Source organism: Saccostrea cucullata, unplaced genomic scaffold (genome assembly GCF_032062105.1).
Source record: "Saccostrea cucullata isolate Sc308-1 unplaced genomic scaffold, CSIRO_AGI_Scuc_v1 ctg193, whole genome shotgun sequence".
In the NCBI taxonomy this organism is placed as follows: domain Eukaryota; kingdom Metazoa; phylum Mollusca; class Bivalvia; order Ostreida; family Ostreidae; genus Saccostrea; species Saccostrea cuccullata.
The window spans coordinates 131,672-203,567 of NW_026926125.1; the positions used below are offsets into that span (position 1 = coordinate 131,672).

At 33.6% G+C, this 71,896-nt stretch overlaps 7 protein-coding genes and 2 pseudogenes across 9 annotated transcripts in view; 6 read left to right on the forward strand and 3 right to left on the reverse strand.

Moving 5' to 3' along the window:
- Nucleotides 1-4,108: 4,108 nt before the first annotated feature.
- Nucleotides 4,109-18,890, forward strand: LOC134270854 (uncharacterized). Its single transcript, XM_062753099.1, has 10 exons — nt 4,109-4,354; nt 5,030-5,147; nt 5,868-5,993; nt 6,529-6,600; nt 7,306-7,366; nt 7,464-7,579; nt 16,982-17,090; nt 17,196-17,251; nt 17,591-17,756; nt 18,141-18,890. Exons 1-10 carry the CDS (start codon nt 4,254-4,256, stop codon nt 18,155-18,157), a joined length of 942 nt encoding a protein of 313 aa, XP_062609083.1. The 5' UTR covers nt 4,109-4,253; the 3' UTR covers nt 18,158-18,890.
- Nucleotides 11,231-12,293, forward strand: LOC134270851 (putative nuclease HARBI1; annotated as a pseudogene).
- LOC134270852 (myb/SANT-like DNA-binding domain-containing protein 3) lies at nt 12,374-13,485 on the reverse strand. Its single transcript, XM_062753098.1, has 2 exons — nt 13,048-13,485; nt 12,374-12,718 (listed from the first exon to the last, which is right to left on the reverse strand). The coding sequence occupies exons 1-2, from the start codon at nt 13,483-13,485 to the stop codon at nt 12,374-12,376; spliced, it is 783 nt and encodes a 260-aa protein (XP_062609082.1).
- A 5,838-nt stretch (nt 18,891-24,728) lies between the features above and the next one.
- On the reverse strand, nt 24,729-28,675 carry LOC134270864 (uncharacterized). The gene is made up of 5 exons (XM_062753116.1): nt 28,284-28,675; nt 27,970-28,162; nt 27,395-27,714; nt 27,039-27,302; nt 24,729-26,893 (listed from the first exon to the last, which is right to left on the reverse strand). Exons 1-5 carry the CDS (start codon nt 28,633-28,635, stop codon nt 24,912-24,914), a joined length of 3,111 nt encoding a protein of 1,036 aa, XP_062609100.1. The 5' UTR covers nt 28,636-28,675; the 3' UTR covers nt 24,729-24,911.
- Nucleotides 28,676-29,631: 956 nt separating this feature from the next.
- Nucleotides 29,632-42,715, forward strand: LOC134270866 (uncharacterized). Of its 3 annotated transcripts, none has more exons than XM_062753118.1 (6): nt 29,632-30,575; nt 31,601-31,793; nt 31,894-32,207; nt 32,504-32,707; nt 40,514-42,391; nt 42,473-42,715. In XM_062753118.1, the coding sequence occupies exons 1-6, from the start codon at nt 29,921-29,923 to the stop codon at nt 42,511-42,513; spliced, it is 3,285 nt and encodes a 1,094-aa protein (XP_062609102.1). In that variant the 5' UTR covers nt 29,632-29,920; the 3' UTR covers nt 42,514-42,715. The 3 variants fall into 3 exon arrangements, 2 of the variants coding, with proteins under 2 accessions (XP_062609102.1, XP_062609103.1); XR_009992903.1 differs by lacking the exons at nt 40,514-42,391; nt 42,473-42,715 and adding exons at nt 32,843-34,710; nt 34,789-34,944 and having other exon boundaries at nt 29,636-30,575; XM_062753119.1 differs by lacking the exons at nt 40,514-42,391; nt 42,473-42,715 and adding an exon at nt 32,843-34,946 and having other exon boundaries at nt 29,636-30,575.
- Nucleotides 42,716-54,007: 11,292 nt separating this feature from the next.
- LOC134270848 (uncharacterized) lies at nt 54,008-55,692 on the reverse strand. The gene is made up of 4 exons (XM_062753095.1): nt 55,275-55,692; nt 54,934-55,126; nt 54,423-54,742; nt 54,008-54,333 (listed from the first exon to the last, which is right to left on the reverse strand). The coding sequence occupies exons 1-4, from the start codon at nt 55,618-55,620 to the stop codon at nt 54,008-54,010; spliced, it is 1,185 nt and encodes a 394-aa protein (XP_062609079.1). The 5' UTR covers nt 55,621-55,692.
- An 8,396-nt stretch (nt 55,693-64,088) lies between these two features.
- Nucleotides 64,089-66,700, forward strand: LOC134270849 (uncharacterized; the record flags this gene model as incomplete). Its single annotated transcript, XM_062753096.1, has 4 exons — nt 64,089-64,366; nt 65,121-65,722; nt 66,008-66,220; nt 66,354-66,700. Coding segments are annotated over exons 2-4 (900 nt in total), but the record flags the coding sequence as incomplete, so codon positions are not given.
- Nucleotides 66,701-66,703: 3 nt separating this feature from the next.
- LOC134270869 (uncharacterized) lies at nt 66,704-67,956 on the forward strand (annotated as a pseudogene).
- Nucleotides 67,957-70,900: 2,944 nt separating this feature from the next.
- LOC134270865 (uncharacterized) overlaps nt 70,901-71,896 on the forward strand; it is a 5,103-nt gene continuing 4,107 nt past the window's right edge. Inside the window, exon 1 of the mRNA XM_062753117.1 lies at nt 70,901-71,845. Within this exon, the coding sequence (XP_062609101.1) occupies nt 71,155-71,845 (691 nt within the window). The 5' untranslated portion in view covers nt 70,901-71,154. The remainder of the gene's footprint in view (nt 71,846-71,896) is intronic.

A 71,896-nucleotide genomic window follows, 5' to 3' on the forward strand; every position in this document is an offset into this window, starting at 1 on the left:
TAAAGTTGAAAATGTTGCCCGAGGCCGCAGGCCAAGGGCAACATTTTGCCAGTCCAACAGCTAATTTTTCGAGTGCATTATATGTTTTGGATGCACTGTTCAATAGAGTGATCAATTTAATCAATTATATTTTCAATACCTTGATTTTATCAATATAAAACATCAACGGAAGAAAATCTTATATATTATTTTAAAAAATTATTTAAAGAATATATATTATCTGAAAGAGTTAGCAACAACTCTTGTAAAATTGGTTGACATTCCAAAAACTAGAAATATATTACACAATTGCCTCTTTGTTCTAAATTGCAACATCCAATATATCCTCTTTGACTTTTTTTATTCCATATATAAATAACAAAATTCACTGTTCATTTATATGTGGTACCTTTGCATTAAAAAATGTTCCCCACTTCTTTTTAAAACTATAAATCCTATCTTTTTTTAAAAATCTTTAATTTTACAAGGTCACAAACATTTTTAAAATGTTTTTGACTACAAATTAAAAAAAGATGCCACAAATACAAGGAAAAGACAAACAATTCACTTTAAAAGCTGCTGCATGTCCATTGCATCTCCTAAAATAATCTTTATTTAAAGTAAGAATACAATCTATTAAAATTTATTTAATTTTAAATCAAAGGATGGAGGAAATCTAGTGAGGTGTCAATTGTCCCTCCGTATATCTCTTAGCTGTCTGTCTGTCCCTCTGTAAACCATTTCCAAAAACACTACTCCTCCTGCAGTTTTGCCAGGTCTAGCTGACTTCAATCAATCTAATTAAAAATTAGATCTTTGATCCGAGTACAAACCAGAAGAGCTACAGCCTCATCAGAGACTTCTGGTTCTATATTGAGTCATCAAATACAAGACTCCTAAAACCTATAATATTTTTAGTAATGTAAACAGTTGTATAAATGTAATAAAAGTGATACACAGGTAAACTTGGCAACTACAGCTTTATCTGATATAAACCAGCTGTTCCTGCCTAACCTGGCAATGTTTATTCTTTTATCATTTTTTGTAGCATTTGGCAACAGCTGAAGAGTGCGCTTTAGAGTGCTCGACATAATATTGGCAGGTAATACTACAAATGTAAACTGTTTCAACAAAGTTAAAACATTTCCTGCCATGTATCATTTTTGCTTGTTACAGGACATACTAGTCTTGAGGGATTTTATCCCCCCTCCCCCGAGGCTTTCTGTGCATAGATTTTGAATATAATGTACTGTATCTTTAAATTCTTCAGCCATATTGCCTCTGTGGACTTAAGCTTGTGACTTACTTCCTGTATTAGAGGGGGGACCCATTTGATCTTCAATCTTTTATAAGGGTTGAATCCACTCACCCATGTATTTCAACAGCAAGCATAATTTAAAGATACAGGATTCAAAATGAGGAATTTAATATTTATATCTTATTTTGCTTTAACTTAATTATGATTGGAGAAAATGATAAAACTGTATATTTAAGTTAAATATATAATCATGACAGCCAGAAATTTCAAAGAAAAAAATTTTGGTCAGTTTTGACAGTTGATAAACATGTGGGAGGGAATTGTTATGACAGTGAACTTTTTGCTTTTGATCTCTGTTTATACTTTTGCATTATGAATTTTTCAGGAGAGAAAAACCTTACATGAATACAAATACACAAAAGGATTAGAGAGTCCTAAAGCTAAAATCAATATAATATTTGAAATGCCAATCATTCCTAAGAGGAATTTGACCTGGTATTTTTTGTGTGGCATCCCAATCTGAATTTGAAAAGGTTTGGTAATTTTGTCTGTCTCTGGGATAGACCGCCTTAAAACCATGACAAGGCATTACATAAAGACAGGCACCTGCTTTGTTGTTAAATGGGCAAATCTAACATATCCTTGTGAAAATAGATAAATTTAAGACACGACATTGCCAGAGAAACAAGCAACTTTCCCGATCACTCCTTCCTTTTGGGTAGGTTACTCGAATATTAGTGTTTTCCTCTGGGACAAAGCATTTTTCACATTCCTTTTTTTTTTGTCACTGGCCACAACATGTCTTTGAAAGATTTTTTTCACAAATCATATGTTGCAAATGAATGAGACTTTTATGTGGCATCAAAAGAAATCTCTCGACAAAAATAACATAATTTTTTCTTCTTTAATTTACTTGTGTACTTTTAAATAGCATTAAACTGCAATAACATGTTGATTTAACCTTACATTGATAGTTTGTATTACAATGCAGTTTAAAGACTCCTCCAACTGCCATGGAGTTCTTAAAAGTCAATAAAACGGCCACACAAATAAACCCGCAAAAACCACCCATGTCTTTTGAGAATTTCCTTTTTTGCTCCACTGGTTTTTATATTTCCCTTCAATACATTGTTACATATTATTAATATATTTACTTTTATAGCACTTCTATATTTTCAAATAATTTATCAACCTACTCAAAAATTCAGTTCCTACACAGAATTTATGACTCTTTAACAAGCCATTAAAAGTAGAAATAAATAGATATTGGTTAAGTCACCATAAGAGGTATGCTAAAATTGCATCGATCATAAAAATATGACATATTTTGTCAAAAATCTCCTCCAAATTATGATGTATTAATACAGGTCAACACAGGATCATAATAAAAAGTTTGACTCATATACACTCACAGAAAACATGAAGTGTATATATGCTGACTATGCATTATAAGGGAGATAACTCTTACTACATGTACAAATTTGCTGAATCAAATCATATTCTTTACCAGGTGTACTGGTCATTTAAATTAAACAAGACTTTTTTCTAGTTAATGTCAATGGTTGATTTTTTTTAAATAGGCAAATATTAAAAGTGTCACTATTTATACTGATACTCCTTTTAAATCAATATACAATCTAGGTGGTCAATGTTTGGCAAATTCTTAAGGCTTAATTTGTGAACTTTATTAGAGAAATCAATTATTATACCTACAATGTATATACTGTACCAGCAAATAAATGCATGGGAAAGGGATAGGAAATATCATGGGAAAATTTAGAAAAAATAAAGATCAGAGCAAACAATTATTTCTAGATGAACAACACTGATTTTTATTTAGATATCATATGGTTTATTCGCTTGTACATTACATGTCACTAAATTTGCACTGACCAAGATCATCTCCATGGCATGTAAGAAATTAGTCATTAGTCTAAACTTTAATATTAATAAGCATGGGGATGATGAATACAAAGTCACATACTGTTATACATCTTCGCTAGCCAAGGGTTTCCGATCCGAAATCTACTCCACAACACCCTACCCCCGGGATTCATGATTTGAACAAACTTGAATCTACACTACCTGAGGATGATTCCACAAGAGTTTCATCTTTCCTGGCCCAGTGGTTCTTGAGAAGAAGATTTTTTTTTTTTTAAATTCCATTAATTTTTCTCTAATTCATACTTTGTAGCAAGTTTGGTTGAAATTGGCCCAGTGGTTCTTGAGAAGAAGTTGAAAATGTGAAAAGTTTACAACAACGATGACGACGACGATGACAACGACGACAGACAACGGACAAATTTTGATCAGAAAAGCTCACTCGATCCATTGGCTCAGGTTAGCTAAAAAAGGCCTCGCCCTGGAAAACGTCAGATATTTCGGACTATCCCAGGTTGAGGGATTGGGATTGTTTGAACAAAACATAGGCCTAAAGATTTATGTACAAACTGTAATCTACACTTTTTCTGAGAACTAAAGCTAAAATTCAAGGAAATGAATATCTTTTGAATATCTTTTTTAGTTTTTTTTAATATATGCCCATGTGCAAAGAGCTAGTCCAGCATGTGCTGCATGTCTCATGAATGTGTTTTTGTTGGATTCAATTTAATTACCTAGTAACTAATTACTATTTTATTTTATCAAACAGGTGCTCAAGGACAAGACCCACCCCCCATGTGCTTATAATTGGTCAAATAAATGAATAGGGGAAAATGTTAAATGCACACCTTACGTCACCTATTTTCTAATTATCTGCAACATCTTTCGTCTGTTCCCCTGCTTCAGTTCTAAGCTAGGCTAGCTTTTCCATTGAAACACTTTGAAACACCCGCCCTAGGTCAAGGGTCTGAGGATAGTGTAATCAACCGAGGTGTTCCGATCGACTGACCATGCTTGCATCTATATTTAGCACGGATCACATGATCACAACAAAGTCCCGGTGTAATATACAGGATGTGTACATAGCTTACATCATACATGCTGTGTTAATTGTTAGCTGGTAAAATACACAAAGATGTCTCGGGAGGAATTAGTGTGGGACCACACAGGGGAGGACTTGGACGACCCCCTGATCGGCAGTTACGAGGACGAGGAGGCTGCATCTAGATCCTACAGGTACATACAGTTATATTTAAAACAGCATTTCGTAAGAGTATTGAATTTCTAAAATGCAGCTCGATTAAGCTGTTACAGCCATGCGTCAGTATTTCATTTGTACAGTTATGCCTCACAAGAATGATCAGGTTTTTACTTAAGCCTACTACTGTATTACTACTTGATCATTTTGTGATCTGCATTCATCACATAGAATATACCCATCACATGAACCACTGTTCATGGTGGTCTGCAAAACAATATACATGTATATATATATTTACTCTGTTTGTGAATTAATTAAAATAATGATTCAAATCTAATCAAGATAATAAGAATTGAAAAAGATGATATACACTATTAATATAATAAATCGATCCACAGATAATACTTAATACTGCGTCAATACTTATAATACTGCATCAGAAGCAGATTGAAAGGGGGGGCTAATTGAAAGGGAAGGCTAAACCAACAAAAAATGTAAACCCCAATTTTCAATGCCTATATTATGTCTATATCTTTGCAGAGAAAGAAAGTAGCGAAGATTTCATGCTTATTTCAGGTCTCCCAGAGGAAAAGGGGGGGGGGGGGGGGGGGTATCATTTAGTGAGCTCATTGCTCACAGAAACTTCTAGTTTAAAATTGCCTATGCTTTAACAGACAATCTCATCATGCAAATTAATATATTTTTTGCAGAACAGGAAAGCCTCTGCAGCTGTCACAGTATGAAGCCCTGAAACTGGCCGACCAGCTGGAGGAGACGAGTGCGTTACTGCGGAGGTACCTCGGTGACCTGGAGTTAAATAACACCCAGGTAGGGTCCCCGATATTACCCCCAGACTGCAATGTACTCTAGATATATAAAATAAACAATAGAACATAATATAGTATAAAGTGACATATGTATATGGAGTCTGAACTCAAGATAACCAAATTATTTGCTTTAATTATCTAATAGTTGTTTGATCTTTATGATCATAATGGTCAAACAGTCAAGATTTAAACAACATAACAGTGTATCTATATGTGTGAATTTATATATACCCCCCCCCCCCTTTTGATCTTATTTCCTTCAGCAGGGACCAATAGTCATGAAATTATGGAGCCTAATTTTTGACTGCTGTTAATGCAGTGTTTAAATTCTGTATATATCTATAATTAGTATGTACAATCACACTATCTTTGCAAATTGTTTGTTTTGTTTTTTTTGGTCTGCTCTGCCCCTTAGAAAATAACTAAAATGCAAGAGGCCCAAAACCAATGCAAAACTAGATGTATAATGCACTCTTGTATTGATAGTGGACAAATGGGAATTTAGCAATTTCAGTTTTTTGAGGTAGAGGATTGGGGGGGGGGGGGGTGAAATCATTGAAGAGTAAATTGAAAGAAAATTAAAAGTCATCAGCTGATGTTATTGTTAAAGAGCTGAAACTAAGTAAAATTGAAATTAGATTTCATCAGTTTGCACAAATTGATATTTAATTAAAGAGTTTCAAGCAGAAAATAATTAATTATTATTTAATTAAATTTACAGAATGATACTACAACACCAGAAAGAACTCAGTCAGGAGTTTTGTTCTCCCTCAAAAGAAAATGTGATCATATATTGGATAAAGTAACAGCTAGTATTAAAGTCATCATTTTAACATTAGCCCTCCAGGTATGAATGCTTTAATTACTACTCTTTTTAAAAAGAGTATGTGTGAAAAAGGGTTGGAGGGGGTGTCCTCGTTTTGTTCCAATTTTCAAAATAGAAAACTTATAATGAAAGAGTGTTCTCCAATGGACAGGTTTCATTTTCACTTTCATCAAAATTTGGCAGACTTTTGATACGATATCACTGCATGTACAGGGGGCCCTTATATCCTGACAATTGAAAAAGATCTAAGGGGGTGATTATAGGGGCAGGGTGGTTAATAGGGATTATACGGTATATACAGTAAACACATTTATAGCAAGAGTTCCAAGGATAAACAACTTTGAATGTTTTTTAATGTAATTCCTTATCTATCAAGTTGAAATAAATTACAGTCATGTAGTGGTAGTAAACAACTTTGAATGTTTTTTAATGTAATTCCTTAAATCTATCAAGTTGAAATAAATTACACTCATGTAGTAGTAGAATCATTGCTATAGGCATTTATACATTATAAGACTGTTCATTATATCCATGTTTTACTATATGTGTATTGTAGGGGATCAATCTAATCATACAGACACTGATAGACATATGGCCACAGAAAGATGACTACACAGAGCTTGTTGTGGTAGGTTTAGGAACACAAATCAAGTATTACAGCCTCACAATGTACCATTGATTTTTGTAGTCTTTAAAGTGAAATAGGAAGTTTCTGACATTATGCATATCTTTTATCAAAGACTTTATAGATCTTTGAACCTATTCTTTGCAAAAAAGAGAGATTAAGTAATAACTGCTTCCATGTAGGGGTTAAATGTTGCCTATTTTGCTATTGTGCACATGTTTATATGTCTTATTGTCATGCAAAATCAAAATAGTAATTGTCATATTTGGATACAATAGCTCTTTGTCTTAGTTTTACTTGATATTGTGTATACATACCTGGCTATAATGCCTGACTTAAACAGAATTTATTTTTTATGAAATTAAAAGTGCAATATCTGCAAATTTAAGACTTGAAATACAAATTCTAATAGACTTTAAATTTTTAATAAATGCTGCATCATTTTTTGTACAGTTTTGCTTTTGCAGTTTTCTTTAAAGGGGAAAAAGCAAGATTATTAGCATGATTAGTAAACTAATTAAGTACATGTATCAAGAATTATAAAAATCATGAACTTTGTATATAATTTTGAACTCAAAGTAAATTAAAGAAAAACCTTTTAAAAGAAAACACAAAAAATGAATCGTAGAAATATTAATATTTATAACAATTTGATTGATTTTAAATTAAATTTTAAAAAATCTAAACATTGATCAATTTATCTTACAGAGTTGTTTGACCATGATATTGCTACAAGTTTTGAATCTGATTTTACTTCTTATTAGTTCAGGTAAAGCATATTTTTTAACTTTTTGTGAATAATAAAAGTTGACACTCAGACCTGTTAAATAAGATAAGCATATATAGTCATGTATTTATATGCTCAGTGAAGTTGGTGAGGCAGTTGTTTCTACATGAGGTCAGTGCCTTGCTCCTGGCACAGTCCTATGTGGCAGCCATCTTGGTTTTTGCTGGGATCTACACACTCACTAAAAGACTAGCTGTAAGTTCCATTTTTTTATGATTGCAGTAAATAGATGTGCTAGGAACAAACTATTTTTAGTTCTTCTGAGCCAAAGGCTCAAAGAGCTAATACTTAATGGCCATTTGTGCGGTGTGCGTTAACTTTTTAGAATATGGGCCATAACTCAAGAACCCCTTGGCCAATCAGTGTCAAATTTGTCACAGGGTATCCTTGGCTCAAGGGCTACCATTTATACTAAAATAAGAGTTGAGACCTTTAAACAAAGGGAGATAATCAGGAAAACAAAACCAAAAATACTGGTTGCTAAAAACTCTTCTTCTCCAGAACCACTCGGCAGATTTTCACCAAACTTATATACAAGGATCAGGATATGTTGAAGATTAAAATTTGCATGGGGAATTACCCTGGGGCAAAGGGCGTGGTCTCAAGGTCACTTTAAAGTTGACCTAAATTTACAATTAATAAAAACATTTATATTTTGCTTACTATAAGGACTAGGGTTATCAAATCTTGTAAGTTGATGCATCTAATGTTCTTAGGACTTCACATCATGTTAACTTAAAAGTAGGTCATGGTGACCTACTTTTTTTAATTTTGCAAGCATTTTTCTTCAAATTGATTTGGAGGCATATTTTGGACACTTTAAAGGCCTATGATCTTCGAACTTTGTCAGTTGATGCATCTTGGGTCCTCGAACAATGTCAACTTAAAAGTAGCACTACTGGACGAAAAAAGTGCTGAGAATCCCAAATTTTACTGATAATGTTTGATAATTACTGATACGGTGCTGTTCTAGCTGATATTTACTGATATTTACTGTTATTATTACTGTTGTTGCTGATAATTTTAGTTGTTGCTGATAAATACTGATAATTACTGTCGTCTTTTACTGTGGAGTCTGATAAATACTGATAAATACTGTTGAGGTACTGTCGCTGCTGAGAATTACTGATAATTACTGTTGAGGTACTGTCGATGCTGAGATTTACTGATAATTACTGTGGTCATTGTTTTTAACCTGGGAATGGATTAATATAGCCTGAGAAATGATTATTTGTTTGTTTTTTTTTTTTTAAAGTATTTTAACAAATTCATTACAGTCAATTACAAAATAAATTATTCTAAATAAAAAAGTCACGTTTTATTAATTTGTTTTCAGTTTTCAGCTATTAATTTCATTATAATTATTTTTAGACCATAATGTTAACATAAGCTTTCATAAATGTTTATGTTTTTTCTTTAAATTTCTCCTTACACGTAGATGACATTATCTGAGGAAAAATATTCTGTTGTATTTGCAGTGGTTTTTTCTTCCCAAGTACTTTTTTTTAAAAGTTTAATATTTGTTCATAAAGGTTAAAAAAATCTCATCTTATATTTTTTCTCACATGTATGTGTACTGTCATCAAAAGCTTTTTGTGGGTATCTTTAATACTTCAATACAGTCAATGGTTGTAAATATCAATTTATTTTACCGTGTGGAGAACTGAAAATGCATGAGAGCACATTAAGTTGAAACCCCCCCCCCCTTTCCATTTACTTTTAAATTAAGCTCTCATTTTAACAAGACATTATTAAATATTTGTCATAAAATCTAGTCTTGAAGCGTACACTTTGTTATTTTATAGAAGAATGTGACAGGGTTAAATAATGAAACTGAAGCATCTTTAATTATTTTTTTTATATATTATGTGGACAGCGCGCTCTAGTTCTCCGATGTCCTCCCTGCGAATTTTATATCATTGTGTCGCTTTCTAGCTTTCTCTCTCTCTCTCTCTCTCTCCTTTAAATTATTTGTTAAGGCTTAAGTATTGTACACTACATGACATAAATCTTATGCAGTGTGATTTTCAGTCAATGAAATACACATCTTTCTTTAGGCTAATTCTTTTTTCATTGTACACAGTTTTAAGTCTATGGGCATATGGCTTCTAATATTATGCGCCACTCTTTAAACATGTTATATGCGGTCAGTCAGTTAAAAAAACAAAATAAAATAAATCATAACTTGAATTAACTTTTTCCATTAATGCAAACTTTGTGCTTGTTGTTCTGGAACATACATGTCAACCACGTGTAAAAGTTCTACTTTCGTTTTAGAATCGGGTCAATTATTAGTACATTCTGCCATAGGGATATCGTTACGGCTTGCGTTTTTGTAAAATTAAAAATTTGTGCAGAGATTATAATTTTTTTTTATTCCATTTTTGTCCGAGACCTTTGTATAAACGAACGGTACAGACTTGGTGCTTATTTATATGATTTTACTTGATTGTAGCACAAAAAGGAGGGGGTGAAATACTGTTTACAATTAAGTGATAGCCGATAGGGCAAGGTCTGTTCTTTAGTTGTGTGTTTTAAAAGTCATGCAAGTTATGATATTATACTTATCGAATTTTTTATATGCATGAATAAAATTATTTTAGAGAATCAATTGCAATGAACCATACAAAATTCAGAACTGAAGTAATTATAACATTTATTCATGAGTGCGATACACAACGTCATGTTTCTGACATTCAAAATCCATACATTTAAGGTTTTTTTTTTTCTCGGATTAAGCGAAGTGGAGTTTCCCTGCATCTGAATTGTGAACAATAAATGCTAATATTATTTCAAAAAAGTGCTTCACTAACCAATCGTTCTCTTTATATCTATATGATTGTATATTTTCATTATTTTGCACACTTTTTTTTTTTATTAAAAAGTGAAGTCAATGGTCCCAAACCATCGTTAGCAGAGATTCAGAATTGAAAATACATGTGACCACCTCCCCCGGGATATTCTTTTATCTGATAAACAAAATATACTACCCGGCCTAGATTCCCTTACTTCGCATTTATAGCAACCTACAATTTTTTTTTTGTTTAGTTTCTTATTCACGCATGCCTTTTAGACCTACTGTTATGTATAAAATCACCTACATTTTCTATGTTTTTGTGGTCTATGTATACTAATGTAAAATGGTAAAAAGATTCAAATAAATGATTGATTGATTGAAGAAATATGCGTAAAACTAAAAAATAAAATTAAATACTGAAGAAAGATGAATCTTTGAGAATTGAAATAATAATTAAAATAAGTCTGTACAACGTACATGATGTACATGTATATATCTTTTTTTTTTATTATAGTACCAAAGTGTTCTATTCTAAATATTTTTTCTATCAATTTTATTCGTCATCAAATTCAATATTACGGAATTTTTTTTTTCGTGCGACCATAAACTTTAAGATTGTTCTAAAGTAGCGATTACATGTACAGTGTAGGTAGTTTGTTTATTGATAACACCGGTGCCGCAGACGAAGAACAATAGGTAATTAGTGCCCATTGTTACGCTGACCACTACGATTTGCATGGAATATACAAGTTGTACCCTGATCTACCCCGGGGCTGAAGACATGTACACAATACAGCCAAATCACAGGTCGATCACCGATTTCTGATCAACTGAAATCAATTTAAAGGTGTTTTCCTTTCAACTTTTTACCATGCAAAATTAAAATCGATCAATTTGATCATATACTAGTGGCCACTTGTACATGTTTGGTTTAAGCCTGGCTCAAGGTAATCTAGACTTAAGTCAGGCTCAAAATTATCAAATCACTTGCAGACCTCTCTGATTTACCTGAGTAGAGCTCAGCATTGTGGTTTAATGTAAACCAGGTAATGGGCAGGTTTAAAGGAAGGCTTATAAGTGATGGAGTATTATTTTGATGAGATAGACCAAATTTATTTAGTGGAAAGACTTATCAGGCGAGAAAGAGTGGTAAGAGACAGGACAAACCCTTTTTTGAAATATTCGGAAGAAGAATTTATTGACAGATTTTGCTTAAGAAAGGAATGTGTAATTGAATTATTAAATGAAATTGGGGAACACCTGGAGCCAAAACAAAAGAAGGTTTCAGCAATATCACCACTTGACCAACTACTAATAGCTTTACGGTTTTACGCAACTGGGTGTTTACTCAGAGTTTCTGGAGATCTCTTTGGAGTTCATGAAAGTTCAGCTTCTCGAATTGTGAAGAAAGTATCATCTGCATTGGCATCGCTTTACAAGAATTATGTAGTATTTCCATCAGGAAATAAACTAACTGAAATCCAAAGAGGTTTTATGAACCATAGTGGTATTCCGGGAATTGTGGGTGCAATAGACTGTACCCATATTCCAATACATTCACCCGGAGGTGACACGGCAGAAATTTTTCGAAACAGGAAAGGATTTTTCTCCATCAATGTTCAGGCAATTTGTGACAATGATCTTATGCTTACAAATGTGGTTGCAAGATGGCCGGGAAGTACCCATGACAGTCGGATTTTTGACAACAGTAGTGTCTGTGCTAATTTTGAGAGAAGAAATATTCCTGGGATTTTGATTGGAGATAATGGATACGCTCTCAAACCTTATTTGATAACACCCCTTCTTACTTGCCGGACACCACAAGAGAGACGCTTTAATTTTGCTTTAAGTAACAGTAGAGTTAAGATTGAAAATGTATTTGGCATTTGGAAAAGACGTTTTCCCTGCCTTAGAAACCAGTTGAGATTTAAAATTTCTACAACTTTGCACGTTATTATTGCTTGTGCAGTGTTGTATAATATTGCCAAGAAAGCTGCCATACCGGTACCAGATGACGAGGATGAAGAAGATATAGCAGTTCCAGTTCCAGTGCCACCAAATGTAAACCAAGGGGGACAGGCTTTAAGAGCAGCTTTGATAAGGCATTTTTAGTAAAAAAAAAAAAATCCAGACAAGTAAGTTTAATTTATTTTAAATTTAATTTTTCAATTATCAAATATTTAATATACCATTCATTGAGCATATGGCTGCCAGAAAGAGCCACAGTTGTTGTTAGAATCTGTACTTCCATAAGTAGTGGTTGGAGGTCCAGGCAACTTAGGTTCACTTAATTTTATTTCGTTCTCTAGTTTCTGTTTCTTTAACTTTAGTATGTCCTCTTTCAACTGGAGGATTGCCATTTTCTTCTTATGTTCTATTTCTGCTATTTCCAGGAGTCTACTCTTGACTTGGTCTTGACGTCCGGGACCAGCAGCTTTTCGTTTGGTACCAGGGACTCTGGACATAGATTGTTGCGGTTTGACAGATTCTTCCGACATTATTGGCGCATCTTCCTGAATTGTGTTGGTTGTCAATATCTGTGAACAGTGAAACATTCATTGTAAATATTATGAGTAAATAAAATATATCATTGATGTAATGTTTTTTGTTTGAACACGTATTTTAAAATCACACTTTTATTTTTAATGGCTGAATATTTATATTATTACATATAGAATTATTGTAAATGATGGGTGCGCCAAATCTTTTTCATGTTCTTGTAATTTGACAACAATGGTGGGATCGCAGATTTATATGTAAAGGTTGAAAAATAAGAAATCTACAGTGCATACATATATGAAAAGATATTTTCATTAAAATTCTTTTAATCCAATAATGTTGACAAAATACTAGTATACTATAGTACCTCGTCATTATCATCTGAATCTTCATTGTCATCTTCTGATTCATCTTCATGGAGACTTGCATCATCGTCATATGGGTTTTGCAAAGTAAAAATATGCTGAGGAAGCATTTCGGATATGGTGCTGGAAATTTTATCTAAGTTTTTTCCAGATGGTCCTCCACCTGTCTTTTTCTTGTCTCTCCTCTCCTTAGCAACAGCAGACTTCGTTCTGGCTTTTAGATTTTTCCATAATGATTTTAACTGTGTTATGCTTCTCTTGTTTACACCATGTCTCGAATTAAATTCTTTCTCAATATTTATCCATTCTGTGTTCTTCTTACTAACCATTCTGCCGTCTTTCTGCTTATTTTCTATGATGTCCTTTCTAGCATGGATAAGCTCTAACAAAATTTCTTTTTCTAATTCAGAAAAATTTGCTGACTTCTGTCTTGTTGCCATTATTTTCAAGGAATGAGATAATCTTAAGCCGTATTCAGGTAAGAAAGAGTTGAATCACAGGTTTGCAACCCAACTACTTCTCACCTGAGTACAGCTTAAGCCAGGTTTAAGACAGGGTTATCTGATCCCAAGATCACCTATTAAATCAGGGTTACCTGAGCTAAAGGTATGCAAGTGGCCATAATAGTAACATATTAAATTAAGTCTCATTTCAGTTCTTATTTCCCATTCCATAAAATCAAATTAAAAAAAATTAATGAGATTTCAAAACTGATGAAATAAAAAATGATTTTGTATTTAAATTTTAAGAGACAAACTAAACACATGTACCTTTGCACTAGGGATTCTTAACCTCTAATTTTTAATCAGCTCGCCCCATTTGCCGGTTGCACATGCATACAGTGTGTACTTGTACATATGTACATGTGGAGGAGTTTTATTCTTGGAGGATCTACAAACGTCTACATAACATTAAAATAAATGAATAAATAAATAAATTATTAATTAAAATCAGTGCACCACAGATTGAACATATTCAAACCTGTTTTCACCTCTTGGTTACTTTTTAAAAGGGATAAAATTTCTAATTTTCGAGCAAATTTTCAAATATTTCGACAAAAAGAGACCAGAAAACTGAACATTTAACAAGATAAATATAATTGTTTTCGAGAAAAAAAGGCCTTCAAAAGCAAAATGTTGTCCAAACTCGACCAGTTGACGTAGTGAAAACGGAACAAATCCAACTTTTCTAACCTGCAGGAAACTTTTTTTTATCCCGATTTTTTTTCTATCCATTAAGAACTTTTTTCTTATTATTGAAAAAAAAGATCACCGATCTCCCTACATAATTTTCTTGGAGTCGGGAAAGGCGGCGATGGATCTTTTTTTAAGATAGCATAATTTTCTTTTGATTTACTGTTTATTTTTTCAATAAGATCTGCAAAAGTAAAATTCCATTTTTTTTTCTTCATTAATTTTTTTTTATTAATTCTATTGCTATATATTCATTCTATTAATAATTCATTTGATTATTGTCAAAATTGTCACAAACGTAATGTAGAAATTGAAATCAGCATACATACATACAGTCATGTAATTTTGTCACAAGCAGGACATTTAAAGAGATATGAAAATTTTGTCATGATAATTCAAGTAAAAGAAAGCAATAATTGAAGGTTTTTATAGCCCTCTGTTTTATTTTAAACCAATTACCAGGTCAAAAACAATGACCACAGTAATTATCAGTAAATCTCAGCATCGACAGTACCTCAACAGTAATTATCAGCAATTCTCAGCAACGACAGTACCTCAACAGTATTTATCAGACTCCACAGTAAAAGGCAACAGTAATTATCAGAATTTATCAGAAACAACAAAAAATATTAGCAACAACAGTAAAAATAACAGTAAATATCAGTATTTATCAGCAACAACAGCACAGTATCAGTAATTATCAAACTTTATCAGTAAAATTTGGGATTCTCAGCACTTTTTTCGTCCAGTAGTGTAGGTCACCATGACTTACATTTTGAACTGAATGACTAATCCTTTTTAAAAAGTTTGATCCCATTATTTCAGACACTGAGAGGGTTAGAATCATCAAATCTTGTAAGTTGCTGCATCTTGGGACCTTAAAAAACATATTCATGAAAAAGTAGGTCACTGTGACCTACTTTTTGAATTTTGCAGGTATTTGTTTTCAGATTGTTTAAATGGCATATTTAGATTACCTTCAAATCTACGATCATCAAACTTGGTCAGCAGATGCATCTTGGGACTTCGAAAAATGTAAACCAAATTGTAGGTCACGATGAGCTACTTTCAACATTTTATGGCTATATTTAAGTATCTTAGGTATTTATTGGCTTAGAATCATAAAACTTTGTGAGTTGATGCATCTTGGGTTTTTGAAGAGTGATGACCAAAATGTAGGTCACAATGACCTACTTTTGACATTTTATGGCTATATTTAAGTATCTTAGGTATTTATTGGCCTAGAATCATCAAACTTTGTGAGTTGATGCATCTTGGGTTTTCGGAGAGTGACAATCAAAAATTAGGTTACAGTGACATACTTTTGACATTTTATGGCTTTATTTAAGTATCTCGGGTACTTATTGGCTTAGAATCATCAAACTTTGTCAATTGATGCATTTTAGGTTTTCGGAGAATGATGTCCAAAAAATAGGTCACAAAGACCTACTTTTGACATTTTATGGCAATATTTAAGTATCTCCGGTACTTATTGGTTTAGAATCATCAAACTTTGTTAGTTGATGTATCGGGTTTTCAAAAATCGTCTACTAAAAATTAAGTCACAGTGACCTACTTTTGACATTTTATGGCTATATTTAAGTATCTTGAGTACTTATTATCTTAGAATAATCAAACTTTGTCAGTTGATGTATCTTGGGTTTTCAAAAATCATCTACTAAAAATTAGGTCACAGTGACCTACTTTTGACATTTTATGGCTATATTTAAGTATCTTGAGTACTTATTAGCTTAGAATAATCAAACTTTGTCAGTTGATGCATTTGGGGTTTTCAAAGAATGTAGACAAAAAAGTAGGTCACAGTGACATACTTTTGACATTTTGATGGCTATATTTAAGTATATCAGGTACTTACTGGCTTAGAATCATCAAACTTTGTCAATTGATGAATCTTGGGTTTTCGGGGAACACAAACCAAAAATTACATCACCTTTACCTACTTTTGACATCTTATGGCTATATTTTCATATCTCCAATACTGGTTGACCTAGAATAGTTAAACTTTGTCAGATGGGGCATCTTTGGTTTTCGGAGAATGTCGACCAAAAAGTCGGTCATGGTGACTTACTTTTGAATATCTCAGGTACTTATTGGCTTAGAATCATCAAATTTTTTCAGTTGATGTATCTTGGGTTTTCAAAAATCGTCTACTAAAAATTAGGTCACAGTGATCTACTTTTGACATTTTATGGCTATATTTAAGTATCTTGAGTACTTATTAGCTTAGAATAATCAAAACTTTGTCAGTTGATGCATTTGGGGTTTTCCAAGAATGTAGACAACAGAATATCTCAAATACTTATTGGCTTAGAATCTTCAATCTTTGTCTATTAATGCATCTTGAGTCCTCAGAAAATTCAGTCTTAAAGTAGGTCACTATAACCTACTTTTATGTTTTTTTTTTATAGCTTTATTAAAATATCTTCAGTCCTAATTGGTTAAGAATTATCAAACTTTGTCAGTTGATGCAACTTGCGTCTTAGGATACTTAGGGTTAGAGGCTTCAAATAGAAGTGAAAGGTTTTACAATTTATCAGAAGAGCGATTCAGGGCCCTTGGGCTTCTTGTTATCCATGATATTTCAGTTTTTGTTATTTAACTGCATATGAGACTTTATTTTTATGGTTGAGGAAAAAAAATAGTACACTTATACTCAATTATAAGTTTAAAAAAAAATATTAGTAGAAACATAACATGTCAGACTTTTCTGTATTAACTGTAGCCAGACTCCTGGAAAGATGTCCACGAGGATGTATCAAAAGACCCTGCCCTGATTATTGTGATGTATTGTCAGTTTCTGTATTTCTCAGTCTCTACATCCACACTCTGTGGTAAGTATATATGTAAAGTATATGTAATAGGAGTTGTGATATTTTCTTATTACACAGGATAAAAGAATTATGACTCCTATAAATTGGATTGTCTTTTCTTCGCAGGTACTGCAGATGTGACACCCCACATGTGGTACAACTATCTTTGTGTGTCCATACAGGTTTGTTGCAATTTAAGATTTTTTCTGATTTATATTAGCATGCAGAATTTAATTTATTTAATACTAGAGGTTGCACCAAACAACCCCCCTTTTTTTTGCAAAAAGGAATTATTCTCCTTTCAAGATTTCCAAATACATTGTAATGGTGTTTAAGTTTTATGAAATAAGTTTTTAATCAATACATCAATTTCAGTAAGATGACTGATTAAATATATTATTTTCTAATAGATGCTTAATAATATTTATGACGGTAATATTTTTGATCTGAAGTCTGTCAATTCTGTTTTGTTGAGCAGAGTGACATACCCTAGATAGCACATAATACATTTCTTGTTTCAGATGTTGCTGAGTTTTATGTACTTTGCCTCTATACTGGGTCAGGTCATGGCCCCAATTACTGCCCCTTCCTCCATCCGACAAACTCTCCAAAGAAACAGACTACAGAGTCAGATTTTCATAAACAGCAGACGATCAAGCATAGTACAGGAAAACATTGTCAATACAGGTTTGTGTCTTATTTGATTACTGCATTGTTTTGAAAGTAACCCAATTCAATACAAAGTCATATATGAAATTTGTGTAATATTTAATTTTGTTGATAATTGTTAACAATGAAATAAAGGAAATTTAATCCCTCCACCAAAATTTGCAAGTTTACAGTATTTCTTACGGTGATTCAACACTCACTGTTGAACTGTATGATTGCTTGATTGTTTATGAAAGTTGGACATGATAAAACATAGGATCAAGAGACAACAATGTAAAGTTCTTTGATGAATCAATTAAGCAAAAGTTACAGTAATTGTTTTTTCAACTACTTGTAGTGTTGTGCATTTTTTTTTACATTACAAGGAGAATTTTAAAATATGTTAATTTCTTTTCTTTTCAGGAAGCTCTGGGTCCTGATACTTGATGACACAGGGTGTGGAACATTACAAAAACAAACATGAACTTGGATGATGAGATGAAATTTAGTCACAATGATCGATTTTCCACATATTTCTTGGAAAATTATATGAGTTGCTGCTTGATTGTCCAAATGCCTTAAATCTTCATCTGTCATCATCAGTTGTGCTTACATGTTTAACATTTATGATGTTTTCTCCTTGAGCAGGGACAAGGTGATGAACAAAATCTTTAGAAATCAATTCTTAAACTGTGATACAAAAAAATGTTGTCTTAATGCAAACTAGCAATACTATTTTAGTGTTGATCAATCTGTATGATCCCTTGCACAAAGACAAGCCCTTTTAAAAGGGTCAAATATTTACCGGAAATAAATAGGTTTATTTCCAGGATAACAAGTATTATTTGTAAGCATATTTTAAAAATGTAGATTCAAGATTACTTAATGCATGGCCCTTTGTACAAAGAACGGACAAAAAGGGCCAAAATTTTACATAGATGTATAGAACTGTGTTAATATCAACTCAAACACTGCATTTTCATCTGGAGGCTCTTCATTTACTAGTGCATTTGAAAAAAGATGACAAAAACTCAACTTCAATGTAACACATGTTTATGCCAGCAATTTCTTCGGCAGTGTATATTGTATTGTAATATAAATTATATTATATGGATATGCGAGTAAAGTGGTTTAATTATTTACATAGGCATTGGAGGGGGGGTGGCTAGGGGGGCTTAGCCCCCCCCTTCTTTTTTCCAAATATATACTTAGTATAGACATTGAACATTGCTTCGTAAGTTTAGCCCCCCTCCACTTTCCATAGACACGTCGCATTTAGGTTTAAAAAGGGGAATTTATTTTATAAACATTTAATACTCTATATTTTAGACACCTTTTAATATACGAAAGCCTATTAGGATCACTCTAAAGAGAAAAAAAGATTTTTAAAAGGGATTATAACGCCTTTTGAAAAGGCGTAATAATGCAAAAATAGGCGTTATAACGCCTTTCTAAAAGGCGTTATTGCGCCTTTCCATGCAAAAAGGCGTTATTATGCCTTTCCAAAAGGCGTTATAATGCCTTTCTAAAAGGCATTATTATGCCTTTCCAAAAGGCGTTATTACGCCTTTCTAAAAGGCGTTATTACGCCTTTCCATTCAAAAAGGCATTATTACACCTTTCCAAAAGGTGTTATAACGCCTTTTCTAAAGGCGTTATTACACCTTTCTAAAAGGCGTTATTATGCCTTTCCAAAAAAGCGTTTTAACGCCATTCTAAAAGGCGTTATTATGCCTTTCCAAAAGGGTTATTATGCTTTTTTAATAACTATTATTTTGCATCTAACAAGCCTGTGCTTCTAAAGACTCCTCCCCAACCACCACAACCCCCACTCTACTGGCCAAACTCCTGGGTGACTTCTCGGTAAAGCTTTGTTTAAATGCAATAATTTGCCACAGTTTTACACACTGCAGCAAAATGTTCAGGAACCAAGCAGCCAACAGTTAATTATAATATTTAAACTGTAGCAAGACTTTTCCCCAAAAAGTGTGTATGTGTGGAGGGGGGGGGGGTTACCCCCATTTGCACTCGTACTACTGGCCTACTTGAAAAGGAAAATGGAAAGGCGTTATTTTTATGTTAATAAATAGATGAAAGATTTAATTAAAACAATCTTTATTTAAGCAATTCTCTCTATTCCTGCACATCTCACTGGCAACTGTTTGCATTCGTATTAAGAGAAGGCAACACTCTACTTGTGAAGATACGATATACTAGTAGGCAGATGTATCTTGGAGCTTTGCTTGCCATGTATTAAAATTCATGTCATTTGAAGATATCTTTCTCCCTTCTTGGAAAAAAGCAGGCAAACTATTTGCTATCTCTTTAAATTATTTTTTGAGAAATTAGTCCTGTATCAAATTGTGAAATTCATGTCCCAACGGTAAGATTTCTGCAACCCCCCCCCCCCCCCCCCCCCCCACCACTCGCTTGGGCTAAATATGTTTAGTCATGTATTGAAAATAAAAGACGTAATAACGCCTTTTTAGAAAGGCGTAATAACGCCTTTTAAAAAGGCATAATAAAGCCTTTTGGAAAGGCGTAATAACGCCTATTTAGAAAGGCGTAATAACGCCTTTTAAAAAGGCATAATAACGCCTTTTTGAAAGGCGTAATAACGCCTTTTATAAAGGCGTAATAACGCCTTTTTAGAAAGGCGTAATAACGCCTTTTAAAAAGGCATAATAACGCCTTTTGGAAAGGCATAATAACGCCTTTTAGAATGGAAAGGCGTAATAACGCCTTTTAAAAAGGCGTAATAATGCCTTTTGGAATGGAAAGGAGTTCTTACGCCTTTTTTCGCGTTATTACGCCTTTTCGAAAGGCGCTATAACGCCTTTTAATTTTTTTTCTCTCTAGATTGATCCTAATAGGCTTTCGTATTAATATAACACTTATGGTAATATTTAAATTGTGTCCTTTTTTTGGCCTTAAAACATTTTATTATTCTAATAAAAATGAATACACACATATGTTTTAACAGATGATCAAAATATGAAACTCACTTTAATGTTCTTAAGACATACACAATGTAAACTAAACTATATTTTCCTTTTCCCTGGAGTTGAAGAGTTCCAATAAAAAATTCTAGAACGTCGTCGTCGCAAACCACGGCCAAAATGTACGATCCTCTGGAGAGAGCTATATGCGGACTCCGAACTGTGACTTGAGACGATGCTAGAATGTATGTTTAACATTTTTTGTCTATTTTTCTTTGAGTAATACAAGGATTTTCATCTAGTGATGTATGCTGATTTTTTTGTCTATTAATAAATTACTATAATATTATCTAAATGGAATTTTATTTAGAAAAAATGTATTTACAAATTTTAAAACCACTACCTATGTATTTACATGTACGTTTACTAGTAGATTTAAATTTCACAGGATGAAGCCAATCAAGACACAATATAATTTCCTTATTATTTTGTTACGCAATAGATATATCATAAAACGGACAAAGAATTACTTAACCATATTAACAACAGAACAAGGAAATACATTTAATGAAATTTTTCCTTCTACACTTGATCATGTTTAACCTTTCCAAGGTCCCTTGATTTAAATCAATTCGGAATCTTTTCAACCTTCAGTACATATTGGAGAAGTTGTACTTTTCACCTATAAATGAAAGTTGGAATTGCTTCCCTTGTCCTAACACTCGCAAGTTTTAAAAGTCAAAAAGCAAATGGGACTAAAAGTCTCTAATATTCGATCTTGATTGCAATTCAAGACATATGTAGTTGCTATAGGAGTTTTTTTTGTTGGGGATAATATGGGGTTGTGGGAAAGGGGTTGTCAGCGAAAAACTATCCATAAAGCACTTTTTTTTTCCTGGGTGAACAGGCTCAACCAGCTGTACAATGCTGCCTACCAAACCACTTGCCACTATTTCCATGTTTGAATACTCCCAGTAATTGAAATTGTTAATATCAAACGACTCTTTTTCATTTGGCTGTTTTAAACACCATGGCTGCTTTCATTACAACTAAACTTAGTTTAACATTTCTTTTACATAAAGTGTATTCTTATAGACTGTTTCCACATAGGAACTTTCTTTGTTAAATCCCCAGCTCTGTTCTGAGGAACTTTTAACCAACTAGTTATATTGTCAACATTCCATGGGGACAGGTTTTTATATAAATTGCAAAAAATCCTCTCGTAAACGTTTTGCCTCCAAAGTTGTTCCAATTTTCTCGTTCAAACTCCTTTGTTAGATTGATTGTATGTTGTTTATAGTCCCTCTCGAGAAATTTTCACTCATTTTGGAGAAGCCACCACTTGCAGGTGGAGGGCTACAAATTTTGTCCTTTACCCGGCACTCAGAGCAGAGAGGGATCTTTTTCGTGCCAGCACCTACTGCGACACGGGACTTCGGTTTAAACGGTCTTATGCAAAGGGCTGGTCTCAATTAATGTCCCGGGATTCAAACCTGTGACGCAAGGATCACTCCTTGCTTCGCGACTCTTGGGCAGACGCTCTAACCACTGCGCCACGCTCCTTGGTTAGAATGTAAAGAGATGAACATCAATGCATTTTGTTTTTAGCAACTTTAATAAAACTTTCGAATTTATAGGATTCCGATGAGATAACAGCAGCTGTTCACGCATATCTAATAGCAGCCCAGATGCTGCTCTAGAAAGTCTTAGTTTTAAGAGGAATTTTGCTGTGTATATACTAGTAGATGTTGAAACCAATATGTGACCCTTAAGATTTTAGTGTGCATAAAAGACAGTATGTCTGAGAGTAAGAGCACTGTAAATAAATAACTAGTTAATGTCACGAAGAAAACTAGTAGATTCACTGTCCATACAATCACTACCCTAATACTTTTACCAGATATTGGTATATTTACTAGATAAGATTAGTAAATATAGAATTGATGAGTAACTTTCACTAGGTATCTAAGTATCTTTACGACCCCCGCTCCACAAATCACAATCTTTTAAAACCAGTAAACTGAAAGTTTACTAATCACGACCAACGCTTTATGAAACACATTAGTTAAATTCATTAGGTTTTTCTTTCAGTGAGGCGAGATGTTGACAAACACGATGAAACAAAAATTTCAACAGTCTCGTTTAAAGTCAGCTTTTTGCAAGTTCTAACTAACAAACTAAACTGTCTACGGATTTTTCCCCTTTTCCTAATCATGACAAGGAGCAAGTGGCAGGTGTGACCGATCAAGATGATCACTCTTCCATGGCAAATGATCCCACCTCTGATGTATTTGCGGTAACAAACAAGTCAACTATTTTCTGTACACAGCCATTTTTGCATTTAGGCCTACATGTAAAGTGTGAACATTTGAATACAGTTAGAGTGAATCGTAAAAAAATATAATATATATACATTATACAAAACAAAACCTTGGTGAAAGTTTCTTCATAATTTTTTTCCAAACTTTTGTTCTTGAAGGCATCCATACAATGTTGATAACCAATCGCATCATCTCGGGTCTTTACGTCAGAGGTCGGAAAAACAACCTCGAATATATTAACATCACAGGGTCTTAAAATTTTATACATTTCTTGTTTATTCAAATATAGGATTGAAGGGGTTAAAAGTCCCTTCTCTAGTATATTTTAGGTAATATCATTCCATTTAATAAGTTAATCTCCATACTCCACAGATAAGAGGTCTTCTAACACTTATTTCAAAGTTTTGTGAAAAGGGGGGTTGTCATGGGGTCTATGTAGTACAGTTGAGGTTGTTTTTCCGCCAGCGGAAAGGCCCGAGGAGTTGCGATTGTATTGATACCCAGAGTACACTTCTCACAAGAAAAACAGATGTTAAATATAAACCCAGCATCACCTCTTCAGAAGTTATGGCCAAGTTTAACTTTTTTAAAGGTAAGTCAAACTACGGGGTCAAGGTCAAAGGGTTTCTTAAAAAAGGTTTTGTCACAAAGATTACATATGGGAAGTACAAAAGCCCTATCCCTACCCTTCAAAATTTAATGCCAAGGTTAAAATCTTTTAAAAGTAGGTCAAACTCAAAGGTCAAGGTCAAAGGGTAAAAGTTTTTGGTATTCAATGGAAGGTCTTGTCACAAAGAATACATATGTGAAGTATGAACGCCCTAGCCCATGCCGTTCAAAAGTTATAGCCAACGTTAAAGGTCAATCTCCAAGGTTAAGCTCAAAGTTTTTGGTATTGAAGGTCTTGTAACAAAGAATACATATTTGAAGTATGAAAGTCCTAACTCAAACCGTTTTAAAGTTATGGCCAAAGTAAAGGTTTGGCATTTTGGTGTAAAAGTGTGTCAAACTCCAAGGTCACGGTCAAGAGGTCATATTTGATGGTGCCCATAGAAAGGTCTTGTCACAAGGAATAAACCTGTGAAATATGAAATCCATAGTCGGTATTAGTCCCACCCAGCCACTTCAGTTACTAAGTTTAAATATAGCTTAATAGTACATGACCACGAAACATGCCGCGAATAACTCTGGTCCGTCATTTTGAAATTATAAAATAATTTGTGAGAATATTTTCACAAATAATGATAAACTGTAAATATATTACATGTAGTTTCTTCCATCTTCCAACTTGCAGGAAACAGATGTGTCAAGCTAATTTAGAATAAAGTTCCCGAATATTCCCGAAAAAGACAAGGTAGGAAGTATTGTACGTTATGTCCTTATGCTGCCAGTCAAATCAAAAAAACAAAAACACGATTTACGTATAAAAAAAATTGGGCTTGAAGTTTTTTTTTAGATATGAGGTTGGGGATTCCAGATGGCTACCTGTTCACAAGAGTCTTAACTTCATTTTCATCTCCAAGCCATATTAGTATTAATTTACTCTTCATTTACATGTAGTGTGTCTCCAATTGATGATTTGGGTTTGGTTTTTTTTGTATTTTAAATTTATTTTAAAAATCCTTTGTTCTTTAAACCTCTTGTCATATAAAAAAGTACAAGATTGGTCTATGCTGAGATAATAAAATTTATTCTGTAGGAAAACGACATATACAGCAAATACAGTACTTATTTAGATATTCTTCCTCAAATGGCCAACTGCTGCAACCACGATTGAAAAAAAAACTGTCACTATTGAAATAATATTTTAAAATTCATTGAAAGTGCAGTTCAAACCCAGGCAACAACATCTTGAAATAACGTGATGCTGATGAAATAATAACGGGTATTTCAATGATGGTCATCACAAAATCACTTGTACTATTGAACATCACTCAGTAATATTTTCCTGTTTCCCAACTTAGTTCTCTGGTGGTTGTAGCTCCGATTTCTGAAAGATAGGCTCTGAATTTTATATCATATTCCTTTTTCTTTTCAGGCATTCTAAGATAGTGAAACATTTCTCTGACCATGCCGGAGATGTTTGGAAATTCCTCACACTGTTTCTCTATGTCGCTCATATAATTCCTCAAAGGATATATGCGCAACTCTAATTCTGAAACAAATAATAGGTGTATGTAGTAGTGATTTAGTTTCTCCTTTAGAACTCGAGTCTGTAAAATAATTTCTCCTTTCAATGTTTCATCTTCAATGGTATTCACTTCAAAGGGATGTTGTTCGATTGCATGTTTCAAACAGCGTATGGCTGATTCGACAGCAGGTAAACTTAACGTGACATTCCTTTTGTCATACTCTGTAAGACTGTATTCATAAAGAAATTTTGCTATAGACGTATAATCTACAGCTTTGTCCATTGGGATTGGTAACCAACTAATTGAATCATCTACACTCCAGGGTATGAGGTTTTCTAGTAGTAAAACACCCTCTGGTTTATATTTAGCCGCCAGATTTCCTCCAAATTCTCGGTCAAACTCTTTTGCAACTATGATTCGAGATGAACGTTGGTTAATTTGATTGATTGAACCTTCAATAAATTCTAAAAGGTTAGGAGTATTCTCTCCTGAATCTGGTAAAAGAAGCAAATGTTCATATGTGTCTCCTAAAACTTGGGATACTGATTTATAAAGTCCCATCCTCGAGAGAATCTTTGCGGTGCGTAAGGATGTTGAAATCAACGTATTTTCGACGGTGGCCCTTAAATTCATTGTTTGCACAAACGTTGGAATGTCTGAAAGAACTTTTCTGACCAAGTTTGCTCCATACATATATCCATGTTTTTCAGCAACGAACTGGATTATGTGTGCCGGAAAAAATCGGATGGACTCAATGGAGATACACAGAACATCAATGTCTTCCTCTAACAAGCAGTCAATTAGGTTTTTGGTTGGAATGAAGTAATGAGGCAGAAACCTAGCTTTTAAGCAGGATATCAGTTTACTGATGACATACAGTACGCAACCACTGAAGGAAGTGTCCCAAGCGCTGGGTGGCATTTCCTCACATGAACGTAAAAAGACTGCTGTCAAGTGCTTTAATTTTAGAGAATGACTGAGATGAAATGTCGTATTTTCGAGTAACACTTTCAGGATAAAATATCCATACTGCTGTGTCTCTGTAAGGTTTTCAATGATAATGAACTTTGCCATGGAGAAATTGTATTTCCATTCTATCGTAGGATTTTTACTTTTTGGGTGAGGTTTGGGGATTAACGTGCAACCTGTCTGCAAAATACGGTAAATGAGATCAGGCGACGGAAAATCGAAGTTCCTTTTTCTCTCCCTCCACTCACAAGTCATCGAAGGAAATGAGCAAAGAATACCTATATACTGTATATCTGTTTGACAGAAATAGGGACGGGACTGAAGACTATGGGGGATGTCGTATGCCTGTAAATAAGCATTTGATCCAATTTGCAAAACATTTTCCTCTGCGCATGTTGCTTGACTTTTTGGAAGTTTAAGTCTGCAGTAGCCAGGGTGGGTATCTGAGGTCTCTTCACTCATAATATGTGATGACAAATGTTGGAACGCTGGAACTGCAAATGGGATTGATCTGTCTGCTCTGATAACAACAGCTTTTGGCTTCTTTCTATGGTTTTTATTGTAGAAGTGTTGCATTTTTTGCGATCTTGTTATGTCTTTTAATGTGAAATAACATGGATTACAACAATGACCTCTAAAATGATATAATGCCTCCGGATCATCCCTATTAAAGAGTAGTCGTCCATCTGCTGTACTGTAGGTAATTTTTAGTGTTTTAGACAGGAGAGTTTTCATTATAAACGATAAATGTATTATTGGTATTCCCGTGAGAGGATCGATATGCATATTGTCCCATGTTAGACTTTGGATTGACTCTGTGGAAAGATACACATTTATTAAATTTGAAAAGTATAAATAGTATATATTTTAAGCAAAAGACGATCGATGTAAAATTTATTGCAGAGAATCCTATTTCAAAGTGAATCAGTTAAACAAATAACTTTATTAATAGTATTTAACCTTCAGTTTCCTCTAACTGTAGATCAACTGGACTGTATGATCGAGAGGTGCTTTTGCTGCAGTTATTCATTTTCTCATCCATTTTTTCTTCTACAGTTTCTTTTTCATGTATGCTTTGTAATGCAAAATCAGTTATATCTTTCAGTGTGGTTTTGAGTATGTATCTTTCATCTTCCATACTTTTAGCCTTTTCTTTTATAAGATGTTCCTTTATCTTGGGATCCAAATCTTTTGAACAAGCTAGAATCCTTAGTATCAACGCTTCTGAAATGGAAATCATGATAATATTTAAAATATTTTGTAAAATCAAATAAGCAATTGTGTTATGAATAACAGTACACTGCTAGGTATATTACTAAAAGGCCAGTGCTTTTGCCAAAGTTTTGGACGCAAACTCAAATAATGGAACTCTCCAAGGTGACCAAGAAATATTGTCAATCGATTTTGATCATATTTGTTAATTTTTCCTTTGACTTCAGTCCGGTATATGTCGTCATCATAGACGTTGAAGACGATGACTTCAAGGAATAGCATATCAGCGACAGCCTGTAAAATGATGTGGTCGCTCCATTCACCGGACCTCGACATTCTTGTTAAATATTCCGACCATGTTTCTTCTAATAAAAAGGAAGAGGGGTGACTTTTGTCTTCTTGGAAAGGACACTGTCTCAAATATCTAGGAAATTAAGTAAGAAAAAAAATTGTGCTTGACGTTCTGAAATTTGTTTCCATAGAAAATGTGTACATGTATTTCTTAATAAATAATAATTAAAAAAAAAAAAAATAAACTACTGGTGTAAGCGATCAAGGTTTAGAAAATACTCAACAATGAAAAGATCCTCAATTTTCTTACAACCGACAAGATATCTTGTTTAGGATTCTGAATGGAATACCCACACTCATTATTTTTTCAATTTCTAACAAAGCTTACTGTACTGCTGTTTGTCTGAGAGACTCCTCTGTGTGTCCAAGGCATCCATTTACCATCAACTGGTCAGCTACAGCCCGGAACAAACAGTTCCCATCGGAAACAACATCTTTTACTTCAAAATTGTTATCAATTGCGAACTTTCTCAAAGACTTTTGAAAGACTGCCATGTTCATATATTGTTCAACTCCTTTACCTATAATTTCAAAGAATGGCAATGGCATGTATATAATGCATCACCAAAGAAAAACTTATAGTAAATAAAGCCATTGCTTAAATTACTGAATTCATTTGTATATCAATTTATGTTATCTTACTGAATCTTCCATTATTCCTTGTTCCCGTAGAAAGAGGGCGATATTCTTCTCCATATGCATCTAAATAAAACTCTTCCTCTTGTGTCGATATATGATTCTCCCAGTATTCATCCTCACTGTCGAAATAATCAGTTTTGTCGATGTCTTCTTCAATATTGCTGGGATACACTGGACGGTTTTCTGAATTCGATTCGACATCTTTTGGTGTTTCCATAAAATTGTTATCAAAGGTTTCTTCTAAAACATTTTCTTTGACATCGCATTCAGTGATTTCTCCATGTGTCCAGATACCACAAAGAGGGTTTTTAAAAATCTTTTTCTCAGTTAATTGTGATAATGACTTCGAACACATTTGAATTAATATTTTTTTTCTTTATCACTGATGAAAAAAATTAAACACCCATTGAAAGAATAGTAAGTTATAAAATAAATGTTGTGAGGGAATATTTCCTCGAACAAATAGACCTTTTTAGCTGAAGATTAAAAATCAAACCAATCACGATTTTATACTGAAATAGATATATTTATAAATAAAACGCGGACGGAGACATGTATATGTAAGCCTTTATGGATTAAATTCAACAATCATGAAATACTAATTTTTATTTTTAATCTAGATTTCCTTTTCAATCTATTTCACGTAGACATAAAAAAATGAGAACTTCGCTTATGATAACGCCCTATTCTCTATTCAGGCTTTCGCCTACACCCGATGTAGGCGACAATAACGCCCTTGAACGCCGTTCAACATTTGTGACGTCAAAATGAAACTCATACTCCAAACTTTCGATCTATCCGACCATGTTATAATGACTCCATTGAATGTCGTAGCTTTCCACACACTTAACATTCAAAGTGCATATGGAATGTATGGTTTCCCTCTAACCCGTATTCGCCGAAATACGACTAAAATATCACCGACTTGACGTTAAACAATATCCAATCAATCAATCAACCCATATTTTCGGTTGTGTCATGTTGGATGTAAATTCAAAACGCATATAAAAATGGTTTAAAATTAAGTGTCAACTTTTTCCAGTGCTTTTTCATATATTGAGCCTTAGTTGTTTAACTTTCTTCTATCTTTATGATGCTTTTTTTTTTGGGGGGGGGGTCCAAATATTTTCGAGTTCATTACCGTTGAATTTCCTTCCTTTTGCCGCCATGTTGGAAAGCGGTACGTGATGCACATATTTATATTACAGACGTTTATAGATCATATTGAATATATAGAACATAATCCTGAAAATACAGGGAAGGAACTCAAGGGGATTGAAAAAATTCGACAAAGGTCAATTTATTATTAACCTTTACAGATATCTCGATTACCGGCCGCAGAATAAAGACCTTTTTAGTTGAGGGAGTTGGATTTTTTTTCAATTATCCAGGTATACGAAGAAAGCTGACTGTTCTATAAACTATCAAAGAGCCTTTACAAATGATTTTAAATAACAGTAAATCAAATTCAAAATTTACAAGTTCCATGTGTGATATCAGTCAAATGTAGCACTAGATCCGCTCCAGACATATTCATTCTATGAAAACTTCCTCGTCCAGGATCTATTTGATTCTATTAATTATAGCTTTCCGCGTTGCTTTTGAAATAGAGATGTGATTCTACATAGACACACGACAAAATGTCGCAGTTCAGTTTTCTAGCCGAATTTGAAAAGTCATCGGACAGGACGGAAACATATTTTCGAGGAATCTGGTCCAATGATACACCTGAACAATGTGACGAAGAAGTTCAAAATGAGTTCATAAATGTTCAAGAAGATAGTCTGCAGGGAAGCAGTATTACTTTCCCAAACGAAACACAAAACAATCAGGATCCGAGGGAGACGACCCTCTCAAATAATGTTGCCCAAGACTCTGAAGAAAACTCAAACTATGTCGTTTCAGAAAAGGTGGACATACAATCGGCCTTCGTTTGTTCTGGAAATCAGCAGGAGGCTGATTTAACTTTCAAAAACAAAGCATTAAAAAAGACGAAAATCAAAAACGCTGGAAAGAAAGACGATCAAGACTTAACAAATAGATCAGACGTAAAAGAAATAGAAAAGAGGGAAAAGGAAAAAGACCCTTCTTCTCCATCGGAAAACTTGAGTGAACGTGGCTACTCAAACATGGAATCATATCTGGATGATTTCGATACTGAGGCAACTGATTATTTTGACAGTGAAGATGAGTATTTTGAAACATACAGAAACACTGTTGAATACAATAGTACGTTTCCTTTATATGGAATGAGTCATTTTCGTACCACAACGTCTACAGAAAGCGGGAGATACAGTAAGATAATCTTTTATGTCCATGATTTTAATACAAAGAATCTACATGTTCATTATGTCTGGAAGCTTTCGTCTAAGGTTTATATTTTAGTCAAGCAGTGTTTGAGACGCTTTAAAATCATCTCACTTATTTCAATGTTGAATTTTAATCTCCTATTGATGCTCTATAATGATTTGAACAATTTTGAATCTGTTATTCCACATAAGTTTCATCTTTTCGGGACTTTAGTAGTACTTGGGAGGTCGTTACAAGATTTTTCTTATGTAAAGTGTCAAGTTTGGATAAAATTTCATCAATGTTTCTTTAGAAGAAGTTAAAATGTGAAGTTTACATCTAGCATGGCGGATGGTCGTTGTACATTTTTAGGTTGAGCACTGGTGAGCTTAAAATGATACGGCATTCTTCATCTTTTTTTTACACAGAAAAAAAAACTTTTCAAATAAAGCATGATGAAAATAATGTCACATTATATGGAATTAGGTTCTTGGTGGATGTTGGGAGAAGGGGTATAGAATCTATGACCATTAATGTTTTATTTGGAATGTAAGCATAAATGTTTACCATTTTAACACAAAAAAGCCTGGATTTTAAAAAAATATATCAAAAGTTAAGCTTCCTCGCTCCACATCAATGTGTAAAAAGTGGTGGATGTTGGGAGAAGGGGTATAGAATCTATGACCATTAATGTTTTATTTGGAATGTAAGCATAAATGTTTACCATTTTAACACAAAAAAGCCTGGATTTTAAAAAAAATATATCAAAAGTGAAGCTTCCTCGCTCCACATCAATGTGTAAAAAGTGAAAGCCTCAGCATATCAAGGCAAAATTTGAGTCAAACAGGGATAAAAATACTTATATGGATGTGAAAATCTATTGAAAGGTGGATAAAATTATTCATTTTGTAAGAGTACTCAGTAATTGTTTCTAATACTCATCATCCATTTAATTCTTTATTAATGATATAATGTTTATTTGAACTAGTAATGTTCTGACATAGATTTCCCTTTTGTTTTTTTTTTTACAGGTCAAGGTGTATCACAATACAAAAACATGCCAGTTTTCATGACGTCCTTACAGAAATTTGCAAAATCCAATGGATTTACTGTACATGATGTTATGGCAGATGGAAACTGTCTTTTCAGAGCCATTGATGATCAACTTTCTGTTAACGGAATCTTCGGCAACTCCCCGGATTCACTGCGGAAAAACACTTTAAAGTGCGCTAGATACGATTTTTTAAAAAAAAATTTAAATTAGAATTGAGAATATAGTTTATTAAAAGGCTTGAATAATGACAAGATTTTTAAAAATCCACAGGTTTCTTCGGGAAAATCCATATCAAGAAGATGGGTCACATACCGAGTCGTTTCTTTTCACCGAAAGTTGGGAACAGTACTTGTCAAGAATGGAGCAAAATACGGAATGGTGTGATCACGTCATATTTAAAGCCGCAGTTGACGCCCTTGGGTTACGAGCTGTTGTCTTTAATGTGTATGGGAACGACATCAGGCGCACAGAAGTTCTTTCCAGAAACCCGTCTGATGGAAGCTTAACAGTTTATCTTGGTCATTTTGGAGAATTTCACTATCTTAGCTTAAGACCTAACAACTGGAATAAAGAGTGGCAATACAGTTAAGATCGACAATTTTTAGTTACCTTTTATATATAAATTTCTCAGCATGTAATTATTGGCATAAGATTATAAGATGTTTGAAATTTTAAAACTGCATCCGTCCATTTAGAAACGTTTTCTAAACATATGTAAGAATTTCTATATGAAACAAAACACGCAATATTAAATGTGTTAAAAATAGTAAATTTCCAACAAAGGAGGTAACTATAAAGGTCCCAGAAAACTCTGCGCATCTTTTTTTGTACACATGTAGGATATGATTGTTTAAAATTACTAGTAAATATTTCTTTGTAGAAGCGCTGATGTTCAGACAACAATTACTCACTAAAAGGTTTGAAAGTATGAAAATTAAAACGAACGAGACAGAGGGCGTTAATGATTTCCAAAGAATGAAAAAAGAGACAAAAGATGATAAGAAATACATAGACTTTGAAAATTTTGGGTACACAATATGTCCAGTTTATGGTTTAAACGACCTTGATACTGAAGAAAATGAAGGTATAATTTTGAATTATTGAAAAAGAAATCCTTTTTAAAGAAAATTAGATTGATCCTACTTGTATATGATTAAATTAAGGATATCAAGCCAAACCCGATTTCATAAAAGTTAATTCAATTTTTGACATTGTACAGAATCACTGAATCGTCTCGTTGAGGATCCATTTTACGTTGATACACGAACAGGACTTCCACTTCAACATTTATCGTATCTCATAAAGCATTTGATTCCTCCTATGATGATCCTCCTTAATTCCCGTGCACTTCCAACAGTACAAAAGGATGGGACGATGTTTCAGTATATAGGATCATTTGCAACGGGAACATATGTATTTTTAAAGGATATTACAGGAGGATATACATTAAGAAACAAGGTAAAGAAAGATGCTACTGTCATTGCTTTACGGCCACTTACATCGGCGATTTCAATCGACACAGAGGACACTCATCCAGGCTTCCTACGACTTAAAATTCTTCCATCGTCGCGTATATTCCCAGAAAAGAGTTTGTATCGAAGTGAGGACAGTGTTTTCTTAAAACGATTAAACGTCCCTGAGAAGATATCTTTACCAGAGAGGACAGAAAGATGTTTAGCGGGGTTCTCTAGTAGTGAGTTTCCTCAAGCCGCAAAAGAGTGGAGAAGCAGACAAAGAAAATTTCAGTGGCCACCACACAATGTGGTGGCTGCTATTCGGGATGCAGGATGTACCATAATTCCAAAACATCACCCAATGAGCCATAATCCAGATATCGAATGGAAGTTTGACTTCTCGAACTCTGAATTATGTATTTTTAAAGATGGTCTTACGGAAAGTCAGTGGGCGGGTTTGATGAACTAAAAATACTTATAGAATACAGTACATGCCATTTTGGACGTGGATTAAAACTGAAGGCAGTGTTTTTCAACTGCTGTGAGCAGATTCCTATTGAAGCATGGGAGACGAACTTCAGTGGATGTTTGCTTTATGCTATGACCTTTTTGTTAGCTTGTCTAAGAAAAAAGAACCTGCCTCATTATTTCATCCAGTCACGCAATTTATTTGAGGACTACACGGAGATAGATCTTGAAGCTATACATATTCAAATAGAAGCTATACGATTGTTTCCAGTGCAGACTTTACAATTTCTTGGTGAAGATTATGGCTATACATACGGAGCAAACCTATCAAGATTTATTTTACAAGACTGTAGAAGATTTGCATTAAGTAGAAACATACTGCCAACTTTTCATGAAATCTTTGTTCCTGGAACGATCAGAACAATAAAATTTTTAACAAGACGTGGATATTATCAAGCAGCTTTATATCTTCTTCTATATACCTTTGAGATAAATTTGACCGCTACATATGCCAAACCAAGCTATCAAAAATTCAATTTTGCAGAATTTTTCTGTAGTGCTCTCGGCGAAATTGTCCAGGAAGCCTCTAGGATCATTTTGGCCAAAAAGTTTGAAAACGTATTTGGCATAAATATACTCGATTCCGTCATGAAAACAGAAGGTCTCTTTGTAAAGGATCTCTTACCTTGGGAGGTAAACAACCATCTTGCCAGTCTGCATATACCGATGGAAAAATCATCTAATTTTGAATCGATTGGCGATTTCTTTTACAAATTCAGTAAAACTGAGGCAAGGAGATTAAACATTTCCTTAGCAGCATTAGGAATTTCGGAAGCAATTCAATGTTTCGAAAGAGCCATACAAGAGGGAACTTTGATTGATATTGAAATTGATGACAAAGCTTTAAAAAATGACATTCAATTTCAGAAATCCGAAAATACGAAAAGGCTTAAGGAAAAATTAAAAGATTGTTATTTGCACACATTCTGCATTGCAAAATTGGACTACAAATACGAATTCCTAGAAATGTATATGCCTGCAATAGAAGAATTATGCAAAGAATTCCCAGAAATGATTGAAACTGTCAGCCATATGTACGGGTTTTTGCGTTATCCTGGTAAACAAAGGGAATATGAACAACTTTTTGATAGTTTCTTAGGGATAGGTAAGTAAAAATTGCAGCCTTCTTTTGTAAATCTTCAAAATATGTTTTCTTTAAGACAGCATACCTCTTTTCTTTTAGATGATGTGTACAAAGGGCCATCGAAATTGAAATATAGTGGATATTGAGATGTCGTCATAGAAAAATGTATGCCAGTATGACGTGTAAGCAAAAGCATATCTGTATGTAAATTAAGTTTAGATATTATGGAACGAAATGACACTTTCTCTTACTAATTCGGACTAAGAGGCTGAATTGTCTGTTTTGTTTATTTTTTTTCTATCAAACTATATTTTGTGTTGATTAAATATTCAATTATAGTATTTCAAACATCGTATAAATGTTTGTTTCTAAGTAAGCAAACAATTCTGAAAATTTTAATCAATTTTCAGGAGATTTAAATGTACACTACATCTGGATACTTGATCAATAAACTTGTGAAATGAACAGTTTTTGTCTTAAGTTTTTTTTAATATTTGTAAATAAAGATTTTATTGACGATAAGTGTTCTCCTCCATCTTTTTTTTTTTTTTTTTGCTTATTTCTACGAGCTTAATATTGTGAGTTGCCTTGATTTCTTTCTTTCAACTGAGATAAAGTCTCCCATGAATGCCATATCTTATACATGTATTCCAATTACACAATTTTATTTAAGCTTTTCTTACATCTCTAGAGCCAAATTAATCTCTTATTGTGTTTTTCCTGTGCTCTTCACCTTGACAGTAGCTTATGTGATACACGCTCTAGACGTGGTTTCAAACCCTGGCTGAGACTAACCAAAGTCCATAAAAAAAGTAACAAGTATTCTTCGCCAAGCGCTCGGCATTTTTTAAAGCCATAGATTGCAGATTCTATGGAAGACATCTTTAAAACCGAAACTTTGTGTCATGACGGAGAATTGTAGGCTTTGTTACAACGCAAAATGTAATAGTGCGAAAAGTAATAAACTTGAATTATTACATTTTGCGTTGTTATTACAATTTGCGTTGATATCGACGCAAAATGTAATAACACGTTTTTTTTAATTATTATTACATTTTGCTTTAAGAAATTTGCGCTGAGATCAACGCAAAATGTAATAACGTGCTTTTACGTCATTATATTTTTACCTTAATGACTGCGCAAAATGTAATGCAATACATAATAAAACAAAATATAATTGTTAGCTCTACTTGTCATAGACCAGAAGAGCTCATGCTGTTGTAATGTGTCCGTCATCTGTCCGTCTGTCTGTCTGTTAACGGTTTTGTTTTTCAAAATGTTACTCCTCCTACAGTTTTGGTCTGATTTCAATAAAACTTGGCACACGTAGACTACACTAAGATACATAATTCTGTGCATCCGTTTTTCATTTCGATGAACGGTGTTGCCGTAGTGACTAAAAATAGAAATTTCTGTGAAATACTTTCAAAATGCTACTCCAAATACATTTTAGCCTGATTATGATATTATGTGATATGCAAGTAGACTACACTGAGATACATAATTGTGTGTTTTTTTATTTTGATGAATGATGTTGTGATGGTAACTTAAATTGAAAACGCTGTAAAATTCTATTAAAAGCTACTTCTTCTGTTGTAGTATTGTTGCAGTCTTGTTATTATTATTTCGTGTTGTAACAATTAAGGGTTACATTTTAAAATAGTTAGAAATTTTATAATATTACGGATTATAAACAAAAAGAGTACCAGTTTATGTCTTTCACTTAAAATCCCTATAAGGAAAGGGGAAAAAGGTGAAAAGAGGGAACTTAAACAGTGCCGTTAAGAAGGATTCACACTAAGCAGAAGGATATGAAGATAACGAACAGTATTCATTATCAAAGTCCATAAAACAACACAAAATAGGAGCAACTTCAAAGGTGGGATCAGGTGCCATGGAGGAATGAGCATCCCCTGTTGACCGGTCACACCCGCCGTGTGCTCCTTGTCATGATCAGGAAATAACGGGAAAATCCGTCGTCAATTCAGTGTATAAATAATGGACCAGCAATTGGTATGAAAAACGTCAGTCAGCATTTGACTTAATGATAAATTGTATTTGCTGACAAGGTCATTGTATCGACCATAGAACTTAAGAAATGATGACTTTAAACGAGACTGCTGATATTCTTGTTTCATCAACTTGCTTGCCAATAATTAACCTCGTTTTAGAAATTGTTCATACGTAGAGCATGCTCTTGCGTATCGAATCTACTCCGTATGTAGGTGATGAAGGTATATTGCTGCATAAGTAAGAGAAGTTGACCATAGAAAAGTTAAAGTCATCACGTTTATCATATAGCGTGGTTGTTAGATTACCATAAAAGTCCTTTTTTTAAAGTAAAATGTCCAGGTATGAAATAGATATGTCTGACTCTGTGGTATCATTAATGTCAACAAACTTCTTAAATTTATTCAGATTATTAGATCTATAAGTTTCTTCATAAAAATAATATTATTAATTTAGAATTTAATTTTGATTCTATGTATTTTTCTTGACAAATACTAGTGATGTTATTTTTTCAAATACTTAATAATCATTTTTGAATGCCAGAAATAGCGTCCATGGCTACAGTGAGTCCATGAAATAAAAAATCGAATTCATAATTGATTGATTGTATAGTGTTAATCGTCCCTCTAGAAAATTTTTCACTGGTATGGTGACCCTGAAAATAAGATTATTAGCTTAACTGGGGACTCTAATTTGTTTTAGAAAGATACGATCTGATTTTCATTTCATATCCTTTATGCTTGTCAGGCATTCTCATGGTCAGGAACTCAAACATTTCACAAACTATGGCGGTCATGTGCGGAAATTCCTTACATTGTCTTTCTATATCATGCATATGTTCGATCTCGGGATAAAAAGCGATATATGCGTAATTCTAATCCCGATTTGAATTTCCTTCCTTGCTATCGTTATGTGAGGGAATGTGACATTCATTTTCACACACAGTTGACTTTATCTTTCCCATAACACAAGGACGGAATTTCTAATAAATTCAACAAAGATAAATTTAAATATTTATCTCTCTTTAAAACTGGAGATATCATCAATGCTATGTCCCATTGCAAGTCATTGGACGTATGTACAATCGTTAGATCATGTTGTAAGTTTTTATTATTAATAATTTCTCTGTAAATGATGTTATCATAAGAAAACTCTTGTCCAGGAAAATAAATTGCAGCATAAAGACTTCCACATTGATAAGAAATGGAGTTTTGACACAACACAAAATGTCGCACTATAACGTTCTAGCAGAGTTTGAAAAATCATCAGACAGAACAGAAACTAGAGGATATTTTCGAGGAATCTGGTCCAATGATACATCTGAAGAATGTGGCGAAGAAATTCAAAATGAGTTTATAAATGTTCAAGAAGAAAATTTGCAGAGAAGCAGTATTACTTTCCCCAACGAAGTGCACGAACAAAACGTGCATGATCCGAAGAGGATGGCCCTCTCAAATAACATTGCCGGAGACTTTGAAGATAACTTGAAGTCAGTAACTCCAAAAAGCGTGGATGGACAATCGGGCTTCATTTGGTCTGGAAATGCACAAGAAACTAGTTTAACTTCCAAACATGAAACCAGTCATGAATCATTGATAAAGACTCACTCGGATGATTTTGATTTCGAAAACGTTGAAAATAAAGACATAAAAGAAACGGAAAAAAGAACAGCAAATAATGATACGAAAAAAGAGGAAGATAAACAGGCTTTTTCAGACACGGAATTCAATCTACATGATTTTGAAACTGATGCTACTGATTATTTTGACAGTGAAGACGAATACTTTGAGACATACAGAAACAACTTTGAGGACAGTCCGATGTTCGCTTACCATGGAATGATTCATTCGCCTTTGCCAACATCTGCAGTAAATGGAAGATACAGTAAGATAAGATTATCTTTATTAATATGTAGTTGATGAACATTATAAATAGTAATGCACTGTCCATTCTTTTTGTGCAGCTCGCTTTGTTTCACAAAGTAGTAGGGGCCTATGCTTCGTCTAGTAATACTCTTCACAATTCAAAAAACCTAAACCGTTAACTGCAATATATCTTAAATTGTTTTTTTTTTCCTTACCATGACCTTATTCAAAACACATTGTACGCCTTTCATTATCCCAGCTCTATTGATTTGAATAAGTTTGAAACCCTATGAACATACGTATCTCATGATGTTTTTTTAAATAACCCATAATCGGATTTAAATAATATAAAGACGTGTTTTTAATAAAATGGTTAGGTTATAAAGAGTGCATGTAGGAAAGGAAATTTCTTCCAAAAAAATATATATATATTCTGAAATTATTTTAAGGTGAAGGTGTATCACGGTACAATAACATGCCAGTGTTTGTGACATCCTTACAAAAGTTTGCAAAATCCAATGGATTCACAGTCCATAATGTTATGGCAGATGGGAATTGTCTCTTCCGGGCTATCAATGATCAGCTCTCTGTGAATGGAATCTTTGGCAACTGCCCGGAGTCATTACGGAAAAACACTATCAAGTGCGTTATACAATGCTTCTCTTTTTTTTATCTACAAGTTGTAATGACCAATTTATAAAGAAACTCTATTTATGAGGGTTGTAAGAGAAATTAGACGCATCGTTATCAGAGGACATGACATTACGACCTCGCAGAATTTAGACAAAATTATGAAAATATCATTTCCAAACATTGTACCCCCAGCCACCAAAATGAATGTCAGGTCGTTAATGCAATGCATTTTTTTCTTGGACAACCAACGTCTTCTTATGTGAGAAAAAAATAATCAATACAGATTACAAACGGTTTTCTAAAGGTATGAATTTTTAAATAATATATTTAATAATTTGTTTTTCGTTGTTATTGTAAGCAGATATCTTAGGGAAAATCCGTATCAAGAGGATGGATCACATACTGAGTCTTTCCTTTTCACTGAAAACTGGGAACAATATACTTGTCGAGAATGGAACAAAGTACAGAATGGTGCGATCACGTGATATTTAAAGCTGCCGTGGACGCCTTGGGTCTACGAGTTGTGGTTTTCAATGTTTACGGGGACGATATTAGACGAACAGAGGTTATGTCCAGAAAACAATCCGTTGACATCCTAACCATTTATCTCGGTCACTTTGGAGAATTTCACTACCTTAGTTTAAGACCCAATAATTGGGAAACAGAATGGCAAAAGAGTTACGAAAATTATGTTATTCAGATAAGTGTTAAATAAGCTCAGTTTCAATACTACACATTTTTGTGTAAGATTGAATGCTTATAAGTTGTAAATATTTTTTTTAAAAAATGATTTCAAGACATTGTCAAGTTTTCCAGAAGCTTTTCTTTGATTTGAAGATTTTTTCATATCCGATTTGTTTCTTGTATCTAGGATTCGTATTTTGAATCATTTTAAAATCTAAATGTTCTTTTAAACCATTATTGTAGAAGCACTCATGTATAGACACCAATTACCTATTAGACAATTTGAGAGTATGAGAATAAAAAGTGATAAGAAAAACGACGTAGATAACTTCCCCAAAATATCATCAACTTCAGATTTCGAAACAGAAATACAAACTGATTGGAAATGTTCAGAAAAATTTGGATACACAGTGTGTCCAGTTTATGGTTTAGAAGATCTGGATATGGAAGAAAATGAGGGTAGGATCAATATATATTATTCTATTTTAAAAAAAAAATGAATTTAAAAGAGAGCATGGTTGAATTTCCCTTTTATGGAATATTTAGGACAAGAATGGCATGTAAAGAATTAAGAATATCCTACCATTACTTACATTATTATTTTATATTGATATTTTCTTTTTGTTTCTCAGAACCAATGCATCGTCTTGTAGAGGATCCATTTTACATTGATACGCGAACAGGACTACCACTACAACATTTATCGTATCTCATGAAGCATTTGATTCCTCCTAATATGGATCTTGTTAATTCTTTTGCACTTCCACCGGTACAAAAGGATGGGACGACGTTTCAGTATTTAGGATCATTTGCTACGGGGACCTACGCATTCTTAAAGGACATTACTCGAGGCTACACGTCACGGAATTTAGTAAAGAAAGATGCTACTGTCGTTGCTTTAAGGCCCCTTACATCGGGTATTTTAATCGATACAAAGGACACACATCCAGGTTTCCTACGATTAAAAGTTTTATCAATGTCTCATATATTCCCAGAGAGAAATTTGCATCGATGTGAAGATAATGTTTTCCTGAAAAGATTAGATGTCCCCGATAATATGCCTTTACCCAAGAGGTCAGAAAGATGCTATATGGGATTTAGTAGTGGTGAATTCCCACTAGCGGCAGAAGAATGGCAAAATAGACAAAGGAAATTCAAATGGCCATCACAAAACGTAGTTGCTGCTATTCATAATGCAGGGTGTACCATCATTCCAAAACATCACCCTAGGAGCTGTAATCCAGAAATCGAGTGGAAATTCAACTTCACAAACTCTGAAATGTTACTATTTACAAGAGCAGTTACAGAAAACCAATGTCGTGGGTTTATCCTTCTACAAATACTCATCAATTACAGTACATGCAATTTGAGATGCAAATTAAAAATGAAACACACTAAGGCAGTATTTTTGAACTGCTGCGAGCAGGTTCCTGTTGAAAAATGGGAAACAAACTTGAGTGGCTGCATTCTTTATGCATTTGTATTTTTATTAGCTTGCCTAAGAAAAAGAAATCTGCCGCATTATTTCATACCATCGTTCAATTTATTCGAGAACTTCAAGGAGGGAGATCTTGAATCCATACGTATTCAAATTGAGGCTATCCGATTGTTTCCAGTGCAGACTTTAAACTTTCTTGCTGAAAATTATGGATACACATACGGAGCAATTCTGTCAAGATTGGTTTTACAGGACTGTAAAAGATTTGCATCAAGTAGAGATATAATGTCAACTTATCATGATGTTTTCGTTCCTGGAACAATTAGAACAGTCAAATTTTTAACAAGGCAAGGTCATTATGAAGCAGCTTATTATCTTCTTAATGATACTTATGCGTCACATCTTTGCTTCGCATTCATAAATCCTATCGATTTAAGTAGTAATTTCACGGAATTTTTCCGTCATGCTCTCAATGAAATTCACCAGGAAGCCTCCAAAACAATTTTGGCAAAAAAGTTTGAAAAGGAATATGGTATAAACGTTATGGATTCCGTCATGTCAACAGGTGGTCTACTCGTTGCAGATATATTACCATGGGGAGTAAACTACGAGATTGCAAACCTGCATATACCAATGGAAAAAACGTCGAATTTCGATTTAATCGGAGATTTTTTTTACGAATATAGTAAAACTGAAGTAAAGAGATATAACAGCAATCTAGCTACGCTAGGAATTTCGGAAGCAATTCGATGCTTCGAAAGAGCTATTCAAGAGGAGCCTGTCATTGATGTCGAAATAGATGATGAAGCTTTAATAAAAGATATTCAGTCTCAGAAGTCCGAAAGTATGCAAAGAATAAAAGAAAAATTGATGTATTGTTACATCCATACCATGAAGATTTCGAAAATGCACCGGACATTCCTGCCTTTGGAAATGTATATGCCTGCAATAGAAGAACTATGCCAAGAATTACCAGATATGAGTGGAGTTGTCAGTGTTATGTACCAATATTTGAATAATCATAGTAAACAGAAAGAATATGAAACGCGTTTTGATAGTTTCTTCGGGACAGGTAGGTAAAAATTGCTGCTTCGTTTGCATCTTGAAACATAGTATTATACATGCATTCTAATTCTTTTATTTTCTTTCGTAGGTGTCAAAGAACCATCAAGATTAAAACATAATAGATTCTGAATTGTCACGAGAGATAGATATTCACCTGTATGATCTGTAAGCAAAAGTTCACGACTATAAATATACTATGAGTAATAAAAGTCAATATACAGTGGGAAAAAGACACCTTTGTTTCAGTGATTCGTGCAAAAGTGATTGAGTACTGTAGTAATGTGTTCTATTTTCCTCATTATATGTTTTTATGATGAAAAAAATGTAAATTAAAAAAACCAAGACACAATAAACTAATTGCTTCCTATTTATAAAAGAAGTGTTTAGAAGAGCTTTGCTTTCGTTTGCAAGGACATATGGAGATGGCTAACCATATTCAAGTCCCATCCAGCGTTAATCTTCATTTAAACAATGCAAATCAAGTAGAGCAAACATGGATCTAAAAAAACCTTTGGTGGTAAAAGGTGTCATGGAGAAGTGAGCATCAATTCAGAGCGCAAACATTGGCAAAGAATAAAAAATGCCAGTCAGCATCTGACTCGATAAAAGGTTGAATTTGCTGACATGGTCATTGTATCAAACATAAAACTTGCAAATTGATGACGTCAAAAGTCTTTTGATATCCTTGCTTCATAAAATTGTTTGTCAATTGTTTGCTTCTTTTTAGAAAATGTTCACAAGCAGAGCATGCTTTTGCGTATCGAATCAACTGAAGAACATAATACCAATATCCAAATGATAAGCTAGGATATATTGCTGCATAATTTAGGAAATTGAGGATTATAAGGTTGGAATCAACATGTTTATGATAGTTGACAGTTTAAGATATACTAGTATCTAAAAATTAAGTTATATCTAGTGGTTAATTTGTTGACCCCTAGCCTCGTTAAAGCTATACAGAATAATAAATTTAGTGAAATTTCTCTTTCAACTTTTGATCTTAATCGTACGTTCATTTATAAAACTTGGCCCTGGTCTCCAAAAACCACAAAAACTATTGTCAATCAGAATCTCAAGCATCTATATGTGCCATTTGCTTTGATGTACCATCTATTTGCTGACTTTTTTTTAATAGATATTTTGATTGTCTTCTTTATAAGTACTTTACTCGGTTTGGATATATCAAACATTTTTATATTTACATAATCATCAATACTAGCTTGCGAGTCTGACCTTTGCCTTTTTAATTTTGATGATCCATCTTTTTGTTATTCTTGTCTTGTGATGTTTTGATGTCTTGTTATAGAGGTACCCATTTTACTTTTTATTTAATTACGTCCATTCTGTATTGATGTGCCATCTTTTTGCTTTGAAGGATATGGGGATAACAAAAGTATTCAATATCAAAGTTTATAAAACAGTACAAAATAGGAGCAGAGCAAACACGAACCTCCATAACAACAGGATCAGGAGCCAAGGAGGAGTAGGAATTCCTATCACTATTGTTAATTCACACTTCATCGTCGATATATCTAAATATCGAGTTGAAGACCCAGATAGCATGACTATGTTGGGCCAACATTGGTAAAATGTTGTATGGTTGGCGTTTGGGGAACGACGTTGGGCCAATTGGACCAATGTTACCATGTCAACTTTCCGCTGTGTGCTCCAACGTTTGTCCACGTAAGCAACTTTTCAATTTACTTTCCTAGGAAGAACTGCTGATGTTGGCCCAATTCAATGTTTTTACATAAAGAAAGTGTCTTTTCAAGTTGGCAGTAGTATGTTGGCCCAATTTTAGCACCAGTGTTATTTTGTTTAGATGTTTCAAAAATCGGATATTTATATTGGGCCAACGTTGGCCCAATTATTATTCTGTCAACTAAATGATGGTGTCAATTTTATAATTAGCTGCTGAGATTTACGTTGGGACAACGTTGGTTCCAAATATTAATTTAAATGCTCATTCTAAAATAATTAAGAGGACATTCTATGTCCATGCTTTTCATTGGATGACTGCTCTTGTTTAGATATGATATTTTCAACATTTTAAATTTGAAATTAAGTGATCACAGCACCAAAGAGTGTTTATTTTATTATTTAAGTTGTGCGCATGCTTATTTAATTTGTAATAAAACGCTTAAAATTACGATTTTTTTCATGAGCGTTTTACTAAATAAATATTAGTTAAAAAAGTTCTCAGGAACAGGATGTAAATCCCAGATAGCAGAACATCGTTGGTCCAATAACATTATAATGGTTGTTTTATCGCTGTTGAGTTACCTTTATTGGGCCAACAATGGTCCAACATGGAATATTGATAGTTGGTTATGTATAATGGGGCCACTGTTGGGCTAACTGTTCGCGTTATATCATAAAATTATTATCATGAGAGAAAATATTTGTTGGGGATTGGCATCGGCCCCAAGTTGGCCCAATATACCATTAATCTGGCTGAGCATCATGGGTAGACAACATCCGGGTTATTTGTAATATCCGCGACATTTTTAATCTGACAAGAGCGTAATGAGACTGATACCTTGCATATCTGCATCCACTTTGTAAGTATTTATAATATTTTGCTTCGACACAGTTTAATTAACGTTTATAGTTTAAATGATATCGTGTACAAATCTGTGTAAATCAGACACGGGGAAGTGCAGAGGCCAGGTGCTGTAGGGTCAACACTGTCCAAGATAGCATGCTAAAATTGGGCCAACGTTTTGTCAATGTCATCCAAATAGACCCAATGTAAGTTTTTTCAATGTTCTGATTTTGGGCCAACGTTGGCCCAATGTAGAGTGTCATTTCTACAGATATTGGCCCAACGTTACGCCAACATTGGTCCAATGAATGCGACATTAGGCCAATGTTGGCCCAACGTTAACAGGAACATTGGGCCGATGTTGACAAATGACTTTGGCCCAGTGTCATTTTGCTCATAGGCCCAATGTTGGCCCGATATATTAGACCAACATTCGGCCAATGTGTATAAAGATTTAATTGTTACAAATCTGTATATTAACAAATCCGATAGTCTCAACAATCAGAAATAAATCTACCACCAACCCTTGAAAATACAAGTTAGCTAAAATTAATTTACAAGGCTTGTTAAAATTCTTATAATTTATCAAAACAAAATAAATTATCAATGATTAATTTTATTGTTTCTAAACAAGAAAAATAAATGAAAGTATAAAATAACAAATGTGTTTTGATACAAATAAAATTTGCCCTTTATTTAGATTGAAATTTGAGTCTAGTATAATAAATTTCCGATGTCTACCACTCATTTTACTTACATATATATACACTTAACAGCACATGATCAAACATGTTGAAAATATTGAACATGTTGCAGTTAAAACAAAATTTATTGAGTACCATAAATTGGCTCTTTCATTTAAAGAAGTAACTGACAATTTTTTATACATTATTTTACTTTGAATATATTATATGGGAAAAATTGAATCAAAATCGGTGTGATGATGATGATCAAGCGTAGAAATTTAATGCATAAATGCCTTCACCACGCAAGCTAATCGCTTAATCACACCATGAAACAAAAAAGACAGTTATTCCTTAATTGACAGATTTTAAAAACATATAGTGATGTAAATTTAATTATGTTTACTCTTTAGGCTAGCATTTTTTTTTTATTTTAAGGTTTACAAACCCGCCGCTCAAGTTTTTGAATTTTAAGAAAAAAAAAATAAAATTGAGAAAAACAGAATTTTTTCTTTCCGATGTCCTGAGATTTCCCAGAACTGGTACTTCCGGTTTCAGATGAACATGGCGGGTAATGATTTTTAAGGATTTGCAAAGTCCATAGCAGCACTAAAGCTTTATTTAATGTTAATATTTATCGATAGGAGTGCCATTCAAAACGTTTCACAAGTTCAGAGGACAAATAAAATGCTGACGACTTTATTGCACAGTGACATGCTGGTGAGATAATTATGTTTCCGTGTTCAAAAGTATCTGTCTGTAAATCATTTTCCTCCCACAGGTTTAAAACTTCCATGGTAGCTTTTGTCAGAGACATTGTTTAAGGTATAGCTTACAGTCTTATAAGCATCATTCTTCAGTAAAGGGTTGCTTATGTGCATCAGGTGTAATGAATAAAACTATGGGAGAAATGAAGTCCATTTGAGGAAGGCCCCAACTGGTAGATGATGAAATAAACAAAGGTTCTATTTTCCCATTTGTAATCCTTATGCGTCCAGTGGCATGAAGCCTGTTAGGAGAGCAAAAACAAAAAAAAAAAAAAAAAAAAAGAAGAAGAAGAAAAATTAATTTAAAGATTTGTTAAACCTAAAAATAAAAAAATGCTGGCCTTACTGAGAAAAGTAACAAATGTATTAAATACTAAATACTACAATTTTAGTGCTACTAGAGATTCTAAAAAAGACATTTAGAACACAATCAAAGAATGGCTAAGGTATGCCAAGGACAGGGATGGGGAAGAAGAAACGGACAGAGAAGAAAAGAAGGGGGAGGAGGAACTCGGGAGAGAGTAGAGGAGACTTAGGAGAGGGATCAGATGGAAAGTTGCAGTGCCGAACTTTTTTATGTTGTATACTGTGACATACTTGTAGTTCTACCTTTTTCTGTGTCTGTTTGTCGGTAACAAACACGATGCAGATGCCAGAAACATTTTTTTTGTGTAAGTAAACAAATTAATGGCGGGATTCATTTTAGTATTATTTTAAGAACAGGAGGGTTTTGTTTATTTTTTAGACATGCTTATTAATACCTGCAATTTACTGAACTTGAGCATAAATTAACATCAGAGAGGGAGTATACAGTCATGTAATCCTACATGTATCGATTCAAGTGAGCATCAACTTTTTGTTCTTTATAAATGATTTCTTCATGCACTGAGCATCTTGTTAACTTTTTTAATGAGGTTATTATAACTCAGGTCTTCCAAACTTGTATAACCTACTGGAAAACAAAGCTTTCAATTAACTGGAAGACTCATTAAAACGAATCGATCGTATTAGTAAAACACTAGATCGTTTAATCTAACGGTAAACAAAATTAGAGAAATGCTTATGTACACGCTAATTAACAAATGAACATTTTATTTTATAGTTATTTACTTTATAAGATGTATTTTATCCAAGTAACCGAATAGCAGTTTAACTTACCGATACTCGCATCGTTCGGCGGTTAACCGTTGCCAACACTAGTTCTATATATTTCTATGTAAAACTTGAAATTCCCTATTATGGCCCTGGCCTACCCCTCGGGGATCATGATTTTTTCAATTTAATATCTACACTACCCAAGGATGCTTCCACATAAGTTTCAGCTTTCCTGACTCAGTGGTTCTTGAGAAGAGGATTTTTAAAGATTTGTTCTATACTCTTCTATGAAAAACTTGGAATTCCCTATTATGGCCCGGACCTACCCCCGGGGGCCATGGTTTTAACAATTAAATATTTACACTACCAAAGGAAGCTTCCACATAAGTTTCAGCTTTCCTGACCTGGTGGTTCTTGAGAAGATTTTTAAAGATTTGTTCTATATATTCCTATGTAAAACTTGGATTCCCTATTGTGGCCCCACCCTACCCCCCGGAATCATGATTTTAACAATTTATATCTACACTACCCAAGGATACTTCCATATAAGTTTCAGCTTTCCTGACCCGGTGGTTCTTGAGAAGGAGATTTCTAATGACCCCACCCTATTTTTGTCTTTTCTTGATTATCTCCCCTTGTAAGGGGACTTGGCCCTTCATTTTACAATTTAAACTCCCCTTCACCCAAGGAAGCTTTGTACCAAGTTTGGTTAAAATTGGCACATTGGGTCTTGAAATGTGAAAAGTTTACAGAAGGACGGACGACGGACAAGATGTGATCAGAAAAGCTCACTTAAGCGTTCGGCTCAGGTGAGCTTTAAAAAGGTCTGCTAATAACGGAGCGCACTCGGTACCCAAGGGAATTCCAATAGATTGTTGGAAGACATGGTCTCCAAAAACCACATGGATATTGTCAATCACCATCAAGCATCTTTTTGATGTCAACTTCATAGTACTTGTAGGAGCTATAAGAATGTGTTTTAACGAAATAATTTTGCAAATGATCAGGTAAGTTAATTTACGAGTTTCATTTTTATTGAAAAAGCAGCTTGCACTGAATTTCATATTGCCACTCAATCTTCTAATACGCGATATCAACATGGATCTGATACATTTAATTCATTTTGACAAAGTTTCAACGTCTTTTTTTTCATATCTGGCTCATAGTCTGGCGTAATCTTCAACAGAATCCATAATATTTATGAAATTCCGACGCCAGTTGAAGTATCGGGGTTGCCTATAATAAGGACGTTTTAAAATAAGTGATCAAAGGTTCTCACTATTAACTATATTTACGTCACCTGTAATAACGTGTCCAGCAGGACTATATTTATATGGCGAAGAAGAGCATGAACACGATGTAGGATTATATATTTCATATACGCCATATCCAGGCCATGTAAAGTTTTTTGTAATTGAAAAGTTTGGAAGAAAATGCTACCTTTTTCTTGTGATATTTTGTTTCTATAGTTGTAAAGTTACTTTTCTCTAGTTCCTTTTTTGTGAAAGCGGGTGGGGGTCAGGCATTATCATATTTTACATAACTTACAGCTTATGGTTCTGATCCCATCCGTGTGTGTTGAAATGCTTAAAATAAATATATTTATTTAAATAAATTACATTATTCTATATCCATGAAAGTGTTTTTTTTATTTATACGATTTAGCAAAATATAACTGCGGAAAACTTGCCTAGCATAAGAAAAGATAAATTTTTTTAATATAACTTCAAAATACTCGTATATACAATCAAATTAATGTTTTTAACAAGATTATTCTACAAATGACCGAATGATAAAGCTAGTAAATTTACCAGATCCATTTTCATTGAAGAAGCAGCTGTCGAAAGTAAATATTTTGTGATTTCAAAATTTGTCAAAGTTCTCATGAACATCCTCTGGTGGAATTTGTTCCTGGATTTTGATACGCTAAAAATTGTTTCTTAAATAACAACAAAATTATATCGTATTGTTTTTATGGAAATTGAAACGTTAACAAATTTTATTTATAACTGAAATATTTATACACCTGAATTGATTTTTAAACCCACTCATTTTTAATTTGCTCTGCCTAGGATTGGCACATGCCATTTTGTGATGTGAGACGAATTGCTCAGTCGGCGAGCAGAGTTAAAGGAAAATAAAGACAATCATGTCATTAATTGTAGCGGATAATGGTTATAAATAATTTGCTGGTGCATTTTCTTGGAAGGTGTAAATAAGCGCAATTTTGGGGAGGGATCTCAATGTAAATCGGAGTTGGATATCATATTATAATTATGCCTCATGGGTAAAAAAAAAATCATAATAGACACAAAGACGTGTCTGTATAAAACATGTGTAAAAACAGTAAAAAATTCAATCATCAATGGTACACTAGTTTATATTAATAAACTAAAAATATGGATGAATGGGCTAATGAATCCATTTAAAATTAGACTTCTGTTGAAGAACTTGTTATATATTACAAGTTCATTTATCGCAATCACATGCATAAATTATAGATTTGAAAACGTAATCAACATAATTGGATACAGAATCTAAAATGATTAACTGAAAAAAAAAAAGATCTTCTAAAATGCACACATAACTTTATGGTTGAACCGTAATTCAGTATAAGAATATAAGCTTAGGGCCACCGGTTTCTGAAAGGTACGATCTGAATTTCAGCTCATATTCCCTCTGTTTGTCAGGCATTCTTATGTGGCGAAACATATCGCTGACTACACCAAACATACCTGGAAATTCCTCACAGTGTCTTTCTATATCGTCCATATGATCAATCAAAGGATATATGTACTTTTCAAAACGTGCTGTATGGTACAAATGCACGTAGCACCGGTTAAGATTTATCTTCAATTCACGGGTTTGTGAAAAGACATCTTCTTTCAAATTCTGATCTTCAATGGTGCTCATATCTAAAGTATTTTGTTCAATGACATGTTTGAAACAACATATGGCTGTTTCTATCGCAGAAAAACTAAGCGTTGCGTTCCTTTTGTCTAATTCTGCTATACTATATCTGTACAAAAACTTTGCTATTGAAGTTAAATCCGACGATCGGGTTTCTGGTACAATTAACCAACCGATTGTTTCATCTACCTCCCATGGCAAAAGGTTCTTCAGTTGGAAAGCATTTTCTTGTGTGTAATTTGATGACAGATTTAGTCCGTAGTCTCTGTCAAAATCTTTTGCAAGAATGATTCGAGATGACCGTTGGTCAATTTTGTCAATTACATCCTGTATGAAATCTTGAAAGTCCGGAGTATTTCTTTCTGAATCTGGGAGTAGTAGTAGCTGTTCATACATATTTTCCAGTAGCTGAGATACTGCGTCATAGAAGCCCATTCTTGAGAGAACCTTTGCTGTGCGTATTGTTGTTGGAATTAATGTTTTTTCGACCGTAGCCCTTAAATCTTTTGTTTGCATAAAAGACGGAACGTCTGACAGAATCAGATCTATCAAGTTTTTTCCATACATAAATCCATGCATTTCGGCAACAAACTGGATGATACTTACTGGAAACAGACGAATGGATTCAACACACAAAGAAAGAGCATTGATGTCAGCTTCTGATAAGCAATCAATAAGGTTATTGCTTGGTATAAAGTAGTGCGACAAAAAACCTGTTTTTAAGCAAGTCAACAATTTGCTGATGACATGCAGTATACAACCGCTGAAGCAGGTGTCCCAAGCACTAGAGGGCTTTTCCTCAGCTGCGTTCAAAAACACTGCTTTTAAGTGCTTTCGTTTCAGAGTCTTGTCAAGGTGGGATGTCATGTTTTCGAGCAACACTTTTATCACAAAATATCCATATTGTTGTGCCTTTGTTAGATTTGTAATCATCGTGAACTCTGCCAAAGAAAAGTCGAATTTCCATTCAATGGTTGGATGTTCGCTTCTTGGGTGGGTTTTTGGAATTAACGTAACCCTTTTTCCTCTTGCGCGGTCAATGAGGACAGCCGAGGGAAAATCATAGTTTCTTTTCTTTTCCCTCCATTGAGAAGTCATTGGAGGGAATTGGCATTGAAAACCAATATACTGCACTTCATATTTACGAAAATGCGGAACAGTCTTAATCCTCTCGGGAACCTCGTATGCTTTTAGATAAACATTTGAACCAATCTGCAAAATATTGTCATCTCTGCAATATATCTGAAGTTTAATTCTACAATAACCAGGGTGAGAACCTGAAGTATCAACATATAAACGTGATATCGAATTTTCTTTTTCAGGGGAAACTGCAAACAGCACACTTTTGTCCTTTCTAATAATAACAATTCTTGGCTTCTTCACTCGCCGTTCATCATAAAATTTACTCATTTTCTGTGAACGACTTATGTCTTTCAACGTAAAATAGCATGGGTCACATAAGGGTCCTATAAAGTGGTAGTACAGAATTTCTTGATGTTCCCATATATAACATAGATGACCCTGTGGTATAACGTTAATTATTTTGAGTGTTTGAGACATGAGAATTTTCATTATGAAGGATAAATGTATTATTGGTATTCCTGTCAGCGAATCTATCTGCATTCCATCTTCTGTTAGGTGTTGAAACGATTCTAAATTTAAAATATTCAATTTTAATAAACGGGAAAAGTCCATTTTACTACATGTTCCATGTTATAAGAAACACCAAAAATGCAGTTAAAGGCTTTCTTTAAGTATGGTAAACAAGAGGCCCATGGACCACATCGCTCACCTGAGTAGCTTTGACCATACTGTTCATAACCAGTTTCCCCCCTTGTCATACCTACTGTGACCCCACCCTATCTCACTGGTCATAATTTGGACAATTTAAAATCTACACTACCCTCAGGATGCTTTCGCATAATTTTCAGCTTTTCTGGCCCAGTAGTTCCTGAGAAGAAGATTTTTAAAGATTTTTCTTATATAGTTCAGTGTAAATTTGGGTTTCCTATTCTACCCCGCCCTACACCTGGGAGTCAGATTTGAATAATTTAAGATCTACACTTCCCAAGAATGCTTTTACATAAGTTTCAGCTTTTATTGTCCTAGTGGTTCTTGAGAAGACTATTTTTTATAGACCCCACCCTATTGTTGTCTTTTATTGATTGTCTCCCATTGTGAGGGGACTTGGTCCTTAATTTAACAATTTAATTTCCCCTTCATCCAAGGATGGTGTCACAAAACGTCCAAACATTGTTCCATATATTTTAACATGCACATTTTCGTTATGTAAATAACTTATCTAAATGCCATAACTGTGTTCCGTAGTATTTTATCTGTTCAGTAGAATTTACTTGGCGGGTTTAAATCCCGTGCTGTTATGTGGTCAGTTTGGGTGTAGCAATTGAGTAGAGCAGACGCACTTCACTTGCTCGAGTATTCACAACTTAGTAGTATTCTTCATATTAGTATATTGACCAGACTTTACATCTCTTCTGAGGTAAGTTTGTTTTATTAATTTTAAGGTTTTTATCTTATACAGTTTCCTGAAATGGCCAAGGACCTAGTTCTAAACTTTGTTGTAAATTACATGAGTGAGTAATGTGTGTATTGCTATCATTTCAAGTACTAGTAGTATCCTAAAAGTATACGAGTATATTATAGTCTTATTATAGTATGTAGTAGCTACAATGTATGGTGTAAAGTACGTGTTCATTGTACACAAATATTTCATATAAATATTTTGAGCAGTAAAATGCTTTAGTATGTGTAGTAAACTGCAGTATGCAGCAAAATGCTTAGTATTTGCAGTAAAATGCAGTATGCAGTAAAATGCAAAGTATACAGTAGATGTTATGATATGCATGAGCACGAATCAAGTTAGTATATTTTATGTACATTTATTATAATATGTGAATTTACAATGATTTTGTAGATCCCTAATTGGTCCAGGAAGCCATTCCACCCGAACAACATTCCAATCCAGAACTTTTAATAATATATTAAACCGAATTAATGTGATATATTTGAATAACTTAGTCGTTGTATTCCTTTTTGTGTGGCGACATATCGGCCCGCCTGCGACAGATGGTATGTACCAAGCTTGATACAAAATTAGCCAAGTGGTTCTTGAGAAGTCCAAAATGTGAAAAGTTTACACGCGGAAGGACAGAAGGACGGACGACGGACAAAATGTGATAAGAAAAGCTCACTTGAGCTTTCGGCTCAGGTGAGCTAAAAAGATTTAAATATAAGATAGAAATCATTTTTAATCATTGTTAAAGTCACGTCTCAAGTATTTTGTATGTAAGCCTAGACGTTTCTGGAAATCAGATATTAAAATGTGAAATTATATTTCAAAGAGTAGATCTTGTGTCAGAGATAAGGTCACAACGCCAATGAACTTGATAACCTTAATCGAGGACTTCAGATGCCAAGTATCATACAGACTGAATGAATACTGACATAAAATATATTGCAAAGAAGACGGATATCAAATTCAAAATCTTGGGGATTTTTTTAATGAATGTGCAACGCATCAAATACTTGCTTTTTTTGGTTCATCATGTTGGTTGTATAAGATGGACAAATTGAAAGTGAACTGAAAAAGTTATCTTTGAAATTCATTGTACTTCGCCAATTACAGAATATTTAATACTTCTCTCAACATAAAAGTTACCTTCAGTTTCTCCAGACTGAAGACCCATTTGGATATATGGTCTGAAGACACGTGTCCGTTCCCTGTTATTGGTATATTTCACTTCCATACCGTCGTCTTCGTCCTCGTCCTCATCGATCTTGTGCAGAGCAAAGTTGGCAACTTCCTGTAATGTTGTCTCTGGTATGAATCTTTCGTCAACCATTCTTTTCACCTGTTGTGCTATAAAATGTCTTTTCGTATCAGAGTCAATGTCCTTTGAACAGGCTAGGATCCTTAGTATTAGAACCTCTGAAAATTGTAAGTGTTAAACCTTTAGAGTACATCATTCGATCGTAAGAAGCAATAAATTGAATACTATAAAAAATTGCATTACTCACTGTAAGGCCAGTGTCTTAACCATAGTTTTGGACGCAAACTTAAATAATGGAACTCGCCAAGATGACCAAGAAATATTGTCAAGCGATTTTGATGATTCTTGCACATTTTGCCTTTCACTTCAGTCCGACATATGTCATCACGATAGACGTTGAAGACGATGACTTCGAGGGAGAACAAATCAGCGACAGCCTGTAAAATGATATGATCGCTCCATTCACCAGACCTCGACATTCTTGTCAGATATTCCTCCCATGTTTCCTCTGATAAAAAGGAAGATAGGTGACCTTTGTCTTGATGGAAGGGATTTTGTCTTAGATACCTATGGATGTAAAATTTTTCTGTTGAATATCGAAATTATGCACGTCCATAGCAGCACAGCAGAGCATGCATCACTGAATGGGTACGTTTCTTTTGTTAAACTTTATTATATAAACTGAATGTGTTTGGTTAAGCGTGCTATCTGACATTCATCCTGCAATATTAATTTCAATTTTTTTACTATAAACTTACTTTATTGTTGTGTGTCTAAGAGACTCTATCGAATGCCCCAGACAGCCATTGATAAGCAATTGATCAACAATAGCCCGAAACATACAGTTCCCATCGGAAATGACGTCATGTACATCAAAATTGTTGTCATTTGCAAATTTTCGTAAAGACCTTTGAAAGACTGGCATATTCATGTACTGTTCTACTCCCTGGCCTAAATAAAAAGGAAAAAAATTATATCCAATAAGTCAAAAAAATTTCTTGTATGTAAGCAAATTCATTTCTGAGTTGGTTGGTTGTGTAAGTTGAATATTTTTTGATCATGTGATTTGAGCTAGACTTTAATTAAAGTATTATCTTACTATATCTTCCTATATTTCTTGAGCCTAAAGATGGAGAACCGTATCCATTTTCAAATGCATCGAAATAGAAATCGTCCTCCCTTGTCGAGGTATGATTTTCCCAGTATTCGTCCTCGCTGTCGAAGTAATCAATTTTGTCGATGTCTTCTCTTTTTTGTTCATCTGGAATGGCAATTGACGCTTTTGAAAGTCTTTCCACATTTAATAACGTTTCCTTTAAACAGTTCTCAAAAACTACATCTTCGTTACCATCACACTCAGGCTGGTCTTCATTTCTCCATAACCCGCGAATAGGATGTTTCAGTGTTTCTTTCTCAATACATTGTGTAACATTCTGGGAAGACATTATGATGATTACGCTTTTTCTGTTAACCTTCCATGTAGGACTTTATATATCCTTTGTAGTACATTCTTTTGAAATTATTAATACATGTACAATCTATGGCAAACAAATTTACTAATAAATTGTAAGTAATGAAAATAATAAAGTGTTATTTAATAAGGACGGAAAATGATCATAATATGGCTTTCATCCAGGAAAAATAAAAGTTCATGATATAAATAATATTTAATAGTTATCAACGGAAGTGGCATTTGATTTTTCATCGAAGAAAAAATCCATTCAAAACGTCTTAAGTACATGTAGATGATCAAAGAATTATTTAGGGAATCAAAGTCTAGTTTGTTGGGTATTCCGGGACATCAATGATAGTTGAATAGATGGGATCATTTGCAAAACGCGAGAACCTTATACTTACATCTAATTGTGAAATAAAATTACATGTATATATATTTAGGTTTAAAAACATGTCTAATAGATTTTTTTTTACACAAGGTCTTCCATGTCAATTTCAATAGTTCCTGCCCACTGATGTCAAACACAAATAAAACCGCAAGAGAATGACTTTAAAAGAATGCTTTTTAGGCCTATGCTCGGCACTCAGGGCTATTGCCGAAAAAAAAGCAGGGTCATGTTATTTTTTTCAATCGTGCCACATATTTAACAAAGGTTTAAAAACATTGTTAAAGATAGATGTTTTTTTTATAAACGTATATGTCTTGTTCATATGTGGAACAATTTCAAAAATAGTTCCTGCTTCCATTGTCTTTTATGACTAATCAAGCAATTCTTTATAAGAAATACAACCGCAAGAGAATGACTTTAAAAGAATGCTTTCTTTGGTTGTTAGTACGGGAATTAATGTCGCCGCTATTGCATAAAAAAAATACTCAGGTCATGTTATTTTTTTCACAATCCCTGCGACGTTAATTCCCGCACTAACAAACACATAAAGACTTTGTTAAAGATATGTATGTTAAATATTGTATTATAAACGTATATGTACTATTTTTTTATGCTGATTAACGCACTTGGTTTCCTTAAGAAATAAAGGAAAAAATTTCGGTGGATGTACATATATGTATATTAGGCTTCCTTACTACTTTTGCTTGACGAAATTTACATTGCAGTTGAATTATCAAGAAATCAATTCACTTAATTTTTAAAAAAGTTATCAACAGAAAAACAAATACACGTAGAAATAAAAAAAAAAATGCGTGGTGACAAAACTGCTACATTCAGCACAGGTGTTCATGCATATGATCGTAAAAATTATTTACTGGCGGGTTACTTTTCTTCTCCTGATGTACAATGTTTAATAAAATAATTATATGAATTCGTTCTATTGCTTTGAATATCAAAATCATCATAAAATTAAAGGTTTACATTAAAGGAAAGTTGCCTTATTTCTGATATATACAGAGTAATAATAAAATCTCGTTCGATTATATTGAAATGATTTATGTTTTTATCAGTCCCTCCTATATATCAGTCATTCTAGAGGCACTACCTCCATCTTTATGCAAATATTCATGACTGCATTTTTTTCAAAATACTATTTTCCTAAATGCCTGATTCTTATTGTTTTCAACAAACTGTAGCTTACATTGTACTTAATTTACCATGAAAAATATTTTAAAATTAAAGTTATTAAAAACAAATTTGGCATACAAACATGGTTTTTATTTAACAATTATGGAATTATATTTTAGGTGCTTAATCTGTGGTTAAAATGTTTAATAAAGGTCAGATAAAATATTGAAACATATATTATTTTAGGGATATATGCACGATAAGTTGTTTTTATAATTTCGAACACAGATATCGAAGTCATTGAATGAAATTCTTGATAACTGGTGATAAGACAAAAAAGACCCTAGTAACATTAGATTGGTTGATTGATTGATTGTATACTGTTTAACGTCCCTCTCCAGAATATTTCACAGTGAAGGGCTGCATGTAATAAGTGATCTTTAGGCATGGAGTTGTTTTGAATTCATTTTTTTTTCTCAACGAGTTATTGAAGTATATAACTGCTTAACACATACAATACATTTCATAAATATTTTAATCCTATTCATTAACATCGTGCTTTATCGATAAAAATAATTTCAAATTTCCTTCTTTCTTTCTGAGAAATATACGTGCTATATCTGATGTAACCAATGAGTAAATTGAAAAAAAATTACTTCCCAAAAAGACAAGGAAGAGGTTTCTTTGATATCAAAATAATCATATTTTAAATCAGTTTTTTACTAGATGCAAATCAAGTGATAGATGAGGTAATAAACAGTACACAGTAAAGAAAAATAATCTAGTTTATTGCTTTCTTCTACCTGCAGCAATACATTGGATGACTGAGAGTTCAAAACTTTTTCTCTTACAAATATTTCACTTACATTTGGTTTTTATATACAAATGTATAAGGTTTTAATATGAAAAAAAAAGCAATACAATTTGAGATCAAAACTATTTCTTTTAGAAAATATATAATTGTTTTTATATTGCTAAGGTTTTAATATAAAAAAATTCGATGTGATCATCAGAAAATTATATAGTTATGGCAATTGCTCTGGAATCCATTTTACTTTTTTTCCCTAATTTTTCAAATAATAGTGTATGTTTTATATTTTTAAAATGGATAAAATCTAAAACCTGCTCTTGTCCATTTAGTTTGGTCTGCTATTATTGCATGTGAAATTGGTATTTTTATAGACATACATGTACACATTTTATTAAAAGTTTCCTTAAGCTTAGCTAAATATAATCGATACGGACCATTTTTGAGAATTGTTTTGAAACGAAGTGTGCCATTACATAATGTTATATCCGGGAGATATAGAATGCCTCACTTTAGCATTGTTGTCAGAGATGGAAACTGTTGACACAGAACGGATCTACAAAACAAATTTTCTTGGGAAATCTGAGTAAATAAGCCATCAATCAGAGGAAGATTGTACAGGAGATGATTCTAAAAAAAATTGTACAACACGAATTTAATCAGTCTGGAAAAAATGCATTCCTTTCAAAAGGAAATTCAGTATGAATCACAAACGATGATTTTCATAGAAGATTGATTGCATAGACGTTGCCAACATTACAATAATCAATGCCAATAAATTGATTAAAAAAATACTGGGGCCAAGCTCATCATATTCAACTGAAAATACAATAATTTGAGTGCATCAACAGTGCACATACCTTTTTTGCGACATACTGATCATATTCAGCTGAAAATACAACATCACCAGGATCAGACAAAAAAACTAACCATCTTCTTATTGTGTACTACTGGGAAGTAAACTTCAATCGCTACTTGGCTTCTATCACAGCCAAAATTTAGTACATGCCACATTCTGAAGTTTTATGAGTGAGTGACTCAAATCAGTTTTTTAATCCACTTTATAGCATAAACAAAACCAGGATCATTAGCAACTGGTACAACTTACATTATGTACTCTCTATTTAGAATGTGACTTGAGTGCATCAACAATGCCCACTTTCCTCTTTGGCCATGCCCATCATATTCAACTGAAAAATACAAAAAAAAATCATTGATTGATTGCTCGTATGTTTTTTCTTCCCTCTCGAGAAATTTTCACTCAAATTGAAACACCATACAAAACTAAAAACAGACAAGAAAATAAATCTACTGTCTTAAATCTGTGTACTGCTTGTAAGTTCATTTTGATTGCTGTTGTTTATTTGTTTCTATCACAGCACAGCCAAGATTTAGTACAAGTCACATTCTGAAATTTTATGTGTGAGCTCAAAACAGTTTTTAATCCCTGGGTTTGTTTATAGCATAAACAAAACCAGGGACATTACCTACTGGTACCACTTTCACTACCTAATCAGAATGTGACTTGTGTGAATTAAAAATGTCCAATTCTCTTTATCCTTACGCCAATCATAATCAACTGAAGAATACAAATTTGATTGATTGATTTGATATGTGTTGTTTAACGTCCCTATCGCGAATTTTTCACTCATATGGAAACCCAATAAAGAATTAAAAACAAACAAGAAAATAAACTTACACTAACATTACCCATTCAGAATGTAGCTTGAAAGCATCAACAATGTCCACTTCTCTCTTTTGGCCATGCCTCTCATATTCAACTGAAAAATATATATACTTGATTGATTTATTGTATGTTGTTACGTCCCTCTCGAGAATTTTCACTCAAATGGAGACACCATACAAAATTGATAACAGACAATAAAATAAACTTACTGTCTTAAATCTGTGTACTGCTTGCAAGTACATTTTGATTACTATTGTTTCTTGGTTTCTATCCATGCCAAGAATTTGTACAAGTTACATTAAAGCAATTGGTACTATCTATACTACGTATTCAGACTGTGACTTGAGTACATCAACAACTCACTTCTCTCTTTGGCCGTGCCCATCATATTCAGCTGAAAAATACAAAATTGATCGATTGTTTTCTTCTATGTTGTTGCCGTCCCTCTTGAGAAGTTTTCACTCATTTGGAGACCCACTTAAGAATTAAAAACAGAAAAGAAAATAAACTTACTGTTATAAATCTGTGTTCTGCTGAGAATGACACTTCTATCACTGTTGTTTTTTGACTTCTATCACAGCAAAGATTTAGTATAAGTCACATTCTGAAGTTTTATGAGGGAATGGCTCAAAAAAGTTTTGTAATCCACTGCTGGTATCACTTTCACTACCTATTCAGAATGTGACTTTGGTGCATCAACAATATCCACTTCTCTCTTTGGCCGTGCCCATCATATTCAACTGAAGAATACAAAATTGATTGATTGATTTTTTTATGTGCTATTTAACGTCCCCCTCGGGAATTTTTCACTCAAATGGAGACCCACTAATGAATTAAAAACAGACAAGAAAATAAACTTACTGTTGTAAATCTGTGTGCTGCCGATAATTACACTTCGATTGCTATTGTATCTTTGCTTCTATCACAGGCAGGATTTAGTACAAGTCACATTGTGAAGTTTTACGAGTGAGTGGCTCAAAACAGCTTTTAATCCACTGGGTTTGTTTATAACATAAACAAAACCAGGGACATTAGCAACTGGTATCACTTTCACTGCCTATTCAGAATGTTACTTGGGTGCATCAACAATATTCACTTCTCTCTTTGTCTATGCCTATCATATTCATCTGAAAAATGCAAAACTGATTAATCGACTTATTTAAGAAATATACAACGTTATTCAGTGAACATGGCGTTATGAATAGCAATTGCTTTGTTGACATATGCCATGATGCGCGTTAACGCAGCATGGAAAATAAGCCAGCAGAGCTAAATTGCTATTCATAATGCCATGTTCACTGAATAATCGTTGTTTATTACTCATATTTGCATTCTTTCATGTTGTCAAGAATGTTAGAGGAAATTCTGGTTTGCATAAGGACAGGGATCCTTGTCTCTAGTAAAGAAAAACACATCGCTATAAAATCAGTAAACCTGGCTCCAAGACCACAAACTGAGAATAGAAAATTTAGATTTTGCATATTTCTAACAATTACTTAACGAACACGCCTAAAAACTTTAAAGTTTGTTAAATATTTGAATACAAACATAACTTAAATTTTGTTTCATTTTGAAATTTATTTTAAAAGTTACACTGATTTGAAATTTCGAATTTAAGTGTTTTCTCAGTTTATGGTCTTGGGGCCTGATTAATGTACCTTTTCTCTACTAAATCACAAACAAATTTTTAAATATTTGCCTCTCAACCACAGTTATCTGGATACAAGCTGCGCCGTCATCTTTAATTTTTGTTTTGATGCAGTTGTGACGTCATCATTCAAAGTTATTCAAACCCTCCGAGAAAAATCAATAATTTAACACTATGCTAAAAACTTACTTACTTAGGCCTGTCGTTCCGTGAGGAACATAGACCATCAACGACAGTCCTCCAACGAACACGATTTTGGGCTGCTCTGGCTGCATCGTGCCAGGTCATATTCTGTGTCCTTAGCTCCGACTCCGAGTCACGCCTCCAGGTGTTTCTAGGTCGTCCTCGTTTTCTTTTGCCCTGTGGGTTCCAAGTCAGGGCCTGGCGTGTGATGCTGGATGGTGACTTCCTTAATATGTGTGTCCAATCCAGCGCCACTTCCTCTGTCTTATTTGTACCTCCATTGGTTCCTGTCCTGCTCTCATCCATAGTTCTTCATTTGAGATCCTATCAGGCCATCGGATGTTGTAGATGCGCCTGAGACAGGTGTTGTAAAATGTCTGGATCTTCTGCAGGGTAGCTTTAGTCATCCTCCACGTCTCTGCACCATACAGTAGGACGGACTTCACATTGGAGTTGAGGATGATATCGCAGTTTGGTGGTAGTACGTATGCTCTTTGAGGCCCAGATGTTCTTTAAAATGGTGAATGCAGTCCTAGCCTTGCCAATTCTTGACTTGATGTCGCAGTCTGTGCCACCGTGTCTGTCCACCACACTCCCCAGGTAGATGAAGGATTCAACTTCTTTGATGGCCTCACCACCAACTGTGACTGGTGTTTGGACAGTGGTGTTTATCTTCATCAATTCTGTCTTCCTCAAGTTAATTTTGAGGCCCGTTCCTGCCGATGTTGTTGTAAGGTGGGTTGTTTTATCCTGCATCTGATTTTGGTTGTGTGAAAGGAGAGCCAGGTCATCTGCAAAATCAAGGTCGTCCAGTTGCGTCAGGAGTGTCCACTTTATGCCATTGTTCCTGCCTGCTGTGGTTGTCCTCATGATCCAATCAATGACCAAGAGAAAAAGAAATGGTGACAGCAAGCAACCTTGTCGGACTCCTGTCTTGACCTCGAAACTCTCAGACATCTGGCCAGCATGGGTAACTCTGCATATCATGCCTTGGTAGGTGTTTCTAATCAGGGAGACTAGCTTCTCTGGTACTCCATAGTGCCTCAGTATCTTCCACAATGTCTCTCGGTCTACGCTGTCAAATGCTTTTTCGTAGTCGATGAAGTTGACATATAGGGGGGACTTCCACTCCAGTGATTGTTCTATAATGATGCGTAGACTGGCTATCTGGTCAGCACATGATCTGTTGGCTCTAAAACCAGCCTGTTGGTCACGGAGCTTTGGGTCCACTGCCTCTTTCATTCTCTCGAGAAGTATTCTGTTGAGGACCTTGCCAGGCACTGATAGGAGCATGATCCCCCTGTAATTACTGCAATCTGTCAAGTCTCCCTTCTTTGGCAGCTTAATAAGGATGCCTTCTTTCCATTCTTCTGGGATGTTCTCTTCTTCCCAGATCTTGTTGAAAAGGTTGTATAGGATGTTAATGGCTGTCTCTGTATCAGCTTTGATCGCTTCTGCTGGTATCTCATCAGGCCCTGCCGCTTTTCCATTTTTAAGTTTATTAATTGCTCTCCTGATCTCTGTCTTTGTTGGCTTGTCACGGTTTATCGGGAGGTCTGTATTGGCTGGTTGAATGTCCGGAGGTGTTTCTGGTGATGGTCTATTTAATAGTTCTCTGAAGTGTTCTACCCACCTCTTTAATTGTTCTTCTGTTGTTGTAAGAATTTTCCCGTTTTTGTCCTTCACTGGCTTGTCTGTTTGCTGGAACTTGTTGCTAAAAAGACAATCCTTTAATAATGATTATAACTCAAGAATGCTTTTTTAATTATTTTTAAAGTTCTTTAATCAATATTTAAAGGGACCTGGACACAGTTTCAACTGATTTTTAAACCAGTTTTAATGTTTCAATTCCTCTCTCTCTCTCTCTCTCTCATATCTCTCTCTCTCTCTCTCTCATAATGTAAACAAAGCTGGTGCCTTGTTTTTGTTTACATATAAAAATATCATATTTATAACAAAATGAAGTTCAGCAAATCAATTGTAACTGTATTTCACTTTTATTTAAAATTATCTACTTTGAATGAACATATATTAGTATATTAACCTGTGAAAACAAAAACATGAGATAACAAAGGTTTGGAGCTCTAAATCTGTCTTGTATCTGGACAACTGGCGTTCAAATTTTTGATGATCATTAGGAAGACCTTAGTTAAATGTTTGTAAAAATGGAAAATCGAATTTTTAAATTTTAGCTGAAACTGTGCCCATTTAAGAGTTGAAATCTTTCTTGAAATAGATACATGATTAAAGAACTTTTGCTTTTTTGCATGTAAAACACCCCAGTGTGAAGAGTTATCGTTCTTTGCAAAAATATGTCAAAATATGAAGAGAAAAAATAAAAATATGGCAGTTCTCAGCAATTTTTAAAAAGTTTTATTATACAATAAAATACATTGACCATAATAAATTTTTTTAAAGATATAAATCAGCAATTGTTTTTATTTTGAATTTCTTTTTTTTTCCAGAGAATATTAAAAACTTATATTTATTCCTCTTGCACAACGTTTCATATATATACTTCTGAACACATAATTCTAGTGAAGTACAGCTTGTACTATGAGTGTAGTACAGCTTGTACTCTGGGAGTGTGCAAAAGTAATTGCACTCAAAACAGAAAAACGATCAAGACTTAACAAATAGATCAGACGTAAAAGAAATAGAAAAGAGGGAAGAGAAAAAGACCCTTCTTCTCTACCCGGAAACTCGAGTGAACGTAGTTTCTCGAACTTGGAATCATATCTAGATGAATTCGATACTTAGGCAACTGATTATTTCGACAGTGAAGATGAGTATTTTGAAACATATAGAAACATTGTTGAGAACAATAGTATGTTTCCTTTAGATGGAATGAGTCATTTTTCTGCCACAACGTCTGCGGAAAGCGGGAGATATAGTAAGATAATTTTCTATGTCCATGATTTGAATTACAAAGAATCTAAATTATGTTTGGAAGTTTTCAGAATCTATACTTCCACATGTTTCATCTTTTGTGGACTCTATTGACGCTTGGGAAGACATTTAAAGATTTTTCCTATATAAAGTGTCAAGTTTGGTTAAATTTCATCAATGGTTCTTTAATTAAAAGTGAAAAATGTGAAAGGGTTACAGATTCTAGCTATTATCCTAGGGGATGGTCGTTGTACATTTGGTGATATGAAATATAAGGTTAAGCTCTGGTGAGCTTAAAAGAATACCGGTTTCTATTTTTTTTTTACACTTTTTTTTTCAAAGAAAGCATAATCAAAATAATGTCAAGATTATGATTGTGTAATTAGGTTCTCTGTGGATATTGGGAGAGGGGGAATGGAAACCATGACTATCAATGTTTTATTGGAATGTAAGCATAAATATTTACCATTTTGACCCCAAAAATCATAGCTTACAAAAATCATATCAATAGTAAAGCTTCCCCAGCCTCATTAAAGCGAGGCAAAATTTGAGCCTAACTGGAATAAGATACGTATATGGATTTGAAAATTCTGGTGGAAGGTGGATATAATTATTCATTTTGTAAGGGTACTCAGTAATTGTCTCTGAAACTACACAATAATACTAGAAGTTATGCATTTAAGTCTTCATTAATTATATAACATTTATTTAAATAAGTGATGTTTTCTCACATAGATTTCCTAATTTTCCTTAAACAGTTCAAGGAGTGTCACAATACAAAAACATGCTAGTTTTCATGTCGTCCTTACAGAAATTTGCAAAATCCAATGGATTTACTGTCCATGATGTTATGGCAGATGGGAACTGTCTTTTCAGAGCCATTGGTGATCAACTTTCGGTTAACGGAATCTTCGACAATTCTCCTGTTTCACTGCGGAAAAACACTCTAAAGTGCGCTAGATACGAAGTTTTTAATTTTAAATTAGAATTGAGAATATAGTTTATTTAAAGTCTTGAATAATGACAAGATTTTTAAAAATTGACAAGTTTCTTCGGGAAAATCCATATCAAGAAGATGGGTCACATTCTGAGTCATTTCTTTTCACCGAAAGTTGGGAGCAATACTTGTCAAGAATGGAGCAAAATACTGAATGGTGTGATCATGTCATATTTAAAGCTGCTGTGGACGCCCTTGGTTTACGAGCTGTTGTGTTTAATGTGTACGGCGACGATATCAGGCGCACCGAAGTTCTTTCCAGAAACCCGTCTGATGGCAACTTAACAGTTTATCTCGGTCATTTTGGAGAATTTCACTATCTTAGCTTGAGACCTAACAACTGGGATAAAGAGTGGCAATGCAGTTAAGATCTACAATTTTTAGTAACCTTTTATATATAAATTTCTCAGTAGCATGTAATTTTTGGCAGAATTTAATAAGATGTTCGAATTTTTTAAACTGCATCCTTCCATTTAGAAACGTGTTCTTAACGTAAATAAGCTATTTAAAATGAAACAAACCATATATTTCGCTCTTTTTTTAAAATATTGGTTATATTTACAACAAGAGAGGCAAATATAAATGGCTTTAAACTGCGTGCAGCCATGCAGAATCTGATTTTTAAATATATTTGATATTTCGTTGTAGAACCATTGATGTTCAGACAAGAACTACTCACTAAACAGTTTGAAGGTATGAAAAATCAAACTGATGAGATAAAGGACTCAAAGGATTTCCAAAGAATATGTGGACTCCAAACAGAGATGAAAGGTGATGGAAATCAACCCGACTTTGAACATTTCGGAAACAGAGTATGCCCAGTTTACAGTTTAAATGACCTTGATATAGAGGAAAATAAAGGTAAATTTTAAAGAAAAAAAAAACGAATGCTGTATTTGAAATTTGAAAAAAATCACTTCTCTTATTAATTCAAATGAAAAAAGGGTACTAAATTCCATAAATGCTAGTTAATGTAATTTTTTAAATTGTACAGAATCGCTAAATCGTCTAGTAGAGGATCCATTTTACGTTGATGCAAGAACAGGACTTCCACTGCAACATTTATCGTATCTCATTTACCATTTGATTCCTCCTACGATGAGTTTGTACAATTCTTTTGATCTTCCACCGGTTCAAAAGGATGGGATGCTGTTTCAGTATTTAGGATCATTTGCAACGGGAAGAAATATATTCATAAAGGATATTACACGAGGATATACTATAAGAAACAAGGTAAAGAAAGATGCTACTGTCGTTGCTTTACGGCCACTTACATCTGCGATTTCAATCGACACAAAGGACACTCATCCAGGCTTCCTACGACTATTCTACATTCCCAGAAAAAAAATTGTATCGAAATGAGGACAGTGTTTTCTTAAAAAGATTAGATGTACCTGAAAAGATATCTTTATCAGAAAGGTCAGAAAGATGTTATATGGGGTTCTTCATTGATAAGTTTCCCCAAGCTGGAGAAGAGTGGATAAGCAGACGAAAGAAATTTCAATGGCCACCACATGATGTGGTGGATGCTGTACAAAATGCAGGATATACCATAATTCCAAAACATCACCCAATGAGCTGTAATCCAGATATCGAATGGAAGTTCGATTTCTCAAACTCTGAATCTTGTATTTTCAAAAATGGTCTTACGGGAAAACAATGGCGCGGTTTTATTGTACTCCAAATACTTCTAGAAAACAGTAAATGCCACTTTGGACGTGGGTTAAAATTAAAGCATACTAAGGCAGTATTTTTTCAATTGCTGTGAGCAGATTCCTATTAAAGCATGGGAGACAAACCTGAGGCGATGTATTCTTTATGCTATGGTATTTTTGTTAGATTGTCTAATAAAAAAGACTTTACCTCATTATTTCATGCAGTCACGCTATTTATTTGACAACTACACGGAGATAGATCTTGAAGCCATACATATTCAAATAGAAGCAATACGTTTGTTTCCAGCGCAGGCTTTACAATTTCTTGCTGAAGATTATGGCTAGACATACGGGGCAAACCTATCAAGATTTATTTTACAAGACTGTAGAAGATTTGCATCAAGTGGAGACATACTGTCAACTTTTCATGAAATCTTTGTTCCTGGAACGGTCAAAACAATAAAATTTTTAACAAGACGTGGATATTATCAAGCAGCTTTATATCTTCTTCTATATACCTTTCAGATACACTTGTCCTCTACATATGCCAAACCAAACAATTTAAAATTCAATTTTGCAGAATTTTTCTGTTGTACTCTCAGCGAAATTCTCCAAGAAGCCTCTAGGACCATTTTTGGCCAAAACGTTTGAAAACATATATGGTATGAAAATACTCGATTCAATCCTGAAAACAGATGGTCTCTTTGTTAAAGATATCTTACCTTGGGAGATAGACTACCATATTGCCAGTCTGCATATACCGATGGAAAAACGTCTAATTTTGAATCGATTGGCGATTTCTTTTACAAATTTAGTAAAACGGAGGTGAAGAGATTTAATAGTTACTTAGCAACACTAGGAATTTCAGAGGCAATTCGGTGTTTCGAAAGAGCTATTCAAGAGGGAATTATGATTGATATTGAAATTGACGACAAAGCTTTTAAAAATTAAGGGAAAATTAAAACAGTGCTATTTGCTTACATTCTGCATTGCAAAATTGGACTACAAATACGAATTCCTAGAAATTTATATGCCTGCAGTAGAAGAATTATGCAAAGAATTCCCAGAAATGAGTGAAGCTGTCAGCCACATGTACGGATTCTTGCGTTATCCTGGTAAACAAAGGGAATATGAACAACTTGTTGATAGTTTCTTAGGGATAGGTATGTAAAACTTGCAGCCTTCTTTTGTAAATCTTCAAAATATCTTATCTTTAATTCAGCATACATGTACCGTATAAGTAGAATTTTTAGCGAGAATTTAATTTTAGCATTATTAGCGAGGGTGCTGACATCGCTAAAATTGAATATCGCTAAAAATTAACTGTGTATTATTTGTAATAGCTTGTACTTTAGTAAGTATTTTAAAATCACTAAAATTACTTATCGCTAAAAATAAAATACCAGATTTTGGGTAGAAATCGCTAAATTTGCGTCTCGCTAAAATTTCCACTTACACGGTAACTCTTTTCTTTTAGATGATGTGTACAAAGGGCCATCGAAATTGAAATAAAGTGGATATTGAGCTGTCATCATAGAAAAATGTATGCCAGTATGGCGTGTAAGCAAAAGTTCATGATAAACATGTTTACATATCGGTATGTTAATTAAGTTTAGATATTATGGAATGAAAAGAAACACTTTCTCTTACTAATTCGGACTAAGAGGCTGAATTGTCTGTATTATTTATTTTTTTTCTATCAAACTGTATTTTATGTTGCTTAAATATTCAGTATTTCAAACATCGTTATTTTTACAATGGTATGAATGTTTGTTTCTAAGTAAGCAAATAATTTTGAAAATCTGAATCAGTTTTCAGAAGATTTACATGTACACTGCATCTGGATACTTGATCAATAAACTTATGAAATGAACAGTTTTTGTCTTAATTTTTTAAAAAATATTTTGTAAATAAAGATTTTATTGACGATAAGTTAATATTTAAATACCAGAAAGGCATTTTGCATAAGTTTATAAGTTTATCAACATAAAGATGTCGTTACCAATGTTTCAATCCTACATTGTTGTGTGCTCGGAACAGTGATTAAAGCGTTTGCTCAAAAGCCGTGGAGTAAGGAATTGATCCTTACGTTGCGTGTTCGAATCGCATTTTGATTAAATTAATTGAAGATTATATAGTAGGGGTATACATACATGCTAGATTACGGATTCTTCGGAAGACATCTTTAAAACCGAAACCTCGTGTCATGACGGAGAATTGTAGGCTTTGTTACAACGCAAAATGTAAAAGTGCGAAATGTAATAAATTTGAATTATTACATTTTGCGTTGATATCGACGCAAAATGTTTTAACACAAATTGTAATAACTCCATTTTTTATTATTACATTAAGAAATTTTGCACCGAAATCAACGCAAAATGTAATACCGTGCTTTTGCGTCATTTTATTTTTATGCAAAATGTAATACAACAATACGCAATAAAACAAAATATAATTGTTAGCTCTACTTGTCATAGACCAGAAGAGCTTATGCTATTGTAATGTGTCCGTCGTCTGTCTGTCTGTCCGTCCGCCTGTCCAGCTGTCTGTCTGTTAACGGTTTTTCAAAATGCTACTCCTCCTACAGTTTTGGTCTGATTTCAGTATAACTTGGCACACATAGACTACACTAAGATACATAATTCTGTGTATCCGTTTTTCATTTCGATGAACGGTGTTGCCGTAGTTACTAAAAATAGAAATTTGCTGTGAAATACTTTCAAAATGCTACTCCGAGTACAGTTTTAGTCTGATTATAATGTAATGTGATATGCAAGACTGCAAGTATACTACACTGAGATACATATTTGTATCTTTTTTATTTTGATGAATTATGTTGTCATGGTAACTTAAATTGAAAATGCTTATTAAAAGCTACTTCTGCAGTTACGGTCTTATTGCAAACTTGTTATTACATTTAGCGTTGTAACAATTAAATTACATTTTGAAATAGGGTAAAATTTTATAATATTACGGTTTGTCAAAGAAAAATTATAGGCAAAAAAGAGTACCAGTTTATGTCTTTCATTTAAAATCACTATTAGAAAAGGAAAAGAAAAAGGGGAAAAGAGGGAACTAAAACAGTGCCGTGAAGAAGGATTAACACTTAGCAGATTAAAATGGTTGCTAAAAAACAAAACCAAAAAATCAATTCATTAAAGATTTTACAACCCGTTTTTACCAGGAAATGACATAATCAAATAAAGTCATTACATATTTTTATACTGTATTTTAAAGTTTTGAAGTAAAAAATTAATTTTAAAAAAGCTTCGAGCGGTGAACATTTATTCTGACAAAGATCTTTTAATCTGAATCATTAATGTCAAGAAACTTCTTAAGATTAATAGATCTATAAGTTTCTTCAACAAAAAAATAATTAATTTAGCATTTAATTTTGATTCTATGTATTTTTCTTGACAAATGCTAATAATTTCATTTTATTCAAATACTTTTGCAATCATTTTTGAATGCAAGAAATAGCGTCCATGGCTACAGTGATAATTCATAATTGATTGATTGTATAGTGTTTATCGTCCATCTAGAGATTTTTTTCACTGCTATGTTGACCCTAATAAGCTTATGGGGACTCTTATTTGTTTTAGAAAGATACGATCTGAATTTCATTTCATATTCTTTCTGCTTGTCAGGCATTCTCATGATCAGGATATCAAACATTTCACAAACTTTGGCGTTCATGTGCGGAAATTCCTTACATTGTCTTTCTTTATCATGCATATGTTCGATCAAGGGATAAAAAGCGGATACATATATGCGTAATTCTAATCCCGATTTGAATTTCCTTCCTTGCCATCGTTATGAGAGGGAATGACACATTCATTTTCATACACAATTAAATTTATCTTCCCAATAAAACAAGGACGGAATATCTAATAAATTCAACAAAGATAAACTTGAATATTTATATCTCTGTAAACTGGAGATATCATCAATGCTATGTCCCATTGCAAGTCATTGGACGTATGTACAACCGTTAACTCTAGTGCGATGCTTGAAAGTTTTTATCATTAATAATTTCTCAGAACATAAGAAAACTCTTGTCCAGGAAAATATAATTGCTACATAAAGACTTCCTCATTGATAAGAAATGGAGTTTTGACTGGAGTTTTGACACAACACAAAATGTCGCACTATAACATTCTAGCAGAGTTTGAAAAATCATCAGACAGAACAGAAACTAGAGGATATTTTCGAGGAATCTGGTCCAATGATACACCTGAAGAAGGTGACGAAGAAATTCAAAATGAGTTTATAAATGTTCAAGAAGAAAATTTGCAGAGAAGCAGTATCACTTTCCCAAACGAAGTGCACGAACAAAACGAGCTTGATCCGATGAGGATGACCCTCTCAAATGACATTGTCGGAGACTTTGAAGATAACTTCAAGTCAATAATTCCAAAAAGCTTGGATGCACAATCAGGCCTCATTTGGTCTGGAAATGTACAAAAATCTAGTTTGACTTCCAAAAACGAAATCAGTAATGAATCATTGATAAAGACTCACTCAGATGATTTTGATTTCAAAAACGTTGAAAATAAAGACAAAAAGGAAATGGAAAAAAGAACAGCAAATAATGTTACGAAAAAGGAAGAGGATAAAAAGGCATTTATTCACTCTAAAAATCTAAGTAAACAGGCTTTTTCAGAAACGGAACTCCATCTACATGATTTTGAAACTGATGCTACTGATTATTTTGACAGTGAAGACGAATATTTTGAAACATACAGAAACAACTTTGAGGACAGTCCGATGTTTACTTATCATGGAATGATTCATTCTCCTTTGTCAACATCAGCAGTAAATGGAAGATACAGTAAGATTATCTTCAACATGTAATTGATACTAATTATAAATAGTAATGCAC

Bases quoted from the DNA above. Each gene is read 5' to 3' on its own strand.
- LOC134270864 (XM_062753116.1), bottom strand. From the start codon at position 28,635: ATGTGTTCGAAGTCATTATCACAATTAACTGAGAAAAAGATTTTTAAA. The intron at 27,303-27,394 runs GTAATATACCTA...TTTCCATTTCAG, and splicing joins GCAAAAGCACTGGCCTTTTA to AAGCGTTGATACTAAGGATT. The intron at 26,894-27,038 runs GTTAAATACTAT...ATCTTTCCACAG, and splicing joins ACAGTTAGAGGAAACTGAAG to AGTCAATCCAAAGTCTAACA.
- LOC134270852 (XM_062753098.1), bottom strand. From the start codon at position 13,485: ATGGCAACAAGACAGAAGTCAGCAAATTTTTCTGAATTAGAAAAAGAA. The intron at 12,719-13,047 runs GTACTATAGTAT...CACTGTTCACAG, and splicing joins ATTCAGATGATAATGACGAG to ATATTGACAACCAACACAAT.
- LOC134270848 (XM_062753095.1), bottom strand. From the start codon at position 55,620: ATGTCTTCCCAGAATGTTACACAATGTATTGAGAAAGAAACACTGAAA. The intron at 54,743-54,933 runs GTAAGTTTATAG...TTACATCCATAG, and splicing joins CTTAGACACACAACAATAAA to GTATCTAAGACAAAATCCCT. The intron at 54,334-54,422 runs GTGAGTAATGCA...TACAATTTTCAG, and splicing joins GTTAAGACACTGGCCTTACA to AGGTTCTAATACTAAGGATC.
- LOC134270854 (XM_062753099.1), top strand. From the start codon at position 4,254: ATGTCTCGGGAGGAATTAGTGTGGGACCACACAGGGGAGGACTTGGAC. The intron at 6,601-7,305 runs GTAGGTTTAGGA...TTTATCTTACAG, and splicing joins ACTACACAGAGCTTGTTGTG to AGTTGTTTGACCATGATATT. The intron at 7,367-7,463 runs GTAAAGCATATT...TTATATGCTCAG, and splicing joins TTTACTTCTTATTAGTTCAG to TGAAGTTGGTGAGGCAGTTG.
- LOC134270866 (XM_062753118.1), top strand. From the start codon at position 29,921: ATGTCGCAGTTCAGTTTTCTAGCCGAATTTGAAAAGTCATCGGACAGG. The intron at 30,576-31,600 runs GTAAGATAATCT...TTTTTTTTACAG, and splicing joins TACAGAAAGCGGGAGATACA to GTCAAGGTGTATCACAATAC. The intron at 32,708-40,513 runs GTATAATTTTGA...TTTGTTTCTCAG, and splicing joins TGATACTGAAGAAAATGAAG to AACCAATGCATCGTCTTGTA.